The sequence below is a fragment of the Lutjanus erythropterus genome, chromosome 3 (assembly GCF_056507025.1).
Source record: "Lutjanus erythropterus isolate fLutEry1 chromosome 3, fLutEry1.hap2, whole genome shotgun sequence".
In the NCBI taxonomy this organism is placed as follows: domain Eukaryota; kingdom Metazoa; phylum Chordata; class Actinopteri; order Lutjaniformes; family Lutjanidae; genus Lutjanus; species Lutjanus erythropterus.
Window position 1 is genome coordinate 31,389,128 of NC_139319.1, and position 72,089 is coordinate 31,461,216.

The window sequence follows — 72,089 nt, forward strand, 5'->3', positions numbered from 1 at the left end:
TCAATCTAATTTTATGCAGTGATTTTTATTTTTGATTGCATTTCTATGCTGAAGTTTTTATAGGTGTTTCTATAGACTTTGTGTAGCAGAGTGGTTCTACAAGCAGGTCAGTGCATCATGAGGTGGTTTCAGAGTTACAAGCTTCTGTAAATGCAGTGTGCAAAAATACAGAAAAGTATTACTTGTAATTGAGTATATATATAAACAGAAGTATTTATACTTTGACTCAAGTTCTGGGGTTGAGTACTTTGTCCACCACTGTTGCTGAATAAATATGACATACCAGTACAAGGATGAATTGAAAGGGTTGTATTCTCTATGCAGTGTGTTTGGCAGTATCAGAGCTGCTGAGTTGCAGAAAGAGGTTGTCATTTACTCATTTAGCGAAATTACACACTTCCTTTTCACTCATTTGAAGAGAGATCAAGACCAGATTAGAGAAAATGCCAGGGTGTTTTGTTGATGATGATGACTTTGCCATTGAGGTGCTTGAGAAAAAAATGAAAAAAGCCTTTTTTACACAAAAAAACCAACTGAAACAATTATCATAGAGGTTTGGATGACCAAATACTTGAGTTATGTATGGCAACAGTTTTTTTTGAGAGATGTTTTTTGACCGTTTGATGATCAGATTGACTTTAGTTAATTCTTGTTGATTATTTTGTATTATTGCCCCTGCATATTTCTTAAGGTGTACAATTGCTCACATCCACAGTTTGATGTCACAGATGAAATTTGTGACTTGTCCAAACTAATGTGGCAAATGTATGAGGTTGTAGAGGTTTTAAAAATCATATCCTGAGTGTCATTTGTCGTTTCAATATTATGCAGCCCATCATAAGTGTTGCAAAGTGTTGCTGTATTGCAGGCCACATCTGTTCAATGATTATGACCAGGTGACAGCTCTCTAATTCTCTTTTGTAAGTAAAACATGCAAGTTCCTATAGGCTTTCATAATGCAAAAAGCCAATCATTTCTGAACAAAAGTACTCTGATGTAACAGAGGAAATAGACTGCACACACACTCGCACACTAGAGACGTCATGGAAAAATACTCCACTGTGAGTTCTCTCTCTCTCTCTCTGTCTGTCTCTCTCTCTCTCATGGCATCATAGTGTGCCAACTGGTTCTGTGTGTTCACCACTGACAGACATGCTGTTGTTGGCAACAAAACACAGGACACTAATGCGACGCAAGTTTTCGCATACAAGGAATACACATAGGTGACACTGTTAAACTCGGTTGTACCCCCAAAAAGTGAGGGAGTTGTTGGAAAAATTAAAAAAGAAAAATTCAAACTCTGCCTACATCTTAACCTTAACTTTGCAAAACTGGCCTGTCACTACCTGCATTTACATGGACCCTAATATTCCACCAATAATCATAATAATAGCCCAATCAGAATAAAAGTGTCTCATGAACATGCCTCAACAAAACTGATCAGTAGTGGATACAACTTTTCTATGAGAAAACTTAACAGATTTAACAATACTTATATTGTTCCCAGGCTACAACGTGCTTTGTTTACTGGTGGTTGGCAGCCCAGTTTCAGAAATTGTTCCAAAAGATTTCAGACACTATTAAACGACCCGTCAAGCAGTGTATTTGAAGCGTACTGGTGCCAACCAAGCCCCAGGTGACATGAACCACTGCCAGATTTTTCATATAATCAAATCAATGTATCAGCAAAGCAAGTATTCACAAGAACTCCACATAGCTTACATAAGAATCAGTGCTTTTAGCTATTTCTTGACCTAGTTTCTTTCTTGATCAACTTCAGGATATTTGATGTTTGTCTAACTTTGTCTCTCGATCACTGCAAGAAGATCATTGATCATGTCTTATTGAGTGTTATTATTACTTCACTGTAGCAACATTAGAGACATACTATATAATACAGACACTCATACTCCTGTTGGGGTTATGTAATAATTTCTGTTTTCCCTATAAATCATGCCAGTGACCTAAATTTGGTCTTACATTACTGTAACATAAGCCTTGAAGGACAGATAATCTTCAGCAGCTGGCCTTGTGCTACCATTGACTCTGAGATTTATAACAGAGCTATTGCATTCCGCAAAACAACAAAGTATGCAGATTCAGACTGACAACCTGCATTATTAATCACTTCAGGGAAGCCCTATTGGCTCTGCTGAAAATGTTATCTAAGCTGCAAAGATAAAGTAACTTATTTTATTAGAGCTGACCTTTTGTCAGCATGAGGTTGTCACCATATGCTTCTGACACAGACAGATGGGGCCTAAAAAGGCTCCTGAGTTAAGATGTGGGTCAATCTATTTTCGAACAGGAAGACTTGGGCCTGCATCGTAAATTAAGACAAGAATCCCTGACACACGTGTTTCTTTGTATTAAGACTGGTGTCGTCAAGATCCCGAACCCCAGCTATATTACCAAAGCTGTGGCATTGGGTTCAGAAACAGAAATAGTACTCAAGTGTTTTGTGACTATAACCCTTTGATTGGAGTGTACTGTATTTAAAGCTACCTAAGACAGCTGTCCATTTTAACAGCCTTGCACATATATGACCTAGACCCAGCTAGTATTATGTCATTGCTTAAGTCACTGAGGCAATTTATCTCTCCTTAATTTTGAGGGGCACATCACTGTGCTCAGTGCTTACATTTGTTTTTTAAGGTTACTGTCCCTTAACAACACCAGAGTGGGAGTTTTATTTGATCAAATCTGAATCTAGTTATGAAAGTTACTAAAATTATAAGTAACCAAAACTCAAAAGAGGAAGTTGAAATCTATAGGTTGAGAAGGTAGTTACAGATTTGAGTGACAGCCTAATTGCTGTTCACAATTTACAGCCACAACCTGAAAATGAGACAAGAAGCATAAAGGACCAATGTGTAGGATTTAGTGGGATTTAACATCTCTGCCCTCGCAAGCATGTAGGATAACCAACTGCGGCAACAAAACTCGCAGAAAACTCAGAAGGCCCTAGATCCTGTGTTTGGTTTCTCTGTTCTGTTACTATAGAAACCTGGTGTTGTAACAGTAAGGCAATGAAGAGACACTTATTCTTATTTCCAAGTAATTATACACTAATTAAAACATTTAAAATATTGAATTTCTGCCAATAAATCTCAAAGAAAGTTTGAAAAAATGCTCAGTATATATATATATATATTGTTTTTTTTGTAGCTATACAGTCATTCTGAATTTGATGCCTGCAACATGTTCTAAAAAAGTTGGGACAGGGGCAACAAATGACTGGGGAAGTTTAGAAAAGGTCAAAAAACACTTGTTTCCACATTACACAGGTAAACAGGCTGATTGGTAACAAGTGACTGTATTATGATTGGATTTAAAAAGGGTATACTCGAATGCCTCAGCTGTTCGCAAGCAAGGACGGTGCAAGGTTCACCCCATTCTGAAAAACTGCATGGATAAAAATAGTCTAGCACTTTAAGAACAACATTTGTAAACACACAATTGTAAGGAATTTAGGGATTTCGCCATCCCACAGGCAACACTGCATTAAAAAGCAAAATGATTTTATAATGGTATTAATACATGGGCTTGTAAACACACTGGAAAACCTTTGATATTGTTATCAGCAAACACAGTTTGTTGCTGCATCTCCAAATACAAGTTAAGATCATGCAAAGTGAAATCAATCAACAGCATACAGAAATGGCAGTGATTTCTGTAAGCTTGAGCTCATCTGAGATGCACTGCCAGAGAGTGGAAAAGTGTGCTGCGGTCTGACTCAACTCAAATTGTTTCTGTAAGACATGGACATTGTGTCCTCTGGGCTAAAGAGGAAAAGGACTATCCGCATTGTTTCCAGGGCTAACGTCAAAAACCAGTGTCTATGGTGATGATACTGGGGGTGTGTTAGGGTTGTTCATGACAATTTGCACGTTTGTGAAGGCCCCATTAATGCTGAGAGGTGCATACAGTTTTCGGAGAGCAATATGCTGCTATCCAGACAATATATTTTTTAGAGACATCCCTGATTATTTCAGCAAGATAATGCCAAGCCTTACTCTAGACATTACAGCAGCATAGCTTCATAGAAGAAGAGTTCAGGTCTGCCTGCAGTTCAGACAAGTCTCCCTTTGAAAATGTGTGGCACGATACGGCAAATTACAACAACAGATATTCCAGACTGTTGAGCTGTCAAAGTCATATATCAAGGAAGAATGGGAAAAAAAATACTTCAGACTTCAACAACTTAGTTCCAAAACGTGTACTGAGTTTTGTTCAAAGAAAAGAAGATGTGAAAGTGGTAAAAAGGCTCGACCCCAACTGTTTTGGAACACGTCGCAGGAAAATTCAGAATGAGTGTACATTTACAAAAAACACTGCTTTGAATGTTGTGAATGCTCAGTTTGAATACAGAATATCTTCTCTTTTTTAGTGTATTCAATTGAATATAGATCAAAAATGATCTGTAAATCACAATGTCCAAGTTTTCTTTGGACACTGGACTACAGCTTAAGACTGCTTTTGCGGCTGCTATCCTGCAACTGCATACCTACGTTTGTCATCATTTATATTCTCTGTTAATATGCGTTCGTTTTTTGTTTAGGAAAACTGTGATATGGATTGTGTACTGTTAATAATAATGAATAATGAATTAAAACAGGTTATATAAATATAAATGGAGCCAAAACTGATCTGAACTGATCCTCAGCTCGACTCAGCATCTATCCTCTCCCCACCCCTCTCGTTGCTCCAGTCAACGTTTCTTTATTCTCAGCCTGAACACAAGTCCATGTTGCCAGTGTTCTGCTTGTCTTCCAGTGTCTACGTGTGTTTGCCTGATCCAACCTGCCTGTCTGCTGACAGCTGCTCAGAGACCTACCCTTGTAAAGAGTTTTTTAACTCTCTCTGCTCCGCGCATTGTAGTCCAACTTTCTATGTGAGCTACCTGGTTCGTGACAAGTTTAATGAGCTGCAGTATCTGTATCCCAGCTTGGACTGAGGCCCGTCCCTCAGCTTGAATAATTGAATAGGCTTCTAAGTGTCTCCTAACAGGTTCAGTCTATTATGAGGTAGGTCTCTTTTCTAGAAACAACCAACATTATTAAGATGAACTTATATGAATAAAGTGTAAACTTGACATTGCTGGATGAATATTGCATACCAGAACTAGACTGAGATCAGATCAGACTAAGTGCTGCTGTGATGATGGTAACTGTGTTTTTCCCACAGTCACACTTTTCTTCTTCTTTAAATTAACATAAAAGTACAGAAATAATCACAGAAATATTCTGGTTTTGCTGCAACCAAAATTTCAGTGAGTAAAAGTAAGACTTAACTGACTTGAGGTCTATCAAATACTAGTATTACATTGTTTTTAACATTTGGAAGTATCATTACTTCAGACAACCTTAGTGGAGTGGAGGCATAAATAAAGGTTTTTCAAAAATTGTGAATCACAGAGGTCCTTCAGTCTGCAGTCATGAATGTGCACATCTCCATCTGTTGTAGAGGTTCTGAGCATGTTGCAATCACCATTACCTTTCTTTCACATCCTATTTAACCATTTACATATGCTCTCTTAGATATTACTTGTAGAAAAAAAAAATTGGTTTCACAATCATATCATTAGTGCTATTTGTAGTTTTGATATTATGGAGCTCATTCAGAAATTTCCCACTTGTTGTAGGTCTCGTCTGGTCATTGATTATGGCCAAGTGACAGTAGTTGGTATCGTGGTATTATAGTATAGCAGGATATTCAGAAACCACAAAGATACGACTTTCAATACCGTCCTCACTGACACCAACTTGCCAGTAACAGCTGCTTCCCACTCTCACTCTGGTGATAACATTCAACTGTGTAGCAGAGAAATTTGCTCTAATCAGTAGCAAAGGAAGCAGGCAAATCAACTCTCACATCCCCGCCAGGTGAGCATCTCAGGTTCCCCTAACTTGAGCGTTTGTTTTTTTAAACACAAATACTGTCATACACCATATACCCCAGTGAAATGTGTAAAAAAAAATAGATGCTTCCTAAGCCTGACAGGTGACAGGTCGCTAATCCTCTCTCTGCCAGAACAAATAGTTCTTATATGCTTTCATAATGCATATTTTTTCTGAACAAAAGTACTCTGATGTAACAGAGGAACTACACTGCTCAGACGTCATGGAAAAATACTCCACTGTGAGTGAGCTCTCACTCATGGCCTGGCAGAGTGAGCCAACAAGTTCTCTGTGTTCAGTACTGACAGATATGCTGCTGCTCCCGCAACTAATTTATGTTTACTGTTGTGTCACATACTCAAATCTAAATTTGGTCAAAATATTTCTTTGTCCTTCAGTGCCGTGTCATTGGCACTGCGTCGGTCTTTTGCCTACTTGGCTTGCCATCTGTAATGAGAAATAAGCTGTCAATCATCATGAACTGAGAAGTGAGACATTTCATTCACTATTGTGCAATGATTCATTCATTGCCTAGAGGCATCGTTTATTGGAGTCTACATTTTGACACCTTGTTCTCTCACCTCAAGGTAGGGTGAGTAGATCCCCACAAACCAGTGGGACAATTTGGGACATGTTACCAATTTATGTAACTTAAAAAAAAAAAAAAAAACTTTCTATTCTGCTCCTTACCTCATAACATGCTTTGCACTCTGGTTGATTTAGTAAATTCAGAAAAAATCAGTAAAATATGCAGGTCACAGGTTTGGCCTTAAGCATGTAAAGTTACAGTTATATTTGTAAGGACAAATATGTTGTATTTGAATGCAGTGTTCCCAAATTCCACACTAAGCAAATGCAGTAAGCATAAACCTGTATAATTTAGAGTGCTGCAGAGTGTGATAGTTACTTAACCTGCAGTTACCTAATCTGTCTGGCAGTCATCTTTAGCTTTCAGTAAGAATGCATCCATAGATCAGCACACCACTTTTTGAGCCACATGTTTTTTGTGAGACTCACAAGTACTGTGTTGCTTCATGTTGTATTACCCAGTGTGACACTGACACTAGTTGCCATCTTATTATGCTTAAATTTGCATGGCTTGTGACTTCGAGGTGGCATTCTGCCCCCCCCCCCCCCCCCACCCCCCCCAATTGCATAGTAAGCAGCAAAGACAGTGCACTTCAAGTGCCACGTCTCCACAGTTTGATTGACATCGAACACAGCCTCCTGATGACAGCCTTCACTTCTTTCTTCACAAGGGAAAGCATGCCTTTCTGCTTTTGCTTTGTGCAGTGCAACATCCATAATCCACTCAAGAAGACATGTTCGTTTGGGTAATGACTGAAGATAAGACATAGGAATGCTCTGTCATATCTGATCACCCTCTAGTTCCTGTCCACATGAGCACCCTGCCTGTGCACACGTGACAGTCATGTTTTAACTGGAATTGGGAGTGTCCTCCCCATCATCAAAACAACTCTAGTTTTAATTATCAAATTAACTATTTAACTATTTGAAATTACAGCATAAGAAGTGTGTGTGTGTGTGTGTGTGTGTGTGTGTGTGTGTGTGTGTGTGTGTGTGTGTGTGTATTGTGTAATTCCTTCCCTCTGTTTCATCCTTTGTCATCTAAGCAAGCATTATATAAACAGATGAATGTGTATACAGCACAGGTGTGTCATGTTAGTTCAAGGTTAGTTTTTCAAATTTGAATTTGTTGGTTACAACTGTCACTGTACACAACTGTACACCTGCTGCTTAATTATAAGGGGGGAAAGTATTAAGTTAAGTATTAAGTTTATATTTGTATTATACTGTATATATTATGTTATTTATAGGTGTATCACACTGAACTGAAACACTACTGACTCACCTACTGAACACACAGCAGGGTGCTGATCACATGAACCACTTGAAACTGAAGTCTCTGGAGAGTTTGAAGAAAAACACACAGGCCCACAGACACAGTTGGTGCATCCATGGGTAGCTAGCTTACAGCTAATGTCTTAAAGTTGTTACATTTGCTGCTAGGGTCAAATGAACAAAACTGTCAATAAATTAAAATTATGTGAATGACACAAGGCAAAAAAAAACCGTCTCACTTTCTGACTGAACACGCCTTTAGAGAGCTTGGACTGAGCAAGGACCTGTTACTGTTGCAGCCCAGTAAAGCCCATTGTGTTTGGCAAATTTTGTGCCAAACTCCACACAGTGATTGGCCAGGTTTGCAGACCTGGCTCAAACTTCCCTCTGAAGTTCACCTTTTTCAGCATGGCATCACCAGGCCGATTTGCAAATGTCAATTAGTCTGGAACCTCTTGGTTCGATTTCCAAGGGGGGTTATCAGTGCTATCAGTGTTATCAAAGTCCAGTTGTTTGTTCTTTTGAAAGAGAAAATATACAGTCCAGTTTGTTTAATCCTGATGTGACAGCAGATTCAACAGAAACAGTTCCACAGCAGCAGTCTTGGTTGTTTACAAGAATGCCTCAATAGCGCATAAGGTCATGCTCCTCTGTACAGTCACTGTATTGAACCCGCCATATGTTAGGCAAATTTATAATTTAATTTATTTATATATTTAAACACAATAAACATTGCAATATGTCTTGTGGGCTACAGCATGTAACGTTGCAATACACAATAAACCAAATGATGAGCACTTTTTAGTGTCAGGGACCAACTATAGAACATTCACTTTATTATTTTCAGGCAAACATGTTGTGGCATCTCAAAACATTTACAAATCTAAGGACAAATTATTCTAATGACAATAAATGTACATATATAAGGAAAATGATAGATAATAAATTAAGCAGGAACCTTTTCAAAGCACATCCCAGCAGACTATAACTGACAAAGAAGCTGCAACACAATGAAAGCATGTCTTAGACAAGTTATTTTGCAACTTAAGAATAAGTTAAACTCTTGGCAGTTGCTCCAATCCAGCAGTACAAGCAGCTCAGATCACTTATCTGCTCACAGTCCAAGAATGCAGTAAGACTGAAGTCATCATGCGCACAGTCAGGTAATATGGGACATAAGGATCTGGGCCAATAAACCTAAATGTTATTGTTACATGTCCACCTCTCCAAGTCTGAACTGCATTGTTGGTTTTCAAAAAATGTTCAGAAATAGATCAACTGGTTTCTCTACTATACTGCCATTTTGTTCAGTCTCTTTATCAATGTTCTTGATGTTTGGCCTACATGGCTTTGTTGTCTAGCTACCATTAGCTGCTATGCCAGCCTTATGTATAAAATTACATATAATTACATTGCCTGCCAGTGGTGGACTGTACTCCGAGTGCTGGTTGTTCCTTTTTGTTTATCTTTCAGGAATTTTTCAAGCTCACTCCCCGTACTGGCTCATGCAGCAGATTCCAACAAAAACTACATTTATTACAGTGAAATGTTGAGTATTTTAGTGCACTTACACCAATCAGCTCTGTCTGTCAGGTCCCAGTGACAGAGTTACAGAGGTAGAATGCAGCAAGCTACACACTCTGCCAACATGATATGAAAATGAAAAAGAAGAAGTAATCCAAAATATTGTATGTGTGTACCTCTGATAACAGACAGGACTGTTGTGGGACAATCACACAAGAAGAGGAAAATAATACAGTATTTCACAAAAGTGAGTACACCCCTCACATATCTGCAAATATTTAATTATATCTTTTCATGGGACAACACTGAAGAAATGACACTTTCATACAATGTAAAGTAGTCAGTGTACAGCTTGTATAACTGTAAATTTACTGTCCCCTCAAAATAACTCAACACACAGCCATTAATGTGTAAACCCCTGGCAACAAAAGTGAATACACCCCTTGGTGAAAATGTCCAAATTGGGCCCAATTAGCCATTTTCCCTCCCCGGTGTCATGTGACTCGTTAGTGTTACAAGGTCTCAGGTGTGAATGGGGAGCAGGTGTGTTTGGTGTTTGGTGTTATCGCTCTCACACTCTCTCATACTGGTCACTGGAAGTTGAACATGGCACCTCATGGCAAAGAACTCTCTGAGGTTCTGAAAAAAAGAATTGTTGCTCTACATAAAGATGGCCTAGGCTATAAGAAGATTGGCAACACCCTGAAACTGAGCTGCAGCACGGTGGCCAAGACCATACAGCGGTTGAACAGGACAGGTTCCACTCAGAACAGGCCTCGCCATGGTTGACCAAAGTTGAGTGCACATGCTCAGCGTCATATCCAGAGGTTGTCTTTGGAAAATAGACGTATGAGTGCTGCCAGCATTGCTGCAGAGGTTGAAGGGGTGGGGGGTCAGCCTGTCAGTGCTCAGATCATACGCCGCAAACTGCATCACATTGGTCTGCATGGCTGTCGTCCCAGAAGGAAGCCTCTTCTAAAGATGATGCACATGAAAGCCTGCAAACAGTAACTAACTAAAGACAAGCAGACTAAGGACATGGATTACTGGAACCATGTCCTGTGGTCTGATGAGACCAAGATAAACTTATTTGGTTCAGATGGTGTCAAGTGAGTGTGGTGGCAGCCAGGTGAGGAGTACAACCATGAATGCCACCACCATGCTTGCCTACAGTCAAGCATGGTGTTGGGAGTGTCATGGTCTGGGGCTGCATGAGTGCTGCCGGCACTGAGGAGCTACACTTCATTGAGGGAACCATGAATGCCAACATGTATTGTTACATACTGAAGCAGAGTATGATCCCCTCCCTTCAGAAACTGGGCCGCAGGGCAGTATTCCACCATGTTAACAACCCCAAACACACCTCCAAGATGACCACTGCCTTGCTAAAGAAGCTGAGGGTAAAGGTGATGGACTGGCCAAGCATGTCTCCAGACCTAAACCCTATTGAGCATCTGTGGGGCATCTTCAAACAGAAGGTGGAGGAGCACAAGGTCTCTAACATCCACCAGCCCCGTGATGTCATCATGGAGGAGTGGAAGAGGATTTCTGTGGCAACCTGTGAAGCTCTGGTGAACTTCATGCCCAAGAGGGTTAAGGCAGTGCTGGAAAATAATAGTGGCCAAACAAATTATTGACACTTTGGGCCCAATTTGGACATTTTCACCTAGGGGTGTATTCACTTTTGTTGCCAGTGGTTTACACATTAATGGCTGTGTGCTGAGTTATTTTGAGGGGACAGTAAATTTACAGTGTTATACAAGCTGTACACTGACTACTTTACATTGTATGAAAGTGTCATTTCTTCAGTGTTGTCCCATGAAAAGACATAATTAAATATTTGCAGAAATGTGAGGGGTGTACTCACTTTTGTGAGATACTGTACATTAGTCAAATTGTCCCTGTAGTTCCTCCACTGTCCATAATGAGGTTATAGTACATGGAATGATCTTGGCTGCTACAGTATAAAATTGTCTATAGCTCAAGAGAGAACACTGAGTATTGTGGACTATTGTAGAGTGCACGTCCTCTGTGACAAATCTATGGAAATGTGGTTGGAAATTGGTGACATGCACCTTTAACGATGAATCAGGGATAGGATACTGCAGCCAGTTATTTAGGTTCAGTAGGTTGGCTGTGACTCTCTCAAGGTCAGAGACAATGCTGATAGTTGACATGTGTGTCATCCTATCACTGCAGGGTAATTCAGTTGATATCACTTTCAACAACAAGAAGGTCTGGACAGTTTATAGTCACACAACCAAAACATTAAGATTCCCTTAAGGTTTTAAAACATTTAATTTGGTCGCTAATTACGTAAAAATGCAGGCTAATGTAAACCAGACATAACTACTGTGGCGCCATGCAGTGAAAAATTGGCATTCACTGGGTAACAGAGTCTGTCTCACAGTACGTCCCTCCTACCCCCTCCCCACACATAGCTTTTTGTGGTGTAGAAATTGGAAACACATTATCATGTATAGTACGTAAGTGATATTTTTGATTTTCAAGATTCAAGATTTTAAGTCTTTATAGAAATCTTTATTGGGGAAAAATAGTCTGAGATAGATTACAACAATAATTATACATTTTGTAACAATGGCTACAGATATTAAAGACATAGTACAAAGTATAAAAAAAGAAGAACAGCACTAGTGAACTGTTGCAGACAACATTAACTTTAAAATAAGGACATCATGATCTGACACAGCAGCATCAACTGTTGTCATGAGTTTATGTGCGTCACCACATAACTGCAGGGTCACACAGTAGATATCACTGTCAACAAGATGAAAGTCTGGAACAGTCCAGACTTTTTACAATAATACAGTTTTAATACAGTCACACAGCAAACACACTCAGTGAGTTGCATTAGTTGTGTTTTCATCAAGAGGCTGAAAAATATCATTGGAAACTGCACATCGGGTTGTTACATTCACCCTCGCTGTCAACATGCTCCTATAAACCCTTTTACACACATTTTGGCAACAGAAGTAGCGTTCTCCCCCCAGTCATTTAGACAAGTTATTAAGCTGCAAACACTGAATTAGACATTTTACCAGCACCTAAATGTCTGGTTGTTGTGTGTACGGTAAAAAAAAAAAATCAGCGGCATCTGTGGCTGCAAGCTATCAAACATCTTGACTTGACTGAAGCAAAGATCAAAAATGTTTGTGTTTGCGGCGTCCATTTTATATCAGTTATGTTGTCAATGTATTTATTGATTTTACTGGAAAGGCTTGTTTATATAAACAATTGATTGTAAGATGTAGACTAATAATCTAACACCGCTAAAGTTTGATAACCGCATTAACTGGTGTCAAAGTTGACTCATAGCATTAAACATTATGTGTGTGTGTGTGTGTGTGTGTGTGTGTGTGTGTGTGTGTGTGTGTGTGTGTGTGTGTGTGTGTGTGTGTGTGGGTGTGTGTGTGTGTGTGTGTGCGCGTGTGTTTGTTTGCTTGTTGTATTTGCAGGTGAGATGTTAATGGACTCAAGTATCCCTGACTTTGTGCCCTCTGTGTTTGTGTACACAAAACAGCACCAAAGATGGAAAAGTACAAGTAATTAATTAATTAGTCCTTTAAATTTGTTTCTCTCTTGCATTGGCATAATATCCAACATGCTTTGGCACATACAACCGAATGCTTTGAGTTACTGATCAGTCGAATTGTACATTACTTTCATTACTCAGTTACTTTCATAGATAAGGTACCACAGGAAAAGGAGGAAAGATGAGATCTTTACCTCACCACCAAATCCACCTTCTAATACTCCAGAACAAGAATGCAGCATGGGTCACTGTCCTGGTATGCATGTATTCTTGTCTTAAAATGAACTGATTAATTGTTAAATTGTGTCTGCCTTGGCTGCTGCATATGCTGTTCCTTTTCATATTTTTCCATATTAAAGCTGAAGTGGACGCCCCAGTCCCAAGGAGAGAAGATGACAATCTTAAACTGAGGGCCCAGACATGGTCAAATTATAAGCACTACAACTCCATTACATATTTAATCAGCATCACTCCCACTGGGGCAATTTCATTTTTGTCTCCTGGGTCGGGTGGATGGGTTTCAGACAAACAGATAACTAAAGAGTCAGGTTTATCAGACCTTTTGGAGCCTAAGGATGAGATATTAGCAGTTAGGGGATTTCTAATCAGAGACGAGCTTAAACAGTTATTCCAGTGTTGTCCCTAAAGTCAAAGTTCACAAATAATGAATGCATTCAATTAAATAATTGTCATTTCACAAACTGCATTGTGAATTGTCGAAACATGTACCATAAAACATGTACCACTGTTTCTGGATTTTCCTCCCTAAATGATTCAAATGAGCCAACTAATTACAACCACTCAAATTACTTTCATTAACTGCCTTTCTTCTTTCTTTTTTTGGTTACTTTGTACTTTTATGAGTTGTTTTTTGTCTGCACTGCCGTCCGTACTTTTGCTTGTATTTAAGAATGCACTACACCAGATCAATTGTTTTTTTAGATTTGATAAAGGTAAAGCGCTAAGAGGTGGAACATTTACATTTCCTATGTCTGACCAGTAAACTCTTTAATTTAAATGTGTAAAACAATGTACAGTTTTATTTTTTCTGTGTCAACTTTATTAGTTTTCACAAACATGTAAAAAGAAGAGGAAAAAAACAAAGCACCTTTGTAATGCTCGATTTGATAACTGATTCAATAAACAAAATATTTCTTTCAATATATTTAGAAAATGATCATCTTGTACCCCCATAAACTTAAAATGTTAGCAGGTTGTTTAAATAAAATTACAAAAATATACTTATCTTCATATAAAATATATTTGTAAATGATTAAAGGGCCAGATTCAGCCCACTATATAATCTACTTATTGGGACTAATTTATACTTCAGGTTTTCAAAAAGAGAAACCCCTTTTGATGAATTGAATGCATTTTGATATAGTGAATAATATTTTTGAAAGATGTATTTTACTCACATGTACAGGATTTCATGGGTCAAGCATCAGCATCAGCTGACCTTCATGTGTACAGTGGTCCTTTTTTCAACCAGATCTTCTCAAACATACACAGTTCCCCTCAGGTCAGCTGACAAAAAAAGTGTGTATCTGTACTCTCAGTTTAAAAATCTACACACAAATTGCAAAACTACAGGCACAGTTCACAAATCTGTGCACTCAGATCTGTTAGTCATGTGCACAGATTTGTAAACAGAGTCCTGATTTACACTTTCTTTCCTCAGCTGATCTCAGGTTGGCTCTTGACAAACTACACAAACAACAATTCAGTGCAATATCACTTTTGGTTGTAGTGATGTTATTAACAAAGTGTACTTAAATACAGTCATCAGAAGGAGGAAGTACTAAGTACAAATATATATATACAAATGTACTAAGTAAAGTTTTCTCTGACAACTTTTTATTTTTACTCCATACAAATGTCTTCACTTTCTACACTTTACACTTCCAAAACAGGCTGGTTACTTCAGTTTCAACGCATTTGAGGTGAAATTCCACAGTCGGAACTGATTTCAAGTTAAATTCATGGAAAAGTAACACTTAGAAAAGTTGTTTACTTGGTTTATCTATCAGTGCATATCACACACGACAGACATACCAAGACAAAACAGACAAGAGAGGACACACGACTACTGAGAAAAGGTGATGTTCTTTGTCACTTTTACTTGAGTAAAGTTGAATCAATACATCTACTTTTACGAGTATTTTTTTTTTTTTACACAAGACAATTCAGTGCAATATCACTTAAGTAAAGAATCTGTGATCTTGGCCATCAATAACAACAGCAATAAAAACTACAAGGAAAGGGTTACTAATGCTGTACATTATGTTTTCAGGATTAGACATTACTATACTACATTACTGGAGACATTACTTACATAACCATGTTGCAGGCTTCCTTAAGATCAGTACACAGCTGTAGTGAAAGTGGTTGTTGCATTTGAAACAGCTGATCATTTTGCCAAAAGTAGTTCAGGCAACATACTTGTGCTTTTGGCAAAGCCTCCTGCAGTAAGTCCTGATCCCTTAGGATGCGCTGCATGATGAAGTCCTCCTTTGTCCACACCACAAAGTCACAGTAGCTAAGATCACAAACATGTGGAGCTGTACTTAAGAGTAATATGAGTAATACGAGTGTGAATGCTTCAGTTTGAATGAGTCACACAGACAAAACTGCTTGTCTGCTGTACTTCTTGTAGGGACACTTTATCTCTACCACCCCTTTGCCACAGCAGGTACATGTTTCAATCCCATGTAGGTACATGGGACTGAAACATGTACCTGCCACAGCAGGTTTCCTCCATGTTTTCACACGAGAGCACAAATGGGACGTTTAACTGTGTTTTGTTATACTGCATAATGTCCATTAGGTATGATTTTGCTGATCTTGTCAGTTGTAGTTGCAAGGTGAAATTTTGTACTTGTACTATATCAGTCCTTTGAGCTTCACTGTTGCCGTGTTGCAAGTTCTAGTTTCTCACATTGATTAGGTTGTACTTGAGTGTGTAGTCTGTGGAATGTTTCTCCGACTTTTCACCTGCATTTCCTGTGGTGAGAGTTTCCTCAGTGTTGAGTTTCTGTGTCACTGTTCTCCAGACCTGTCAACACTGCAGCATGGGTCCACAAGCTACACTTCTCAAATGTCATCATCTGTCAACTCTGATGACAGATACAAAAAGTGGCACAATTACTGGGCTGCATAATATTCACATTTATTTATTTAAATATTTATTTTTTATTTATAAAAAAAAATCAAAACATATGATACTGACATGACTGAAACACCTTTTCTAACTTATCTAAACTCTGTAAAGTATTACATGCCTCTGGCTGTGACTCTGCCCCTCCTGTCAGTTTTTGAACATGCTGGAAGCTGCCTAGCCTCTTTGGTTTGTGGAAGCGGATTTCCTTCAGTGGAGCCGGACTGACATCTTTTCTGCTTATGTCTGTCCACATGCACACAGAAGTAACTGCTGCTTTCTCTGTCCTCCCCATTGTAACACAGAGCTCAACTTTGAATAAAATTGCTGTAGCATGGCTGCAGCATGGACCAGGCCTGAAATGTCAAAAAGACACAATAAAACATACTGTCTTATCCAATATATATTTTCAAGTTATGACCAGGCTACTAGATATTTTAACATGTACCTAAAACAGCTCAATCACGTCTGACTGCAAATAAATAATATTGGCTGCTGAATTCTGAACCAACTTGTCACTGAGTGTAGTTCATGAAAAAGTTAGTTTCACGCCCTGGTTATGACAAAGTTGAGGTGAGGTGAAGACATTAACCGAAATATGAGAGAATAACAGTAAACAGAAGCAACAATACGAAATAATACATATCATACATGACAGTCTTGTGCCCTTGTCTTTGACTAGGAAGGATGTCTGATTTTAAAACACAAAACTCTGAGTCTGTGTCGTGGTATTTGACATTCTGCACATGTCCACAGATAATGTAGCTGTAAGCATCTAGTGACTTGTATGCTTAGTTTCTCGCTGGTTTAGATGCTAGGTCTCTCAGTCAAATAGGTGTATATATCAGACCACTGAATATTGTGCCACTTACTAATGTCTCCTACCCACTCACTAATATCACACGGGTCTGGAAGTCGGTTGCCATTTGCCAAAGTCAGTTTGTTTAAGTAGCGTTTGTGGTCTTTGGTGGTCAGTGCCCTTGCATAGCCACATAAGTGACCTTCTTTAAAGACATTTTTCTACTTTTTTATTTTTCTCAATTTATAGTTTGGCCCTTAGCATCAATTCTCAATTAAAGCCATGTTGTAATGCACAATTCCTCTATGACCTCTATGACAGGTTTGGACAGATAAGAAAGTAGGCAGAATTTGATTTTCTCCCTCTGCTCCCTTTTAACCTGCATCTCAAGGTCAATTTGCAAATGTGAATTAGATGAAACATGTGACATAGGGTAGTTGGTAAATTAAACTTATCCAATCCTGTCAAACTATGGCAAACACATCTTTCTTATCAACAAAAGCTTTAAGTCCAGTTGGATGTCTAAAAAAATACCTCAACAGCCAATAAAGTCAGGCTCCTATGTACACTAATCAGATTTAACTGGCCACATATTAGATAAACAGTTGTGACTGATCTAAAACAGGTAGAAATCTGTCTCAACAGCAGGAAGGCCAGTTCTAATTTTTTTATTGCATGTTTCCAACAACTGCGTTTTCCTGGTCTTAAAGGCTGCATTACAGTAAAGTGATGTAATTTTCTTAATTTAACACACTGTTGTAGCTGAACTACTGTTTTATAGGAGAGGGCTGAATCTGAAATTGTGAGTTTGTGTATCTTTAAGATGCATTTGATGTGTCTGAGCCTGTTAGAACATACAGCACTGTGCTGGTTAGAGAAAAACAAGCTTTGATTATAATGCATCGGCCACACTTGGATATAAATACTTGTTTTACGCCAGTCAGATCTTCAAAGGATCACTTTTTTCTGCCACCCACCCACCCACTCACACTCAAAAATGTACTTATGCTACACTAGAATTTCACATTTATATCCATGGAATCCTAATCAATTTTAATTCATAAGAAAGGGCAGGGAAGGCTGGCTCAAGCTGATAATCAACTTGTCTGTCCTGATTAGACCCACTCACTGGTTCTAACATGTTTTGTTGTGACAAAATGTTCTTGGATTGCTGCTTTCCTGGAAACACTTTACGAGCTCATAAGAGTCAATAGCATTCCTTCTGTACACAGCCTCTCCACCCTTTGTCACGCACACTTTAACACAATGGTATACACACACTCATCCCCTATGTCCCTAATGTACTTCAGCAGTATCACTCATTGGTCTGCACTCTCATCTTGCCACCAACTTTTCTCTTCTTTCTTCTTGCACTAGACTATAAAGTTGTACAACTGAGTGTCTGCTCTGAAGACTGGTCTACTTGCAAACTTCTTTCATACCTTTTTTTTCTGTGGATATTTTTGCATCTGAGTTTCTCTAGAGGCATTGTCTGTGGAGTATTTATTTTTCTATGATTGTTTGCTATCTTGAAGAGATGATTTTAAAGTTTTTTATTTTAAAACAGACTTTGGTGACTAATTGTGTAAAAATGCAGGCTAATGTAAACTGGAGATAATTACTGGGGCGCCATTCATAGTTGCGCGAACAATTGCCAATCACCTGCTAAAAGAGCGTGTCAAACAGTATGTCCATCCCTACCATTGTCCCTGCCTGCACATACATTTTTGTGGTGTAGAAATTAGCAACACAAAACATCATTTCTAAAATTCAAAATATTTCTTTTGATCTGTAAAAATCCAGAAAGTATTTTGACAGAAATCAGTATTGGGGGAAAAATTAATTAGAGATACATTACAACAAACAATAATATTTTTTTTAAATAGTGACTACTGATGTTCAAGACTGCAAAGTACAACACAGCAAAGCTAAAAAGTGTGATGATTGTGTTTTAGCAGAAGACTCCTCATGGATATTAAAATCTTACGATGAGGCACAAGTTACAGCAGCTTAGGGTTTTGTTTTTTGCACAAAGGGTTCAGACACAGAGCAGATGGAGTGTTTTGGGGTTTTTTTTGACTGGTTATCCAGTTTCAGCTGAATTAATGGATCTGAAACATGTACATTCTACATCAGAGTGCCGGTTTACTAGCAGATACTCGTGTGAATGTAGTTGGATACATGTGTGTTTCCACCGCCATTGTTGGTGCTTACAATGGAGTAGGCTTCCTCCTTAAATTACAAAATTGGAAAATGCACAGCTGCGTATACAGCAACCTGCCTTCCTTGCCCGTCCAAGGGGTATTACTGTATATACCTCCTGGTCTATTTCTATACTGTCTGCCCTCCCAGCCACACTCTGCAAACAGCCAGTGCATCTCAAGCTCTCAGGAAAGGCGGAGAGGCATACAGTTTGGATATTTACACTGCATCTATTTCTAAAGTGCAAGTATTTTCAGCCAAACTAACAAAATGGCTGTAGGAATGTCAGTGTGATGGTTGGTCTTTCTGATGGTTGGTTCACCATGTTGGTCCACTCTGGAAATAGTATATTCAGATTTGGCACAAACAGCCAATGGAACTGCCATTTATATCCAAAAAGTACAACTTCATTGCAACGTCGTAATGTTCTGCAAAAACAGTTAAAACTTTAAACTTACATTATGCCAAATACACTTAATACACTTGATACATCTTATGAAATTCCTTCAAAGTCTTCATTGCGTTGATTATATGGGTCTGGACAGACATGAATATAAACTTGACCGGTTGGTGGAGGCATACAACTGCAAAGCATCAGTTGTAGCTGTCTAGTTGTCTTTTGTCCTTTTTTTTCTACTGTTATTTAGTTTTAGTTTAGTTACTTATAAATGTGTCTAAAATGATGGTTATTATTATTATTATTATTATTATTATTATTATTATTATTGTTGTTGTTGTTGTTGTTGTTGTTGTTGTTGTTGTTGTTGTTGTTGTTGTTGTTGTTTTTATTGTCCATTTAATTGTTCAACCCTGTAATGTAAAATGATAACAGATGAACTCTGATATACAAGGCCAGCTGTAATAGAAGTAGCAAATCGGGTTGCCAGAGTGCCATTCACAAGGGCACTCATTGTGTTTTTGTTGTGGTTTCAAGTTCTACTGCCATGGAAAAATGATGAATGACTTATTAGATTTACAAAGTATGAGATGACCACGCTGGTGCCATGTTATTAGGAAAACACAGAGATTGCCATGTTACAGGATACCTGAAGATTAGTTCACATTGTTGCTGTGATGACTGAGATCAATTGAATGTTCCTGTCCACAGGCATATATGTTCTTTGAGTAAATAAAAGTCTAGTATCTACAGTATAATATATATGATACAATACAGTATCATTCTCAAAGAGCTGCCCACAGGCCAACAGTAGCCCTCAGAGACAATTTGAAAAGCATGCATCATATTTTAATAACTCCATTTCAATACTTTCACTTTCAATAGCCTACATTTAATACACTATTACAACTGCTGCATCAATTTATACCCCTTTGACAGATTCAGCAAAGGGCTACAGGCTGTCCAGCCTGCTGCAGGAAGGATTCAGCCTTGGTACAGTCATTATTTATGAGTTCGATTTCCCCACATGGGTCCTGATGATGCCCTGAGGATACAGGATGACAGTCGCCAAAACTGTCCAGTCAGAGTTACCTGTCAGTTTGTATATCTTAATGCTTACTCCCCTTGGTTCATTCATAAAAAACAACTAAACCAGATCAGAACTAAAATGCAACATGTTTTTTTTAAAGCAAGTGAAAGCAAGATATAAATCAATCTTTGAACCTCTAAAATTGAAGACTGTCAAAGGCTGTAGCTCACAAGCAAGCAACTTCACTAACACATAATCACAAACATCACCCAACTTGACTTTGACCGTTTTTAATAATTTTGGCCACTGGATCTTCCAAATGCAGGAAAAGAAGTCAGCATTTCTCTGCCGCATTTGAAATGGGAAAGCGGTGTTGCATCGCTGTGACACGTTCAGTCTTCAGATATTGCCTATGAGACACAGCAATGGAGACGTTTTCTTTTTTGAAGAATTGAAGAAAGACTTAAGTTGTCTTTTATCACTGAAACTCAGGTCTGGTACAACATCAACATCTTGCCTTGTACCAGCAGAATGTATAACACATGACTTTCTACCCCCAAATGTTTCAAACTTCCAGCTAAACTAGGCGGTGACAAAGTATTAATGAACATACGTACGACACGTTCATGTCAAGTGAGCTGGGTATTTCAACTTGACAAACTGCCAGACTCCTTTGTTTACTTGTTTTTCAGATGCCTGGTGGGTGGGGCAGGAGATCATCAGTGCCACCTGGGAACATCTGAACCCAGTATTTCTAGTCTATAAAGCCATAGATGTTACTACACTATCTCTACTCCTATATATTCCCTACACTATTGATTCTACTGACCTCTGCACTCAATATATTTTTGTACTTACTAACTAACCTAATTCATATCTATTTTTTATGTTCTTGAGTGAAAAAAAAGAGTCATGAGTTTAGCCCTGGATATCAAGTTTTGGCTCTCCTTCCTGTTGTGGGCTCTCTGTTTTATGGGTCCACACTCCTTGTTTGAACAAAGCAGCGTCATTGCAATTAATTAATAATTAATCATTCATAATCTCGAAACCTGCGCGCATAAAAATCAGGCAGATGCATGTGATACAAAACAGCGCAAAACCTTTGTCACGAGGGACCTTTTCTGCTTTGCATGCAAGAATGTGTCCCATGAACATGTGTCTGTGATGATCACGAGCTTGAGTCATATATGCGCTTGTAACTGTGTTGACATTTGAGACTTTAAAGGCCGGAATGGACAGTGTGTGATGTCTTTGATTGGTCACATTCAACACTGACGGTCTCTGGCCTTTTTTGAAGTGGAATCATCAAGAAGATGTTGAGGGAAAAAAGAGGTTAAATGAGGAGCAGCAACCTCTATGATGCTCTTAACACAACTAAATCATGCACAACCAAAATGTAACAAATCACTTTGACGCTTTGTCCCCTGCCGCAGTGGGTTAATCTTCTATACCAATTTTAGGGTTTCCATTGTTCTTTTTATCCTTCCCAGCAGCCACTCGTTTGATTATGTTACAGTTTTAGTTCCCCTTCAGTTCTTCCCTTTGTTTGCATGCAGCTCACAACAGCCACACACTCGCTCCACTCTCATGTACTCTCATGTACACAACTGATTCTACTGACCTCCGCTCTCCATGTGTTTTTTTGTACTTTTGTACACGTGTATTTAATTAGTCTCAGTTTGTTTAATAAATCACTTTGTCAAAAACACACAGAGCACCACTGTGGATCGGTTGGTAGAGCGTGCACTTCATGTACTGAGGCTGTCAGACCTCTGCAGCAGCCCAGACTCAATTCCAGCCTGCCGCCCTTTGCTGTGTTTCATCGCCTCTCTCTGCCATCTTTCCTGTTTAATATTCAGCTGTACTATAATAAAGGCAAAGAAACAAACACACACACACAGCAGTGACCCAACGTAATAAGAGCTTTAACAGTTTGGCTCAGAGACCAATAAGATATCTTAAATCGTCTTAAAAATACTGAGGAAGCTTCTGAGATGTAATTGATGTCAATTTCTGTTGATGGAGTAAAAAGTTGAATACATCTTCTGTGGTCTGGTGTATCACGTATATCTGATGTGATTTCCTCTGCATGCCAACAAAACATGGCTGATAATGATCATCCTACACCCCACTCTTAGTTTCAGCTCTAATCACTCTTCTCACACACATTACATTTATTTAATGTTACAATAATTTAATGTTTGTTGTGACATTTCACCAAAAAAACAAAAATTTCAACAGCACTGGGATCACCAAAGGAAACACCAGAGATCACCGTAGCATTATTCTACTAAGACTAAGACTAAGATTTTCTTTAGTATCAAATCGGCCATCTTATACAAACATTCTTTTTTGGTTTTCTTTTCTTTCTTTTTTTTACAATGCAGTGCACCACACTAAGTTGTTATTCGAAACTTCATGTGTATGTTTTACCATTTAGGCTCATGTTTTAATGCCCATCTTCATCATCTGTGCTGTGAAAAAATCAGATTGTCACACAGTCAGAAATTAAAAGTGTCTGTCCTCCAGACATCCGCCATCCAAAAGACCTGCGGGGCTTCTCTCCTGGGCTGCAGCTGCTGTCCAGCACGCTACATTTGTAATTTGCTGCTTAATTTACTATGGCAAGATTATTCCTTAAATGACAATGTAAGCGACAAACAAAAGATCCACATGCCCTGAGCAGACATCATTAATACATCACTACACCGTAACAAACAAATCATTTACCTGACTCATAGTTTTACATCTGTATTTGTGTTTTTTTCCTATGTTGTTTTTTTTTATCCGTATTAATTGCGTAGTCTAGAATGCAGCTTGACCAAATTTCTGTCACGATCGATCTGAGAATAGTTTGCTGTCAACAGTGATGCAGGAACTGGTAAGACTGATTAGCATTGCTATCCTGTATCTGCACTGGGAGCAATTTCCCCCTCAACTTGTGGAGTGGAGTAGTTAGTGAGCCATTGTGCTTTGTACTTGCAGGCATTAAAACAAATGCAGTTGGCTCTCACCTGGTTGTCACTCACACTGTATCAGAGGACATTTGCATAAGGTTAAGATTTACTCAACTTTCCTCTGTCATGCTGCTGGACACCTGTTAAATTTCTCTAGCTCTGCAGAGGTCCAGTTCACAATGATGAGCAGCCTGTCACTGTCCAGGATTTTGAGTCTGTATGTGTGAATAGCCTGTAATAGTGACACTGCAGTGACAGCAGTAATACATTATCATGTTGATTACTACACTAGAAATCATTTTTCCCATGTTACTACGCTGTACAGATTGTTTTTTGTTTAATCATTCTCTTATTCCTCAAAAAGTCCCACAAATTAAGTGGAACCCATCTGGAACTTAATGGAAACCAGTCCTGTCTGGAAGTGAGAGCGAGAGACTGAGAGGAAGACAGAGAGGAGGCCAAAAAGATAGGCCTGGAGATATGTAAGAAAATTAATGCACGGTGATAAACCAACAGGAGGAGAGACACAAAAAGGACAAACAAAGAATATTTAAGCTTGAGAAACTGCCATGTCATGCAAAAAAAGACCATATAGCATGTGCATTTTTATGTGCACACACGCAAACACCAACCCATGCAGAGTTCCTGAGCTTTTCTTAGTACAGGAAGAGGACTCTTAAAGGGGCAGTGTCCCAAATGAGATCTCACTGCTTCCGCTCTATGAATAAAGCACTGAAGCTGCAGCAGTCGAGAGTAGATTTAGTATGTTCTGCGTTTTTTACTGTTTTACTGTCCATTTTACCAGCCATTTATACAAAGACTTAGCTAGTACTGGCAATTATTAGTGAAGACTAAAGGTTTATTGCAATTATATTCATGATTGACTGAAGCAGTGGTAATGCAGTTAGAGGGTAGGTGAGTGTGGAGGTTACAGTGGTTTCTTTTCAGTAAACAAAGGGGACATTTAAAGAGTGTTGTAATTTGAAAATCTGAATAGGTTAAATTGTATTTAATTTTGTTTTCCCTAAAAAGTGATGGTGGTTTGAAAATCCAGAAAAATGGTGACTATTGACTTACTGGGATATCTTCTAAACTGCTTATGTTCCAGCAGATGTTCTTGAAACTTTATACTTATTTAACTTAATTAAGTTTTATGTTTATTTCAGATGATCTTGGCAGATTAAAGGCAGAGGCCATATAGGCAGTTGCCTAGGGTGCCAACTTCTTGTGGGCACTGGTCACCATCAAAGGAAAAATTAATGAATTAAAATTTGGTGATGGGTGCCCTTCTTCCTCCCGTCATCATTTTCTGGTTTTAAACAAATGAAAAGTAAAAAAAAAATATATAAAATAAAGGAATATATTTTGCACCCCTGCTCATCACAATTTTTTTTTTCCATGGTGCTTTCACAATGAAATGGTCCAGGCTTCAAGTGTGCAAGGATGAAAACAGAAAAGAGACAGAGGCAGAGAAAAAGAGCCCAATACAGATATGTTGTTTATGTGTAGACGTTTCATGGCAGCATCCTCTTGTGTTTTTCCCTTTATGTATGAAAGAAACTTTTTCTTTGATCGTATCTGCAAAAAAAAACACCCTTTGCATCAGTGAATTGTTCTTAAATCAACTCAAGAATTTGATTCAAATCAACCGTAGGTGTAGATTTCTGGTCCCATGCAGGGGACACATTAATTTATTCAGTATCCATAACCGCTTATCCTTCAAGGGTCGTGGAGCCTATGAATCAGGTGAGGGGCGGGGTGCACCCTGGACAGGTCACCACGCAACAACCACGCAGTTTAACTGTGAACCTACATGTACCTGGAGAGAACCCACACAGACAAACTCTGTACAGAAATACCCTGCCCCAGCCACAAACTCCCCAGCTAACCCAACTCAGAACCTTCCTGCTGTGAGGCAACAGTGCTGACTACTGCACCACTGTGCTGCTCCCTCAGTATTTAGAACATATGCATTTGTCCCCCCTCATAAAAAACGTGAATGGAGTAGAGGACATATTTTGATGAACCACTAAAATGTGACTTTGCTGGCAGTATGCACATCAAAGGCAATGGCTACAAACTGACATGCTGAGTTTTGCCTTTTTTTTTTGTGTGTGTGTGTGTGTGTGTGTGTGTGTGTGTGTGTGTGTGTGTGTGTGTGTGTGTGTGTGTGTGTGTGTGTGTGTGTGATGCACATGATTCTCAGCAAGAATAGACAATGAAGATGATCTGTTCATAGTCATACTGACATCATACTAGCAACATTACACATTTCACTATTAAGATAACCAGATCCTAACAAACCAAATGTGTGTGTGTGTGTGTGTGTGTGTGTGTGTGTGTGTGTGTGTGTGTGTGTGTGTGTGTGTATGTGTGTGTGTGTGTGTGTGTGTGTGTGTGTGTGTGTGTGTGTGTGTGTGTGTGTGTGTGTGTAACAAAATGGGACAAGTTACCAATGCTGACAGATAATCTAAAATTTTGATATACTGTCTATTTTTACATTTCTGTTCTGTCTCTGAGCTTGTAAGGGGAAGAATTGAAAAAAAGCAAAAAAAAAAAACACTGAAGATTCCAGATAACTGATATGAATTTGGTTGTGCTTGCTGTTGTTGTTGTTGTTGTTGTTGTTGTTGCTGCTGCTGCACTGTGCTACGAGTGAAAGAGGCAGCTAGTTTCATTATCAGAACCATAAAGTATTGAGAAGAGATAAAACAGAGGCTACAAGAATCAACTCCCACTGGCTTCAGACACTGGCTTTACCCAGTTATAAGTAGTATTCAAGTCTTAGTTGTAGCTGTATTTCCTTTTCTTTGTGGTCGTTTCAGTTATATCCCACCTACATACATACATAGCTTTTGACTTTGCTCACAATTACTCACAGTTTTCCTTTTATGTGTAGCATGTAGGCAGCAAAGACACTGACAGTTAAACCGGCTCTTGTCTCGTGTCTGTGCTGTTTGACTAACCCTAATCTTAACCCTATCCTGCAGTGGTTTGACTAATGAAAACTAGGGCCAGTCAAACTGTGGGACATAGTCTCAATCTGTGGGTTGTGGGACAAGGTATAAAAATGCTGTGCTACAGTTTCCCCATCTATGCCTGTTAAATATGTCACAGATATGAAAAAATTGGATGAGGAGCAGCATTTTTCCAGTGTGCTCTCTCTATCTCTCTCTCTCTCTCTCTCTCTCTCTCTGCTTTCTGGTTCCAACTCTTCACTTCTCTTCACAGCTATTCTGCAAACTTGGTGTAGAGACTAGACAGGGCTGGCACTAACAGTACCACAGCAATAATGCTGTCTGTGTGGACACCGCATGCATGCAAGCAACACGTGATTTCCAAAAATCATTCCAAAACACATTTGTGTCAGACATGTTTTGAATGTGCCACATGTACATTTAAAGAGGTTACTTCCTCAAACAAAAGACACAAAAGAGGAAGGAAGAATAAATCGTGCCTACATGTGTGTTGACTCAGCAGGCATTATGTTAAATAAGAAAAGTTGGTCCACAGGAGGATAAATAATTTAATATCTGAGAGCAATTTTGTGTGTGCAGGAGCATCTCCTGGATGGCTAAAATTAAGTAAACATTTCCCTTTTTTTTTTAAATGGTTAGTTTTATTTGATTGGAGCAATTTGGATAGAGTAGTGGGATCTATAATATATGGATAAAGCTGCGCATACATGCTATGATTTGAGCTCATATGTGACTTGATTTTTGAGCTGCAAAACTAATTTAAGAATCAGACCACATTACAGCTTTGTCAGGTATTGTTTACCTTGCACCACAGCATGGGGGTGGGATGACTGATCAGCTGCTCCTGAATGGCAGTTGGACATTTGTGTGAATTTCTGGAATGTAAGAAATTTTGGTCGGGTGTTGTCAGGCTCTTGCACAGCTTTAGCTAGAGTCGATTATGCAAGGTCAGTGCCTTTTTCTCAACACAGCCGCGCAACGGTGGCAAACAGATTGTCTGAAATTGCTATGGCAACATGACGTGTCATGTGGACGCAAAATATGGAAAGAACAGTGAAGCTAGCTTGGCTCCAATTCTCTCTGCAAAATGGACAAGCCGTACTGTTCACATCTATTTTGCCACCTGCAAGTCAATATACGCAGACGCCTGTTGGCTTGATGCTAAATAAGATTTCTAAAATTGTACAGTGTTGCCCAGCTTAGTATTAAATGCACAGTTAAGTACAGGGTGGCAGCGTCCTCTTGTTTGTCTTTTTTTTTTTTTTTTTTTGTTATCCTAAATGTCCTAAAGATAGTTTGTCTTTGGGGGGGCACAGGGGACACATTTATTCATCTATCTGTAACCATTTATCCTTGAAAGGTCATGGAGCCTATCCCAGCTGGCACACCCTAGACAGGTAATACATGTACATTAAATGTACAGCACTGTGTTTTTATATGGAGGATCAAAAATGACTTATTGCGTAAAGAAATCTAAAATTTAATTCAAGAATAAAATGCATTATGTAAAAGTACATAAATAAAACAATAAATAAATAATTGTAGACATAAAAGAACAAATGTATAAATCCATAAATGAAAGCTGTTAGTTGAATCATACATAAATAAACATTTTTATTTATTTCTACATTTGCATACACCTAAAGTTACATATCTTGGAGCTACTTTGAGACTTGTGAAACAACAGACTGAATGATCTAAACCAGTATAACACTGGTTCCATCTTTTTAAAGCACCTATGTGGTGTCAGTGGCTGCAGTGGGATTACATCCGCTACGCACCTGTTTGTTCAGTCAAGGCCTGTGTTGTACACTGTGCCATATGAGAAACTTACATTAGCTAAGCTAAGCTTCAAAATGTCTTTCTTGAAGCTAAAGAAACATAGGGGTGATTGTGAAAATTGCCAGTTCTGAAGCAAATGGACTGACAAGTATTTACTTTCTTTGCTCGATGCAACAAATAATAAACCGTAGTGTTGTTGTTATGCAGACAAATGCACTACTGTGATAGAACAATACAACACGAAGAGGCACTACTTCTTGTCATGGCTAGTTCTCTGCCAGTTTTCCTAAGAGCTCAGAGGAATATGCATATTAAAATCATACTGTAATGTTATTTGTATTCTGGGTGGCCCACAAACCCCCAGTGATTTTCCTATTTGGCCCACTTGCTATTGAAACTCAGTAGCTCTGCTTTACACAATAAACAGGGTGTCCACAAAGTCTCTTTGAAGATGATTGTGAAGATGTTTTGATAGTTTCTGATAGTCTGGCAGCTGAATGAGAATGTTACTGTCCCGTTGCTCTGTTACTATTGACTTAGGCAAGAATTCACACATATGTCAGGTTTGTTGAATGTGAAATGGTTTCGTCTATCCCCACCTGTGTGAGAGTATGTGAAAACTGTCTGAAAATATTTGGCTTGAGGCTGTGTGTGACAAATAGCTGGCATCTGCCTTCACCTGGACCATACAAAGACACCTTTATAGCATTCTGTGGATCAAGGCTGACTTTGATATCCTCATGTTCAAAATTCAATCATTTTATATTAAGAATAGAGCTCCTTTGCAAAAAGGAGCACAACACTTTTATTTTTCTGTCTGCTTTTCACCAAACTCCTGCCTCTTTCTTCACTGCAGCTTCTGCCGCCCCATACTTTCTGTTTGGCTCTTCTCATGTTAGTTACTAAATACTTGACACACTAAACCATATGGACAGAACAAGGAAAGCTTTGTGGAAGTCCTGGGCAAGGAGGCAGTTGTGGGCGCCCACACTCACACATGAACACACGCTAACAAAACTGAAAAAAAAACAGGCAGGCTGGAGAAGGAGATATTTTTCTCCATGTATTGCAAGTGTTGTGGCATCTGTGACGCTGGCTGTACGGTCAATGTGAAACACAGCAGGTAGGTGAGAGATAGAGAGGTACAGTGAGTCATTTCTGATAGTTATAGGATCGGTGGATATAGAGAAGGGGAGTTTTGATACTACATAGCTACAAAAAGGGGCACAACTTTACACTTTAACTTCTCTCTTTGCGTTAAAGAGAAGGAAAAGAATGACAGATGCTTGAATCGTGGACGGGCAGAGTTGGACAGAGAAAGAGGGAGTTTTTAATGAGCTGATCACGAGCAGCTGGAGGTGCCAGTGCCGCCCTGCAGTCAAAGTCATCCTCATGTGAACCACAGCTAAACAGGGACTGGATCTGCCCCACATTCTGCACACAGCTAATTGGCTGCAGACATTCAGTCACCAAGAAGGTGGCAGTAGTGGTAGTTACCCCCTCCTTTGCATGATGACTGACCCCGCCTACCGTGTGAGGTTTAAAACCAGGGAACGGCTGAGTGCTGATTCTAGAGAGTTCCATCCTTCCTCATTGAACTTGCTTGGTGAGCTTTGAATCAACTCTGACTCCTCTCTCTCTTTGCTGCTGAGGACTTTGTTGAAAACTCTTTAAAGAGAAAAAAACAATTTTGAAATAGACTTTTTGGCCTCACCAGTAAGAGACTGAAGACCGGCTGTAGTCCCTTTGTGTGCCCATCTTTTGGGAGTCTTCTCTACTCCCCAGCATTGTGGATGAGTGTCTGTATGAACTGTTCTCCTCCTGGACTGAATTTATCATCTGACCTGTTCTCTGTCCTGTGAGAATAGCCTTTGTTCCCTCTTCACATCATCACTAAGAACTGACAAGTACTTTTGACTCTAGGTATGTATTCATCATTGAATGTGTTCACTTGTGTCTCCTGTGCTCATTTTTTTCTTTACTATGTTATTTACTTGATGTACATCTTTTACACATCTTTGCTTTAAAGTACAGAAGTGTTTCTGCATGTGCGCATGTACAATATGTGTGAGTTTTTCTTTGTGAAAACTAAACTCGGTTAGTTTGGGACACAAGAAACTATGTCTGTCCTATAAATAGCACTGAGGGGCACTGCTGCCCAGCCAAATGGGCTCTTCTGGTTTATCTTCTGTGGCTACAGCTGCCTATCTTTGTTTTCTGTATTCTTGCTATTAATGGTTTTGATAAAGTACAGTCCAAGAATAGAGACGTAAAAGAGGCTGACACAATGGTCAGACTGCTGTGTGAAAACATCTTTTCATCACTTTAATATGTAGTTATGAAGAAATACTGTATTGAAAAAGTGTAATAAAAATCTGTTTTATTGCGACTTGTGGAAATCAGTAAATTTCTTAATGACTAATAATCTGTTGGAGGGTCTACACAGGATGCCGTGAGCAATTGTCATTCATTCTGAATATGTTCCCAGATGGATTTTGTAGTGCCGATACATAATTTTTGTAATTTAACTGTTCTTATTTTTAGTTTTGCTTTTAAAAATCTGTTAGGTATGACTGTGTCAAGTATTTGCTCTTGTTATCATTCAAGTCATTGCCATTAGTCATCATCCCTAAGGGCTGATCCACCCAGCCTCACATCAGCACCTTCTCATCACTGCGCCTTGTGAACTAACAAAATGACTGAGACTAAATCTAAGAGATTAGCTTCAATTTGTCCTCAAAGTGATTCGCCTTTGATGTCTCTAACATGTATTTGTGGCAGATCTTTTTGTTGCCACCTGACCTTTAATGCACTTGCCTCTGTGTCCTGTGAGTGAGACCATGAGAGAGAGAGAGTGACAGTCCAGCTTTGTTTCAAGGTGTTTTTCTATCTCTAATCTACCACGTGTGACCTTTAAAGCAGAAATAAAGATATGATAATGTCTACTTAACTTACACAGCACATTTTGGCACAGTATTAAATGTGCAGATCCTGTGGGTTTAGACACCTGAGCGAGGGAGAATTTAAATCTATAGAAGATTTTTATCCGAAAGTTAGAAAATACTTGATGTTCTTGTTAGTTCAGTGCCTTGTAAAACCCACGGAGCAGCAGTAATGCATTGTTTACCATGTCTTCTGTCTCTTCTTTGCTGTTGTATTAGTTCTGGTTCTGTTTGTTAAGCCTCGATGGATGATTTCCCAGAATTGTTCTAAAGCAAGAAAGTATCTGGTCCAGAGAACTAATGAAGGGCTGTGGGGACTAAAACTCAAACTGTCCACATTAAGACTGAAGATAAGGGCTTTAACAAAGGAGAAGGCAAGAGGTAGCAGCCGTTTTTTTTTTTTTTTTTTTTTTTTGTTCAATCTCTCTGTTGGTCCCGGCACTTTCTCTGTGAAAGACAACACGCTTGTGTCTGGAGCGTAGCGTGGTCACATTTCAGTGGCGCTCTACCTAGTGGAAATCTCAAAGCCTTATAGCATGAGTAGATGTGCATAGACAGGTCTAGATTTGTTGTCAAAGTTACCAGTTACCCTTGAGTTCAGTGCCATCCACTAATAGCAGATAACGTCTGTAAACTCTCCACATCGCCAAATTGCAGGGGGTGGAGATGGAGAGGAGGCAGGCAGCAAACACACAGTTGTCAGGAGAGTCGTTCTGAACGGAAAAGTACTGAGAGGCAGGGAGGCGAGGGGGGGTGGAGGTTTCGTAGAAACAGTGTTGTAGCTGCGCCTGTGCCAAGACACACTTCTGCATCTGTATGAAAGAGAATACCACATGGAATATTTAGACAGAGAGCGCACTCATGTCTAAAGATACTGTGCCTGCTTTCCTTCAGCCATGTCAAACCTGCAGTCTATCTTCTGTCAGCATTAGAGTCAGTCAGGCGTTGTTGCACTGTAAGAGAACTCCTCATACAGAGATGGGCCCTTCTATATGGTCTTTTAAACTCAGGTGACTTCAGACTTTGACAGTCAAATAAGCTGCTTAGGTTGAGATTGCTTTATAAACTACCAGAGTTCAAAAAGTTCAGCTGCCTTAAAGCCTTTTCTACCAGGTCATTTAACTAATTTAAAACAATTTTCATATTTCTGATTCATTAAGGGACAGTCGAGAAATGACATAGTAGTAGTCTGAAACTATGGAAAGTACAAATCATCATCCATTCAGAAGTTCAAATGCAAATTATAACCCATAGATGCATTAAAGGCATGATAAACTTTCATAATGTGAAAAATATAAAACACAGTTTTTTACAACCATAGCAGGTCTGGTTGCTGTATCCTGCTGTCTAGGTGCTGGTGATGGAAGTTTACACATGTCTATGTTAGCTTGCAGCACTGTATGTTTGGAATTTAACTATAAACCGCACAGCTAGAATAACACAGATGCACCACAGATATTTCCAGAATAATCAAATTATCTAAAACCAAAATGAAACAATATATATTTAGTTTGTTTCTCTAGTATGTAAAAAAAAAAAAACCTGACTGACAATCATTATTTGTAGTCTTACGGGGAGCCTCAACCCGTCTTTTGCTAACCTCACAAGCACTTGTCAAGGCACCATGAATATTTCATTAAAATGCATTTTCTTTTTCATTTCATCATTAAATAGACATGACTATAGAATTATGCTGCCTATTTTACAGTCTGACTGCCTGACAAAAGTATAGTTTAGTTGTACAGTAGTTTTTAACCTAAAGGGCAGGTTTGTTTTTTAGTTTTTGTTTTCATATCACTCTGTAGTTATCCAGCATTCTTTCTTATGTATTCAAATCCTCCCAAAGTCCTCTTAAAAATGTTTTCTCACATGACCTGACATGAGTTTCTGCATTACGGTATTATTATGACATGCATTGTGTTGCTACATATAAAGTACTGCAGGGATGATGTATTCTTGTCGGCCAACCCGGAAGTTAACATCGCTGGGTTTCCTTGACAAAAAGACAATGGGATTTTTCCTTTAGTGCAGAAAATAACAAAAAAAACATTTGATACGTCTATGATTGAAGCAGAAATGCAATCATCAGCGGCAAAAAGCTAATATTAGACAATACATTAACTGCACTATGGTTGTATGACTTTAGGTGTTAGCAACTGCCTTTTTTAAGACGTAAAACTTTCAAAATTCAGTAGTAGGGTATTTACTGACATATCTTATGTCATAAGTATTAAAAACATTTTAAGCCTGTGTTAACCATAGATACTTATTGCCTTATTTGGTATCTAACCAAAAAAAAATCAACTCATTTCCTGGTTTTAGGACTTGTTCCTGCAGAGCTCTATAAACCCCCTGAGGGAGGGGAGGACATCAGCGCTGTAAGTTACTTAAAACTGCACCACCGATTTTTGCTAATGGTCGAGTGGAAGTTTCAATTTCAAAAACCCAGAAAAGAACGCAGATGCTGTTGCCCTCAGGTTCTTTTATTTAAATCACACGCTGTCAATTTTTGTAGGCTTTCTGCTGTATTTTCACCCTGTAGAGAGCTCACATGAATGAACGTTTAAAACTCAGTGGGACTTCAGGTCACCTGAAATTATGAATGGGATTTTTTTTTCTTGTTTGTGGTGCGCTTGTTGAGGGGGTTTTCTGGTGGGGATTTTTTTTTTTCTTGTGGTTTTCACCGCAAAGAGAAAAAAAAAAAACATACTTTTACGTTTATTTTACATATAAACATTCAGGTAAACAAGGTCTATTGCCTCAAAAAATTCTAAGTAATTGTGAAAAAGGTATTGTACTCTTGTCTTCTGAAGCTGGCCCAACATGCAAATTAAATTTAAATATGTAGATATGTTGAGAATGTGCCTGCGTTGTACTCACGCTCGAGCTGAGTGGGAAGAGTGATGGAAAGTTACCAGGTGCTGAGTAAGCACACTGCCGAAGCGACATTTACAGGAAAATGACTTGACACTGATGTGTAATTGATTGAGTATTTCATAGAGTGAAAGTGGTTATTAAAGTTGTTTTGTGAGTGTGCTTAATAAGGCAGGCAAATTATAGGTTTCTCAAAAACCCTGTTGCTGGATCTGTCTATGGGGATGGAAGTAAACAACATCTGGGTTTTATTTATGCTTTTTGAAAGTACTTTTTTAGACCCTGTCTACTAAATACTGTTTCTAGCTTCTTGTGCAACACCCTTTATCTTTAGTTTTTTTGGTAACAGATTAAGATACCACCAGCTGGTTTATAGTGTAGTTTGGCAGCCGCAAGTAGTCGACTAAGCACTGTAGTATTAGACTTCTTGTTTGAAAGGGCTGGTAGTAATTCCAGTCCAACTGAGAATCAAATTCATACAGTTTTTTTCAAAATAAAACTACTTTGATGCAGACATATTAATATATATCACTTTAAACCTAATTATGGAGCATATTTGTTCGTTGCATGTAAGAATTCGTAAACTGGCTCTGAAATTTTGTAGAGCAAATGTATAGTTTCTCAATTTTTTTCACCCAGTGTCCTCTTGATATGCTGCGTAACAATAGCTATAATGTTTTACAGAGTGCAGTTTTTGGTTTTCTTTGAACATACAGGGCATGCACCAGAAAATATCGGTGCTATAGTGTAACATAAGGATGCAGTTAAAACTCTGCAGTGTCTGGTATGTAAAGGCTGTAACAGTGTGCGCTAACACACGCATGCACATACAGAACAGAGAACAACACACAGGCCACGTGACTGAGCTTGGTATGTAAAGGTTCTCATACACATGCACACGTACAGAACACAGAAGAACATACGGTCCACGTGAGTGTGCGCTTTTCAGGCTTTTGTTGACTTTGGCGCAGGGCCGCCGCCCCCCAGCCCCTCACCCATTCCTTCCATGCCCTCACATAAACACACGCACACACACGCACACACCCCCTCCTCCACACCACACATACATTTGCCTCCTACCCATATATATATATATTTTTTTACAGTTCATTCCTTTCACAAACATTTCCTTTTTTCCTCTCCCTATTCTCCCAAGTGTATCCATACATTCTTTCTTCCTCGAGTTTTATGACTGGAGCCAGAGTTTTTAGATTAACATGTGTTTTTAACTCCACTGGGCAAGGGCCATGTCTTGTTTTTTTCCTCCATGACAATGATGGCTTTGTTTATGATAAATGAGTTTCTGTCTTTAATAAAGAGAATCTTTTTTTTAAGAAACGGCTTTACTGTGTTATTTTAGATAGAGAACTTGTCTTGAGTCCCTCACTTTTCCTGGACTGCGTTAACACAGTTGATCCAGTATAATCAACATGTTAATGTGCAGAGAAGTGATTACCAGTAGGTGGCAACCAGCAGTTAAAGATTAACGCTTTTTTATAGATGCACAAGCTTTTCTCATCTTTCATTTATTTTTTTAGAAATCCATCTGTCCAGTGTACATTTACAGTAACCACACACACACAGACACACACACACATGTGTATGCACTAACGTGGCTCTGAGTTGTGTTCACTTCCCAATGTTTGGGGTCGAAACTTGGGCCGCCCAACCACTGAAGACGGGGGACAACATCTGTCCGCCATCTTTGTCAGTGCTGCCAAGTATTATGGTGAGACCCCTTTCGCCTCTCTGACTCTTCATCCTTCCATCCCTCACACTCTTGCCTTCCTTTTTCTTCCTCCTCCACTCCAGCTCTCCTCTTCACCCCATGTCCCCGTCTGCCAGGCAAGCAGGGCCAGGTCGTCCGACATGCTGCTGCTCCTTTCTTTTTCCTCTCCACTGCAGCCCTTTCTTTATTCACTTTTCTTTCTTTATGAAGACATGTAGAGTTCCTCCTCCACCTCACCCACCCTCTTCTGTTCATTGATTTGAATACATGCTACTGTTTTCTATTCATTAAATTTATCATTTGCGCTTAATAGCTTTATGCGCATGATGACTGTACCTTTTTGTCAGAATCAGATGACACCTGAATTTGTGCAAACTTGCCTCCCCCGCCCCCTTGTCCTGCAGTCCTCCAAAAACAAATTTACACAGAAAGTAAATGAGTATTTGTATTGTCATGGGATTTTATTTGTGTATTTTGAATGGTAGTGAGTCAAACACCCACTGCAAACAGCATTTGCTCATTTCTGTTTCCATTGGTTAGCAACTCAAATCTTCATGTTTCTCTGTTCTGTCTCTCAACAGGAAACGCACACAGATATAGTTCAGGATGGCTCTCAATGTTCCGGGTTTGGTGGTGATGGCGGTGTTCTACCTGCTGATCTTGGGCACGGGCATCTGGGCGTCTATGCGCTCCAAGAGGGAGGAGAAGAAGTGCACCGGAGACGGCATGGAGATAACGCTACTGGCCGGACGCAACATCAACCTGCTTGTCGGCATCTTCACTCTTACTGGTAAAGAAGTCAGATGGGGCTCAGTTTTAAAGGGACAATTCATCCCTTAATCGAAAATATATTTTTCCTCTCAGTACTATTCATCCATCTAGATAGTGTGTCAGGTGCCAGGTTTTGGAGATTTTGGCTGTAGAGATGTTTAACTTAAATACAATGGAACTAAATAACAGTCAGCTTGTGGTGCACAAAGCACCAAAAAATACATTTAAAAAACTCAACAGCAGTTTCTTTTTCTGGAAATCATGATGTGGTTACTCAGACCTTGTTGTGAGCAGTTTCGTGTAAGATTGTAGATTCTACACAAGAAAGAAAGTCGTTCCTACATGAAACCGCTCACAAGTTGAGTAACCGGGCCATGATTTCTGGAAGGAGACATTGAGTTGTTGCTGTTGAGTTTTTGTCATTTAATTTTGTGATGACTGATGCCAGCAGAATGCACAAGCTAGTGTGGAGTCTGTATCACGTTTCTCATTTTAATGTGTGTTTGTCTCTCTGCAGCTACATGGGTGGGTGGAGGCTTCATCCTTGGTATAGCTGAGGCGACATACAACCCAACGCTAGGCGCAGTGTGGGCTCTCATGCCTGTGCCTTATGTCCTGACCTTCTTCTTAGGTGAGTAGCACCACTGACCCCAAGCTTTAAGCCCTGAACCATAAACCCTGATGCCTGACTCTGCTGTCTTCCTCCTTTTTTTTTTGGGGGGGGGGGGGTTAATACAAATGATGTCAGCTCAATGCCATTTAGGTAAAAGAAACTGGATACAGATACTGATACAATTGATTTTAATAGTGCATGTTATACTCACATTACAGCATTAAATATTTAAATAGACACAAATTAGATAATATGAACTTTGTGCAGCCTAACATAGATAGTCCTGTACACATAGTGTAGTGGTCTTGTATGCAGTGTCTTGAAATGGACACCAGTAACTGCCTTTAATATTAGTTGTTGGCAGGGAGGTAACTTGCCACACAGGTCGGTGTCATTCACACACTGGAAAGCCTCACTGAAATAGAGACTTTAGTCTTTTTCTCTGTAAAATCCTTTTGATATCTGTGAAGTTTATGAGGACTTTGTTTTGGAAGAAGAAGGATTGCTGTTGCCATTTAACATTCAATGCATCCCTTGTTTTGCACTCAGCGGCTAATGAAAGTCATGTGGATTAATGACGGGTGTAGCTTCACAACAGCCTAATGTGCTGCATTTTTATTTTAGTAACAAGCATCTACAGGAATAATATTTTTCATCATAACGTGAATCCCCTAAGCAATTCAGAATCAGTTCAAATGAACTTAAAAGAGTTCGGTCTTGAGCGTTTTGTTGACCAGTAAGGTAGCTCCCACAACCCCCAACCCCGTCTGACTCCACACACCAATAAAAGTGTCGCTCATGTTAAAAATAGGACCATGAGAAATCAGTTCAGGATTGTACAACGTAACTTGAAGCAACAGGTGCGAAGGGATGAGTTCACCCAGAGACTTAGATTGCCCATTCCTGAATTCAGCAAACTGACAAACTGGTCCATCTGTAAACATTTGCAACAGGTGATATCATACGCACTCAGGCCCTATTGTCACAATGTCCTGCGTTGTGTGAGAGTAATGGGAACCGGAAACACCAAAGTCCCTGATGAGGAAATATAACATTCCCTGTTCCGTTCTTGTCCATTGTTGGCCAAGTGAGCACATAAGTTCAGCTGAAGGTGTTTATTGTGTTATCTGGAGGGAACACTTGTTTTTATCTTACTGTTCACACGCTTTTGTTCTTTCCTGCTCCCCCTCTTCCTCGTCTTCCTTTCTCCCTCGTGGGTTTTTAAATGATAGAAATACAGCCATGTGTTAAAATTGATGGCTTCATTACCTCCAGAGAGAGATTCTGATTTTATGCTAACTCCTTCCCTCCCGCTCCAGGTGGCTTTTTCTTTGCCAAGCCTATGAGAGAGAACAAGTATGTGACAATGATGGACCCCTTCCAACAGAAGTATGGGAACGTTCTGAGCAGTGCACTGATCTTTCCCGCACTGGTCGCCGATGTCCTGTGGGTGGCACGCACACTTGTCAGCCTGGGTAAGTTACTTCACACTGTAAAATTGTCTGGCACTATAGTGTGTGCACACACACATACTTATGCAATCATGCAGGCACCCACAGATCTGGGTACACAATGTGCACAATAACACATGAGTAGAAACACAGCTGGGTGTTGATGGTTGGTGTTTTTCTGAAACCAAGTTAGTCATGTCAGCAGGAAAGCAGGTAATTAAAACAATAAAAGGAACACATGACAAGACAATAAAATCACAAAAACAAACTTCACTTCTACAGATTAATGCCCTCTGACAGTCAAAACCATCTTCACATGACTGAGCTGTTATATTGGATTACATTTTATTATCAGGTGTCAGGTGTTATTTTCACCCCGCACTCTATTTAGCTGCTGTAGTTCAGATATGCAGTTACATAACAAGAAGTATGTATATATATATATATGTATATATGAAGTACAAAAATACTAGATACACAGTACTATTTATGAAAATTTCTATTTAAAAAAAAAAAGTCAAGGCAATTGACCGTTCGCTGTTGCCTGCTTTCAGGCAGCAAGTGTTCAACCATAGCTAAGCAAACTGAATTAGGAACAGCTGGTCTGTTAAGCTTTGGATTGTAACAGTATAAATAAATAAAAGGTTTGGAGGGTATTTTTTTTCTGTTACTTAAAAAAAAAGGAATAAAAAAGTGTAGTTCTAGATATCATATATGTAGCCATCATGACGTAGTAAGTCTAGTTCTAGTCTTAACGTAGTAAAAGGCCTTGAACAAGATTTTTCATACAAAATAAGTAATATGGAACCATTAAAATAAATCTGGAGACAGCTTTTGCAACCAACTAGTTGAGCAAGTGTTAACATAACTGTCTAGTTTGCTACAGGTGATGAAATCTGCCAGTGACATTTCTATTTGTAGCTGACAAAACAGAGAGGTGCCCGCTGTAACAGAAAAGTATATCTGCCATTGTTAACATTGTAAATGACAGCATTTGACAGAATTAACAGAACAGCAGCAGCAACGACAGGGGATGTGACTTAGTGAATGGTCAATTAAAAAACTTAACGTTCAAGAAAAAAAATTAATTAAAAAGCATAATAGACATATTAAATATAGCACCACATACATTTTAGACTCTTCAGACGCTTATTTGTTTTTCTGCTAAAATAAAATAAAATAAAATAAACCCATTGGAGTATTAGAGTTGATTATGTAATGATACTGTTATTTCCATAGATACCACTACATATGGCACTATTTTTACTGTTGTCTCTCTAACCTGTAAGTGATCATTTAATTGTATGTGTTTTGATAAAGGATGCAAGTGTGCATGTGCTCTGCAGCGTGTGAATGTGCGAGAAAGAAGGTGTGTGTGTTTGTGTGTGTGTGTGTGTGTGTGTGTGTGTGTGTGTGTGTGTGTGTGTGTGTGTGTGTGTGTGTGTGTGTGTGTGTGTGTGTGTGTGTATAATGTTTTCTTGTGTGTTTTTTTAACGCTGTTTTCTTTTCCAGTGTAATTTGAAAAAGGGGGTTAAACATCGAGCAGCCTGTTGATTGTGAAAGGTGATCAATTATTCAAACCAGATTTTCCATTGTTTGTGCCAAGGCACTGACTGATTAAAACAGGATAAATGTTACATGCTGAATTATAATCTAATTTGTGTGTGTAAGAAGATGTTTAAAAAGACTTGAGGGGGAAACAGTGAAATCCATTGACAGTGTTTCAGTCACCAAGGTAACACTGTATGTATGTATGTATGCTGTGCTGACGCTCCACAAAAGGACTGGTAGGGAGACAGGAATGTTCCTGGGACGTTTCTGTCCAAACCTATTAAACCAATATAGGATCAGGGGACCCCTCACTCCTCAGTAAAACCTCCTGTCGTTGTTTCTGGAATAGTTATGAATACATCCCCGATGTGCGCTTGGCATCACACGCACACACACACACATAAACACTTGACATTCCAGAGAGTGCGCTGAGAATTTGAGCTACAGGGGTGTTGTTGCTGGGAGACTGTTTATGTGAGTGCGTATGTGTAGTATAAACTGAGCTTCATGATCTGCTTGAGCGTGTGTGTGGATGATGGGTCAGTGCCAGAAAGGATTTAACTTTTAAAAACACTCTTTCCATGTGCTGTCAGTTAGCTGTCTAATGTCAACACACAGTCATGGTCAAATTTCTGCCGGGAAGGAATCAGGGACAGGACAGAGAGGTTGCAAAGTGTGTGTGTGTGTGTGTGTGTGTGTGTGTGTGTGTGTGTGTGTGTGTGTGTGTGTGTGTGTGTGTGTGTGTGTGTGCGTGTGCACGTACGCACATGCATGAGTTCTGAAAGTGGGACAAGGATCTAAAAACAACACCGGGGTATTTAGGCAGCTCTTTCCCTCTGTCCATCCCTGGCGCTGCCCAGTAAGTCCTAGAGGCCCCTGAATCTCATTCCACCTTTCCCTTCCCTAAATTTAGCCTGGAGGGGAACAGCACAGCTCAGCACAGAACTCACAGCTATGTCTGGAAAACAGACCAACCAGGAATTATTTACAATACTGTGATTATGTTGCACCATGCCCCACTGTAAGACAAGTTACAGGACAAACTACTACATAAAACTGGACGCATATCCAGATCATAATACAGATGCAGTACAGAGATGGATGTCAGCTCACACTTAGCATCAGAATGCATCTCGACTGACTGCTTGTGGTCAGAGTTTTCTTTACTAAAATATTATCCAGGAAGCAAACTACAAAACTACACAAAACACAATAAGGCTATACAGACAAACTTAAAATGGTAACAATTTCCAAATAAAAGTAGTATGCAAAGAGATAAAGAAATAATAGTAACATTTGACATTGTGAGGTTTTTTATGCAAAGTAAACTTAGCGCATGCATGCATGCATGTATACATGTGCGTCACTGACCACTTCTAAATATAATCTCACATCTACTGAGAGGTTACCTAACAAGATGTATTTTCATGCTAAGTGTGAACAGGTGGTTAGTAACTGTAGCATCTACTATCTTGTTTTCTTAAGTGATGGGTTAGTCTTTCTGTGGAGGAGAGCTACAAAAACAAACTATTTTAAATAAAAAGCATCAAGCAGCTGGGGAAAATGAGGTGACCAAAAAGCTTCCGGGTTAACAGATCAGTTTTCAAGAAATGTCAAACACGGGGTGAAAGCTCAAACTGTAACGGTCAAATATGCATCGTCAAGATGGTGCAAAGCCAGTGTGGTAGACAGAAAGATGAGACAGGGTGGTTTAGGGGTGGTGGGGTCTGTCGGGTGGGTGAGAGGTCAGCGGGGTGGTGAGTGGCGATCGATGGTGCCGATCTGACACTTCTCTGTTTAAGGGCATTGTTGTGGTGTGGCTGCAGGCTGCGGCTGGGGGGACCCTGGCAATGTGGCAGAAGAGACGGTGAAGGTAGTGACGTTTTGCTTGCCTTGTTTGAGTAACAAGATGTCTTTTTATTTTTATTTATTCACTTGTTTACATTTACTTTTAAATATAGTTTTCTCATTTTATACACATTTGTTTCACCATTTGAAGACACTTCTCTTTACTTTCTTCTTGATTTTGTTGATTTACTTAAGTATTAAAAGGGTGATAATTCACCCAAGAGGGTGAAAAAGGAACATTTTGCTGTCACAATCAATAGGCTGCTTCTGTTATGTGTTTCTGTACAGTTTTGTTTGTTATAACTTTATCATCATCACTTTTATGTTGGCTTGTTGCTTTATCTAAGCTCTTGGATGCTTTTTAAAGGTTTAAACCAAAGCCACCCATGCTTTAAGATAACTTTATTCCTGACTTAAATGACTAGAAATGTAATGTTTTGCTTTTTGTTGGCAAAGTGAAATTTGTTTGTCAGTATTTTTTTTTTGGAAAATACTGAATTAAGACATATGAACACTATAACAGACGATTTCAATGCCTAGCTTCTTAGTAAATCTTAGGTATTAGTACATAAGAGTGGATGCATGTATTCGTATGTGTGTGTCTGTGTGAGAGAGAAAAGATTTAAGAGCAAAAGAAAGACCGAGAACCTCATAAAACACTTAAGTTAAACTACAGTAAGCAGTTGCATGTATCTGTAGCAACCAACGCCTGTACATTAGACGACTTGCTATAAGACATTTTGTCCCTTTCAGTCCTCCGATGCTCATCTCTCTGCTGTGTTGTTCCAGGTGGGACTATGAGTGTGATCCTGGACCTGTCCTACGTCTACTCCATCATCATCTCCTCAGTGGTGGCCATAATCTACACACTGCTGGGGGGGCTCTACTCTGTGGCGTACACAGATGTCATCCAGCTCATCCTCATCTTTGTCAGTTTGGTGCGTAACGTCTCTTTATCCGTTCACACAGAGGCCATTTTGAACAGTCGCGCCTGGGAACTTTAGAGCTCTAGCTCCATTCCTCTACTGAATGACGAACATCATTCACGTGTCAGATCAGATTATTCACTCAACTACATGGTAGAAGATGAAAGAATACAGATTTGTGTCCAGCAGACGTATTACAGCTAAATTACAGCATGTGTTGAATTTATTGGCTTATTTGACAACTGTGAAGCCTATGTGAAGTTTCCCTGCCTGTGTTTAAAATAGTTTCCACTCAAAAAAGATTGATTAACTTTTGCAAAATACATGATTTTAGAAGGTGACATAGGGACTAGTCAAGTGGAAAACGCACTACCTCACATACTGTAGGGTACACGTTAGTGTAGTTGCAGTTTGTCAATCACATGTATATTGTACATGGGTTGGGGAGATTTTTTTTTTTTTTTTACCTCAACAGTTAGTCTCTCTTAATCCATCGTTCTTCACACACAAAAGACAGAGGTGAGGAGAGGTCGTACAAAGAGACTGAAGGGAATAACATATCTGACAGTTGGCAAGTTTGTCTGGTCATTTGCTGTCTCTTAGAAAACTGGTTAGCTTGAGAACAGAAAGTTCCCACAGTTTATTCAAAAGACATATTTGTACAGTTAACTCCTGTCTCGTATCTGTCTGCAAATTACCCATTTTGTGGAGTGGTTTATGCTCTGACAGAGTTGGTTAAATAAAAATTTTATTAAGCAACACAGCTAATAAGCAATGACAGCTGTCTCCATTGGACTTTCTGTCTCTTGGTCTCACCACAGGGTCAATTTTAATGTTATGATCTGGAGCTTTAAATCAATTCACATGATCTTCATCAACAGCAGTCTGCCAAGTTGTCATGGAATTGCAGATTTCCATCCAAATTTCATTTTTTTTTTTTTTTTTTTTCTGAGCACTTCAAACACTGCTTGTCCGTGTTGACTTAAAAGTCACATTGACCAAACTGGTCAAGTCACATCAGCTGATGAAGATCATGTGATATGATTAAAAAGCTCCAGAACAGCTACTTAAAGGACCTCAAGGTGAAAATGTTTTGTCAAAATAAATATTGATCATTCTGGATCAATGGGAACTCTGTATGCTAACCATGATGTGACATCAGAGTGCTATACACCACTCAGAAATGGTAGCTTTAACTCAAGTTTCAGATTCCTAATTTCCAGTGACGGACTGAAAACTGCTCCCACTGGGCCCATAATTAAATTAACTTTGTCTTGTGTTTGTGTATACAGTGGGTGTGTGTCCCTTTCCTGTTGACCAACCCTCACTCTCTGGACATCTCACTGACGGCCTACAACCAGACCTTCCAGGCTCCCTGGGTCGGCACGGTGGAGCTTGATCAGGCTGGCAAGTGGTTTGACGACTTCATGCTGCTGGTGAGTACACATATATACACAGAGACAGAACTAAATGTCATGTAGTACACAGGTTATGCGGCATTTACTGGGTTGTAACAGTACAAAAAAATTGAGACTCAATATGTACCTCAGTTTTGGGGCCGTGGTTCGGCACATTTTTGCAATATTGTTTGAATAATGTAAACAATCAGAAGGGGCTCACTGGCCATCATTCTTGTTGTAGCAGTTAAGGCGCTCAACTGGTATCATATTGTCAATAACACAAATGTCAATAATATCTCCACTGAATGGCAATGAGCTTGAGTAACCTTGCTAACTTGGCTAAGCTGGCTAGTATGCTACAGCTGATTAGACAACGACTGGTGCGCTGCCAAAACGTTCTGGGTAAACTTGGGCTCTAGGATTTCAGTTCAGTGAATGCAAGTAGTAGACATAAATAGATTTCGACAGTAATTTTGTGGGTCACAAGGCGTACCAAATCGAGGAAGTTACATACAAAACTAAATGTCCTGTACCGAAGGGTTCTTGGCAAATACTGTACCGTTCCAACCCAAGTAGTTGCATAACTCCTGCCATCACATCAGTTGCATCAAAGGAGCTTATTAAATTAAATTGGCTTCTTTCAGTAGAAGAGCAAACAGCAAAGCATGAGATCAACAAAGTCATGAGATGATTGTTACCTCTCGTCTTGTGTTGCTGTACAAATTAATTCCTGTCATCCTGTGTGTGTGTTTGTGCCAGGCTCTGGGTGGTTTGGCCTACCAGGCATTCTACCAAAGAATCCTGTCCGCCTCGTCTTACACCCAGGCTCAAGTGACCTGCTTCGCCTCTTCAGCCTTCTGCCTGGTGCTGGGTATCCCCTCTGTGCTGATCGGGGCCGTGGCTGCATCTACAGGTACAGTCTCAACTTACAACTCTGGAAATTTCTTGAGTCAGCTCTCCTTACCTTAGTCTGCATCAGAACAATCAGAATTTGTGCTTCTTCTCACGATTCCACTGAATAAAGCTCTGTTTATTTTGCTTGATTAATTTCTTCCTCCCCGCGTTTTAGTCTTTCAAACATTTGTCTGGTCTTACTCCAAATATTCATCTGTCCTTCATTCCAGATTGGAACTCAACCAGCTATGGGTTGCCCACCCCTTATGAGCGTGACCAGGCAGGCTCCATCCTCCCCATCGCCCTGCAGTTCCTCACACCCCCCTACATCTCTGTCATTGGTATCGGAGCTGTAGCTGCTGCCGTCATGTCCTCCATGGACTCAGCTCTCCTGTCCTCAGCCTCATTGTTTTCCTCAAATATCTACAAGAACATCATCAGGAAGCAGGTGAGAATACTTGAGAATAAAATCAACACTATACTGCCATTCAAATACATAGAGGAAATTCAAGACTGCGTTGATGTTTGGACAATCTAAAGCACATGAGGCAAACAGTCTTGTTCAGCTTTGTCCATTTGAACTACTACTGACCTACTATGATGAATTAATCTATAAATGAATATGTAATTTAATAGTAGTAATAGTAATTCTACTATTCAGATGCTTCAGAGAAGGGTTACTGCTGCTCTGCTAAGCTAGGCTAGGACTAGTTTATTTGGTATTTTATTTTTGTCTCTGTTACGAATCAGTTTAGTTATTGTCTTAATCAAAATTCAAAATAGATTTTAGAATTAAAGGAAACAGGAGGGGGAAAGTAGGTGAATTAGCTTTAGCCGAGGCTGTCTCACCAGCTATACTCACTAGTGTTTGGATTTTACTTCCATTTTGTAGTTCTTGCAAATTTTAAAAATTACACATAACTTTACATGCATTTTTAGGGATTAGAAATTTTTCTATGATGGCAGAAAGTCAGATTCTTATCTTAACTTTTAGTCAGTATGTACACATTGCATTTTGGCTTGGTAGGGCTGTGTAGTCCTATCAGACCTCCTTATAGTCAAAGACAAAACTACAACAAATAGACTCTATCAGGCAAAGTTAAAGGGATAATGTGAAAATAGTTGTTCTCTCCTGTTGCCCCCAGAAACCCAGGTGATGTCATCAGGGTGTTCATCATCATTTGTCATCATTTGACGCAGGGGGATGAACTAGTCAAAACAGGTTTGACAGTCCGTGGAACAAATGTGATGAAAGGGCAGCTTTTCTGGGGAACTGACATGCATTGACACTGGTACAGAAAACAGTGGCGTACATGTTTTTGCATTGTGTCGAAACACCACCTGTGTAGTTTCCTGTAATAGTCACAACATCAAAGCATCTTCGGCTCCATTTATGACCTTTTCCTATTTAATCTGTCTCATGCAGTTCCCCCATGCATTTGCATGCACTGGTGTTATCTCTGTTTTAGTATCTTAAATCTCCTTCCATTTAAAGTATTAGTATTCAACTGACAATAAAATGCCTGTAAAAAGTGTTGTGCGGGTAACCATACAACATTGACAGCCAAGATACTGTCACTCTACTGTACTCTCACAATATAAGCTGGAGGCAGCAACAAAGAAGCTATTGACTTTACGATATCGTGCATACTGTACAATATGACTACACAGAGGGAGTTTCATTTATGATGTTTGTTCTCTTATAACAATGATCTATTTCATTATTTCACCCCAAAAGAATGTTCCATACAATAAGCCTGTTCACTGTCAGGCTCTTATAGTGCTGATAGTGTGTCTTTGTGAGGAGTCCAGATGGTCCTTAGATCCTTACATTGTTTTGTCTGTCTTGTTGTCATTTTCTTCAGAGGTCCCAGTAACTGAATATTTTCCACCACTGACTAAATTTTTTTTTAACAATGACAGAAACATCTGACAGCAGTAATCACTACACTATACCATATGTTTCAAGTAAAAAAGATTTAATAAACCGTCTATGGTTGAAGGAAGTTGTTTCACACCTTGCCTGAGTATTTAAACTTGGCATGTTTCCTTAATCTTTGATGACATATCATAGTCATTTATTACAGTAAATATCTTACAAATTTCACCTTTAAACTGTCTACAAAGGGAAGGAGATGATCAAACAAAATATTTGCATAATCAGATCTGGAGAAAAAGAGTCAAACCTACCTGCACTGTATTACTCTGAGCAGCATGCATCTTTCTTGCCTTTTCCTTAATAAGTCTCTAAATTTGTGGCTAGTCGCTTTTTGGAAGTAAAGATGCTAAGTTTGTCAAAATGATGGACAGCAAGAAAATCTACTGCAACCTCTGATTCTCTCCCCTCCTTCAGGCATCAGACCGTGAGATGCAGTGGGTGATCCGTATCTCAGTGGTGGTGGTGGGTCTGGCTGGCACTGCCCTCACCTTCCTGGACAGCAGTGTCCTGGTCTTCTGGCTTGTGGGCGTGGACATGTCCTACACCATTATGTTCCCCCAGCTGGTCTGCATCCTCTTCTTCAAGGTGTCCAACGGCTACGGAGCCACGGTGGGCTACATGATGGGAATCATCATGAGAGTCCTGAGCGGCGAGCCACTCATCAACCTCCCGCCTGCCATCAAATTCCCCGGCTGCCGGCTGGACGCAGAGGGAAAGCTCACCCAGTTCTTCCCCTTCCGCACCGCCATCATGATCATCTCGCTCGTCTCCATCCTGCTCTTCTCTTGGCTGGCATCCATCATTTTCAACAAGGGTCTGCTGTCCGAGAGGTGGGATGTGTTCAAAATCAAACGCAAGCAGACGTCCCCAGCCCGTCCCATGAACGACAAGAGGACCAACTCTGATAGCGAAGAAGCCGCCGCGTCCAAGCAGCTGCTGGACACCACCAGCTGCTGAAGAGGCTCACAAAGACGGAGAGAAGATGGGCACTGGCTGGAGGTGGACATGTTTGTTCATCTGCTAAGCAGGAGTTCACACAGGGGGAACAATGGCAAAGGCTGGACATTATGTACAGATTCTGTTCAGTATCACAGTGAATTTGTGGCGATGACATTTACATTAGCAGAGTGTGATCTGAGCTCTCTGGCACCCTACTTCATCAGTTGCCTCATTGTCTTCCACAGAGAATACAGTAAAAATGGGCTCCCTGGCTACGTTACATTAGCAAACAAGCCATTAGCCAGCATAGCATATAATGAAAGATGTTTACATCCAGAATAAAAGGCCCAGAATAAAATGCCAGATTGTGCTGCATTACACATACATCATCATACATCACTGAAATGGAAGCAGTTCACACAAAGAACGTGGCGAGTTCAACCTTTAAGCCATTTTAAATTCATTTCCATTTGAAAAACCAAAACAAAATTTTAAGTTAAATGTACACAATAATGCAACTTATACCTCTTATTCATTAGATGCACGACAATAAAGAACAGACTTGTACTTTTACCACATTTTGAGGAATCGAGTTTCCGCCTTGAGACTCCTTTTTGACAATTCAACTTTATGGCAAAAAGACGTTCGCGCAAGAAATGGACATCATCCCAAAAGGGAGAATCAACCAAACAGAATGATGATAAAACCGTTTACAATACACATAAACAAAATTTGCAATTATTTATTGGATTTTGCTTTTTTGCATGAGAGAGTGCATCAGACTGCGTCACATAGCCTCTCAGAAAACAGGAATGCAACAAGCCATCTGCTTCATCCTTTACTGAATAATCATTAATCAGCTCGAGCTGGGTGTGTCTCAAGATGCTGTCCTGTACCATGAGTGCACCCAGCTTCTCTCTCAGTGTGAACCTCTGTTAATGATTTGCAGCTATGTGCCGCATGACAGGGCTCTCTTTCACACCTCGAACAAAGAAATGCTTCCCAAAGAACCGAGTGCACGCTCTGCACTGTTCCACGGTGCATTTGTGAAAGACATTTTCTAATTTAACAGTTGATTTGACTGTGGTCTGGTCTTTTCCTTTCTCTAGTTGATCTGCTGCCTCGAGCTCAGCTATAAGGCAACAGTAACTCTTCTTGGCTTGCGGGTTAATGTTAGATAATACATTTTTAACTTGTAAATTATTTCTTATATATATATATATACAATCATTGCTTCTACACCGATGTGATTTTATTTTAAAATGCTGTTCTCTGAAAACAGCGTAGCTTTCATAAATTTCTGTTCTGCAGCAGTCCACATATCTAAGATGTGAAGATTTATAGTTGCATGTAAATTTTCACAGAGCAGTGTTTACCTTCATCTCTCACATACTGCTCAGTAGACCAGCAAGTTTAAGACTATTTTCTTTTACCACACTGTGACGAAGTTTCAAACCACCCAGCTATGGATGCCTTCTTGTGCAATCCTGGTGGTTTTGTTGTGCAAGCAATATTGAAAATGACAAACAACAACCAAAAACACTTGGATGGAAGTGGCACTATTTCACTCGATAGTTTTGTTCTAATGATTATTTTAAATGACCTGCTTTTGTTATGAGAAGCAGCAGGGAGAGAAAAAAAAACTGCACACCTTGATCTCCCAGCATGCCGTGGTTAGTGTACGCCCATTCCCCTCAGCTGCAATTTACACACATTGTAAATAACTGACTGTCGCAGTTTTCTACAATTGCACGGACAGAGAGATCACCAGACATATCCCTCCTCGATTTTCTTCTCCGTCCATCAGTCGGTGTGAAATTTGTGCCTTTCTGTTTGACTTTGTACTGTATAGTTTTGTTTCAGTACTGTCTGCAAAGCTATAGTTTACAGTGGGATCATTTTTTCTTCTGCAGTGGTGAAAATGTTTGCAGCTAAGATTCATAAAATTTAGATTACTTTCACAACAAATGCAAATTTTACCATTTTTAAATAATTAGAGAACAGACTGTTCAATAATCCTTGTGTTTTTTAATGTATGTTTTGTTGTACTGAGCCTACATAGTAGTTTTTTTTGTGCAAAGAGATCCCTGCTAATGATGAGTGACAGTCAGAAAGCCTTCCTCTACCATACTGTTACCTTATAATATCACTGGAAACTGGTTTCACTCCGCTTTTGGCGGTTATTTGCTGGTCATCGTAAAATGGGTGTATACTCAAACTGTTCAAATACCTCAAGCAATGTTGACTTTAAGCATACAAAACTTTTCAACCCATGATTCTGACTTCTATCCAAAACATACTGTATGAATGTCATTTTCCAAAGATTAATCGCACAGAACAAACTGTCTCAGAGCAGGACACATGCAGGACACGATGCATACATCTTTTTATATAGTGATTGTGATTTCTACCTGTATTATACTCTTGTACTGTACAGTCTAATCATGATTTGTATATTTACATTTTTTATTTTTTATCAAAGTTGATCGCTATGCGTTTTGGGTTTTAGAAGAAAAATGCAAATGTATTTTTAGCAACGTTCAAAAGTCAAATAAATTAACCTTCAATTTTTGCAGAACTTTCGATGTCATTTCGCCTTCACACGTGTTTTTAAATGTGTCAGCAGTGACTCTGAACAGGAAAAACATGTTACATATTGATGAGTGAAAGTAAAGGCCATCTACAACGAACACTCCAAATATGATCTGATGGAAGAAAACTTCCCAGTGGTCCTCAGCAAGCCGTCCACACTACAGTAAAAGATGGCAATGCCTTAATAATGGAGCGTATGTATATTTTCATCTGTGCATTTTCGTCACTTTTTGAGGAGAAATGTTTTATTTTCCATGTTGGGTTAGTCAAACATCTATGAAAGTATATTGGACAGTTGTTCTTGTATTGTATTTTATTTTCCCCTTAATATGTATTTGGTTTTATACTATTATGCATGTTGATTGTCATAAACTGTGTTGTTTGTATACTGAACTTTTGTGAAGGCTGTTCTCTCTTGCCACTTGGCAAGGCCCTACTTTGTAATCGATTAATGTAAATCCCCATGGGGTGATGTTCTGTCAGAATAAAGGTTGAAACCAAATGACTGCGTCTTGGCTGTCTAAATCATCTCAGAGGGTCATCCAGCACACAGGAGCCTTCCAAGAAATGTTTTCCAAAGCTGTAAATATAAATTAGTTTTTCCAACATTTAGAGAACTTTATTGGTTAATTGTGGGCATGCAGGCAGGCGGTAAAACAGAATGCAGTGGCTGCCCTAACAACACAGAAAACAATGATTTCAAAAAAGTACATGATTCACCTTAAAATGTTTGATAGTATACTGGTCTTGTTCAGTTTTTCTTTTAGCAGATAATCATGTTACTTTGCACTCTTTGATCCACACTACTATCCTCTATCAGTATGCAAATAGTGGGTTTAAAGTGACGCTTATATCGAGCTTGGACTCCTCTGTCTTTTGTGTTGCTCGGCCGTGCTGGTGAGTGAGAGATAGCACGAAAGAAGGAGGAGGTACTTTTTTATTGCAAACCCCAGGAGGGAGGCAGCTCCTAGAAGTCTGGTGTTTTATTTTATTTCTATTTTGAGAATTGAATTTTGTTATGGCAGTTCAAAAGCAAACTGTGGTCCACCATAGCACTCTGTGTGCAACATTTCAGAGGCCGGTGTGAATTACCTCACTGTGGCAGCACGTGGCCCAGGGCACAGCTTTAATGTCAGGTCTGTGACAGTTTCATTGGGTGACACCTTCTGCCACATGCAACACTGCTTTGGTCTCTTGCTCTCTCTAAACATACAGGGGAATCAGAAAGCTATTAAAACAGTGATAATGCTTCATTGTTTTAGCTTTTCCATTACATTTTAATTTAAATTAAACAGTATATATAAAATTAAAATACTGACTTTCAGCATTAAATAACAGGTAAGACACTTTAGGAAAAACACTTCATGCAGAGACTGAGGTGATGAGATTGATAGAGCTCTTATTACTAATTGTCAAATATGAAGCTACAGTAAGGATGGTTGATCGATTCTATAGGATCAATACACCGATTCCCACAAGCTACTAATTTGGTATTCGATTCAATTCATAATAAGATTATATGAATGCAAAATATGGGTGGATGCACCACTTCTAAATGTTTTGTATAATGTTTGTGCCAATAAGTGATTTTTAGCTGACCCACTTCACATGACTGTGGAAACCATTGACATGTCAGTGGTGGAAGCCCACTGAGACATGAGAACTGAGCACGCAGATGCACACAGTCACACACTTCCGCGTCAAACCTGTAAGAGAGCGGCAAACAGGAAACATAACATTGCGTGGTGCTTCTTTTCAGCTACAGCAAGATGAACTATTTGTAACAAGAAAGTGCCATACAGCAGCAACATGAGTAATCTCTTGAAATATTTTAAAACAAACACCCTGAAAGTTCAAGATAGACAGAAACAAGAAGCTCATTTTTGTTTTATTGTCATTTTATAGTATGTCTGGAAAATAGACTTTTACACTTATTAGCATAAACATTTTGGCCTGTATGTGTCATGTGATATTTCTACCTAAAAATCTGTCATTATTCTGAAAAATTACATACCAGTTTAAAATATTATCAGTATTGATATGGGTAAAATTGTGACACAAAGTATTGGTATCATAAGGTTGGCATTGCACAGAAGTTTAACTAATAAGGGAGAAAACTAGGCTGGAACTCTGTAAAGGGTTTTGCACAGAATAAATAAAGATATAAGAAGTCAGTGAGCTCTAGAGGTGCTGTTGGGATGGTGTTGTTGCCTTTGGACCTTTTTCACCAATATTGTCATTATATTTATAGTAACTTCCATAGTATCATTCTTACTGCACTGTTTACCATGTTTATCTGTGTCTAACTCTAACACTGCTTATATTCTATAGATTTTATAAATCATCTGTACAGCATTATTCATACATAAATTTTCCTATCTGCATGTCAGCCTGTGAGACATTAAATTTTGTCCCTGTGTACACTCTATGTGGAAATAACAAATGAACAACTTGAAATTGAACTTAACAAGAAAGTGAACAAGCATGCTTGCCAAAATGTTGATTTCCTTTAAAGGTGAAATATGTAAGACTGACAGCAAACATTTAAAATGGGTATTGCAGACCATAATCAAAATAGTTGTCTCCCTGATACAATCCTCTCCAGACTCAAAGCACAGGCAGCACAGCAGGGAAACTGAATCTACATGAGCACAACATTATGTTTTGACAATGACAAGAGATGATGAGTCCTACACTGTAAGCTAATTAGCTGGATTTTTATTCATTTATTTATTTTGGAACTCTGTCATGTCTTTGTCAATGTAAAGCTAAACCTGTTATCCTGAAAACAAAAGCCACTGCTCTGAAAATACACACTCTGGAGATGGAGCTAAGTGACTACTTTCTAGACTCTGTTAATATATTGCTCAATTTAACTATTATAAACATCTATTCCTTCTAGAATAAATCATATTAATGATTTCTTACAACTCATAATCAAACATCAAACCATTCAGTGAACATTTAACAGAATTTGGTATTAATTTTAGCTCCATGTAAATTGAATTAAAGTGAAACCAGCAGTGTGCAGAACCACAAGGGCCAAATCAAAACCAGACGTGCTGCACCACAGTGGAAATTTCAAAGGAGAACAGACTGGCTGTAGCAGTGTTATCAGAGAAGCCAGTATTTAAAACCCAGCTTGTTTTTCTTCATTTCTGAGGGCATATTAAATATTTCTCCTTTAAAGACTGTAAATTCGCCTATTTTTATTTAAACCAGTAATGCAGCATGAATTTCAAATTAAAACTGCCATGCACTTAAAACAGGGGCGGGTATTTTTGCTGACCAGTCTGTACTTCAGTCCTTTGGATCTTGGCTGACTTGAGGCTCATCCTTGACAAAACTGGCCCGCTCTTCCTTCTGGTGAAGGCATCTCCTGTCCATGACTTCTCCATTAGTATGGAGAATTGTGTCCCCAGGACTAACTGCAAGGAACTGGATAACCAGCTGCTTTTTGCTGCCAGTGGTAATCCTCAGCGGTAGGCACACAACTTCTGCATGTCACCACCCCAATATGAAGGGCTGCCCTGAAGATTTTGGATTTGTTCGGCAATGCAGCATTTAGAGAATGACTTGTGAGTCTGACTGAGGCCGACTGAATCTGATTCAAAACAGAAGGACCATCCTACGTCCATGGTCATGGTCAAACATACATCCCAGCGTGTCCACACTGCTCTGCTATTGCTAATTGGGTTGCTGCTCCCTCGCTGGGAGGGGGCCCCTTCAGCGGTCAACAAAATCACGACTGTTTGTGCTTCTGGTGAAACAAGCTACCCATTGATATTAGGACAGCAGAAATGCTACATATCTTCCTGACTGAAAACTCGTCTATTCAGACTGCACCTTGGCCATAAATATAGACATCTAAAAAAAAAACAGTTGAAGCAGGTGAGCATGTTTAATGAAGTTTGATGTACTTTATTCTTGCTATTGTTGGGTTGTATCCACATGGCTGAATGCACGTATTGTAAGTTGCTTTGGATAAACGCACTAGCTAAATTAATGTTATGTAATAAGAACATGTGGTTAAACCTGCAAGTTTTAAAAGGAGCCACTCAAACAACAATTATGATTAAGGGAATAGAGCACATAATCTTCATTTGTTCAATTCAGTCAAAATAGTAAACTAGCCAAATCCAAACAGATACAGCTGGGCAGGGAGGCTGTGGACAACCATGTGCTACTACATGCAGTGTGCCAAGATGCATGTTTTCATCCCAGCCAGTTTGACCAACAAACTGAGTCCCTATACAAACATCAACTAAATGACTGTTTCCTTGAAGGTATGGATAAGCAAATCAAGCATCTTGTAGCCTAACAGAAGGAGCCTGTCGTACGTGTAAGATCTCACCATGCAGGAAGAAATTTAACAACCTGAGAGAAAAATGACCGGACAAGCTAGAACCTGACTGAATGACAGGCTTCAAATGGCACAGCGCCAAGCTCTGCAATGAGCAAACAGAGGGAGAGGGATGGGCAGAGGGTGTGGCAGTTCTCCTCGGAATAGAAATCAAGCTCTGAAAAGAGGATCATACAACACAAGTCCGGGCAAGTCTGATCTGATGGGACATGTAAGAATTATGTGTGATTAATACTCCTGTAAGCAGTTCCCTTTATGGGAAAAGAAGTTTGTGTTTCCAAAAAATGGATGAAGAATTAAATCAGCTTTCCCAGTTACGAGACCGAGGAGGATCAGGGGATCATCCAGGCCGGTGAGGCCTGATGGTCGCTGGAGGAGGCATAAACGTCTGAAGAGTACACACCAGACACCACACACAGCAGGCAAAACATTACATTTCTGGTTGATTCTAGAGCCACTACCTTGGTTATAAAACAAAGAAATACACCACAATAAAAGAATCATATGCTGCACAAAGAATTAATATTTTTCCAAAATGTGACATTTAGGAAGAGAAGCACACTATACCAGGAAATGCACTTGTTTTTAAGGTATAATTTCAGCAACTGTAAAATCACACTGGGCATTTTTCAGGCAACACTACATGTTCCAAACCTGACTGCTTTAGTGGATTGTCTGATGGTCATCATTTTAACATAAATCCGCATTATAAAGAGCGTAACATAAACTTTGTATGCCACAAAACAAACAAAATTACTTGAAGTCATTTGGTGTTTTCATAGACATTTTATTAAGCTGAGACAGATTCCACATTCTGTTTGAGTTCAGAAGCTGCTGTTATGACTCCAGCAGAAGGCTCTGACATCACAACGCCCTATAAAGTTGACCTAATAAAGTTAATGGTCCCTCAAAGTTAAAAAGCAAAGCTCTAAAAAAAAAAAAATCTCTCACTCATTTGGTGTGAGGTTTCAGATGGATTCTTAGGGACGTTTTGGTGTCTGTCCTCAGTGAGGGGCGCATTTCACCACAGCCAGCTGTTGAAGATGAAGCCGTCATATATTGCCTTCTCTGCTAGTGTTTTGTCCAGTGTTTTGGATTAAGTATGAATAAAGTGTTCTTGCACAATCTGGGATTTCACTTGGAATTTTGTCCAGACTTCAAAGGTTGCAGCAAACTGCATATTGAACCTCCAGCGCATTTAATCCCTCATTCAGTCTTTTAAGGTATTTCCATGTAAACCTAGGGGAAAAATGAGTCATGTTAGCTTAACTCAGGTGGTAGAGGTACAAGTTACTGTACTAAAACAGGTAGAAGTCTTTGAATTCATGGCACTTTGTGCTCGTTAATCAAATGATTAAAGCGCTCGGTGTGCTCCCCCAGTACACACACACAGCTGTTCCACCAGTGGACACACACAGTTGTGAATCTGTTTTGATACTACACCCACATATTTGCTAAATATATAACCATATGTTCTGAATATTACTGTTTCCCATTTTATATTTACTGCGAAACAGGAAATGGTTTGGACAGGCATTTACAGGAATCCTATTTCCTGGGATTAAACCCTACACTACACCACTGTCTGTATGTAGGGAAAAACAATCATTACTCTTCGCCGAATGTTGCCCTTTGTCAACATGAGACCAAATTTGCACTTTAGGCTTGATTTTGCTTTTTACAGAAGAAGAAATTAAAGTCGCCAGAGCATCAGACTGCCAAGACCAGTAAGTACAACTAGGGCGTAGTAATCAGCTGTGCTTATACCAACAGTACCTGCTACCCTTAGGTCTGCTTGAAACAGCACACACATACAATGAAACAGCAAATGTTCATGCAGGCATCTGAACCACACAGTGCTGTAACAGTCAGTGAGAGAGCAGACACGCAGTATCAGCACCCCTGTGGTTACCATTTTCTTATGTGCACGTTATAGGATGTGCACAGACATTTTGGGGAGCAGGGACTCAAGATAAAAAAAAAAGTGGCACCCACCCTATCCACAAGTTCTCTCCCTGATGTTGCCTCACCAACATTCATAATAACACACTTTTTATAATGTGCCGCATTCAGACAGGAAACAAAATAATTGGTATGTTTTAATGAAATTTGTTGATTGTTCAGTTGTTTAGACCAGTTCAGTCACATTAGATCAACTGCTTCATCTAAAAGGTAAATTTAGGAAGGATGTAATTTAATAGCATCCAAACAGATTCCCAGTGTTGACAAATCTGAGTGACTGATTTTAAGCTCTTTAGTGACATGATGGTTTAAAGTGAAAACTCCTCATAACTGACTCTTCCTAAGTCCTGCCCCCTTTCTCTCAGTGCAGTGAAAAATTGCATTCTGTACTCTGTGTGCCAGGCTTGTCTATGTTGAAAAGAAAACCAAACTTCTATGGTTATTAAAAGATGTTGCTGAATGAACTAGCAAAAAGCTAGCTACCTGACTGGCTAACAACTGATATATATTGGCTAGCTAGTTAGCTAAATAATTGGTAATAATTCATGTAGATTAGCTAGCTAGTTAGAACTGCTATTGTAGCACAGAGCAAAAAGTGGTTTGACTCAGGAAAGTCAATTCTGACTAAAGTAGGGTAACCCCTTATTCAAATGTGAGTGAAATTTGGAAAATTAACAATTTTCTGTCGTATTATCATATTTAACCAGAACACTTCTAGTTTCTTCTCTATCACACAGTATTTATCACAGCTACAAAACTACCCTACTGGATCCAGCTGATTATCCAGGCATTCTTGGATGAAGATGCAAAGTGAAAACTGATGATTATGATTATGAAGTTATAGCAGAGCAGTTTGGTGAGTAAGAAGGGCCTGGGGGTGGCATATGATTGAATTAAAAGCCAAATTATGCAAGACTTTGCAATGCATACATTACAAAAACAACCCCTCTCAATCTTAACACACAATCCACCAGAAGTGGGTAGCTGTACCTTCATCCATAGAGATGCTGCCTTTTGCCCGTATCTTCTTATATTCTCATTATTTGGCTGTGATCCGGACACTTTACCAACCCAAAACATCTGTATTTGACGTCCTGTGAATGAGACTTAACAATAAACTATCATTCTGGTACATCTTCTGGTTCTACCTTCAAGTATCCACTCTGGATAATACTTGCATAACCGTGCATTGCTTTGAACATGTGCACAACTTCCTCAAACTAGACAGAATGACATACTAGTAGTTTTGCCCTCAGGTGGATGTAAAAGTGTAATTACCTGCAACAGAAAACCGTCATACATCCTACACACAGCTGTGGAGGAAGATAGCCTACTAGTAAGCCCTTAAAGAGATAGTTTGGATTATTAGAAGTGTATGCTATAGTTAGAATATTTTTACTGCTTTATCTTTACCATTAGACAGCATTTTCCGATGGGAAACCACTGTTAAAACAGGCTAAATCAGTATTTTTACCTTGCAGGACACAGGGGTTGTTGGTCTCCCACTGCCTGGAACCGTGTGTGTGTGTGTGTGTGTGTGTGTGTGTGTGTGTGTGTGTGTGTGTGTGTGTGTGTGTGTGTGTGAAACAGTGAAACAAGAAAGGATAACATTCAAGAAGGTGTTCATGTGATTTTGGAGAGATGTGTTCCTGGGCACAGCCATCATGTAATACCAGGAAAATAACAGAGGGCACATTGCTTTTCCACACACCCAGTTGAGCCTCTCCACCCAATGCTGCCAAGTTCAGTTTAGACCACAAAAATGTCAAACCACTGGAAACGCCTCAAAGTTCATTTAATGACAAATAAAAATTGTAAGGAGTGGTGGAATAGCCTGGACTCTGGGTCCCAAATTAGTAAATGGACTACTTTATCACAGATTGTTGTCCTATGTGTAGAACAAGGTAACACTGACTCCCTGCAGACTTAAATTCACTTCATTCAGAACAAAACAGATGTCAGTCAGTTAGGAAAGCATCTTGTCCTCATCATGCAGAATGAGGGCTAAATGAAATGGGTTGTCTTCAAAATACTGCTGAAATTCATGTTGCAGTTCAAAAAGCCTTGTCAACACTGCCTTGTGATAACCAGCATACTTCAGTGTGTAGCAGCAATGCTTTGTGTTTACTGCCCATCTTGTTGAACAGTGTGAACAACCTTGAATTTAGTGGACAAATTTTAATGAAGTTTAACAGTTTCACTGCATCATTGAGGACTTGAAGTGTATCATCTGGCACAGAGTGGGCTTCCAAGTCATCACTTTTGTTTTGTTAGTGCACACTGAGTCTAGTCAATTCCATTGGTCCTCAAGATGTAAACTAAACTGATTTCTTCCCCTGTTTTTTTTTTCTTCTTGGGTAGCAGGTGGCTGACAGAACTAGAAATCTTCCTGCACCATGTCTTTGAAAAGTTAACAAACACATACCAGAGGATTGGTCAGATTGGTAACATGCATAGGCTTGTCTTCTTGCAGAGTAAAACTTGCTCTGCTACATGTGAAGGACTAATGTGGCTAGGATGTGCTCACATGTTTGCATTGATGCAGTGCGACAGTGTTGTTGGACACCAGGATCATGTGCAACTTTTTTGTTTCTGTCTCTACAATCATACATTTGACCATCCCTTTGGCAACTAGCAAGCATGTCTTCATGACTGCATGGCCCCTTTCTGACTATTCTGTAACTGAAGTCCATATACCGCTTTTGGTCGACCTCACGCATGAATGCAACTACAGTTGTTTTTAGATGCTTCCAGTTTTGATCTAAAAATGTAATCAGCTTTTGACTTGCCTGAGCATGATTCAAGTTTAGGTGGTGACATAGACAAGGGGGCTTCAAACGACTGTTAGCCAGAATCTCACTGTACACCGTGCACTGTAGCTTTGGGGAGCAATCTGCATCGCCAGTCCAAGTTAAGCCCAAGTTTCATCATATTTCCTTCTTTTTCTTCCACACTCAGGCCCCATCTCATTGCGTCTTTTGCCTCCTTACTTATGTGCTCTGGATTTCTCTGTGCTCCCCATTTTTCCTTTTGAGACTCCCCTCTGTCTGCCAGTTTCTTCTCCTGGTCTCGTCTAACACATCTCTGTTTCTCTTGTGTCTGATTCCTCACTCCTTGCTCTCTCAGTCCCTCTCCTCCTTCATGACTAACTTTAGATATCCTATCCGACAGTTTTCATGATTACTCAGTTGTGCATATTTGCATGAACCAACTATTTCAGCTAGTTAGCAGCCGCAAGCTAGATGAATGGAACTCAACAAAAGTTATGAAAAGAATTTTGATGATCCAAAAAATGCTCAAACAACTTCCTGTCAGTTGCAGTCAAAACAGACAGTGTTGAAATTCTTAGTAACAATCACTCTTCTTACCAGGAAACTACACTGTTTTTGCATGCCCCATTGTGACAAGGTGCAAAATGAGCGCAATTGGCCACCAAAACTACTTTTTTGAACACATCTCAAGTCCAAGTCCATCTCTGGTAAGTCCATCGTGCATCTATTTTTGCATATAGGCTACACAAAATGCAAAAACTGTAAGGGAATATCTTTCTCAGGGTAATGGGAAGTGATGTTATATCTTGGCAAAGGTTTGATGAACACAAAATCCAGGCATGTTCTTTGCCATGTCTCACTAAGGCCCATAGGTCAGTGCAATTAACATGACACATTGAATAAACAACAAACAAACCAGCAAATAAATAAATATTCTAAGGCATGAAACAAGCAGAAGGATCAGATGAATGCAGGGGAATTTGAAGGATGGATCTAAACTGCACATTAAGTGAGGGATGGTAATTTCTATTCATAATATTTGGGTTGCTAGACATCCTGTGACTTATGTACGGGGCTTGGACCCTGTTAATACCAGTTTTGTTCTAATTGGATCTATTCAACCACACAGTTATGCACAGCAGTATGGACCTTTTGTCGTTGGCCAGCAGCTAAATGAGAGAGGATAAACCTGGAGGATAAAATTTCTATTGCCTTGTTGCTTTTAGTCTGACTGGTAACTTCACAGAGGACATGGCCTGAGGTCCTGTTTTTCTAGCTACAAAAAACATCTGAGCTCTGGCAATGTGAGCAGCTCAGCCCTTAACATAGCCGTGTTTAATGGTTCAGTTAAACTGGTATTTTTAGAGATCTCTGTTAAAACAAGCTCAAGTACAACTGAACTGCTGCTAAACTATATATCAGAGCAGATCTAAGGAACTTTGATGATACACCGATTTCTTATGTAATAATAAATAAATCAACTGTTAAACTGTTCTATAAAATCCAGCAAAGAGTCCATACCAGAGGTTTTCAAAGTGTTAGGTGGGCCTCCAAAGTTTCAGGGGAGGCTCAGTGAATAGAAGTTTTTAAAAAAAAAGTTATTAAATTAACTATCAATCACCATCACTTCTCCAGAGTCACAGTAATACATTGTTTTGGCAATATTGCAATATTGGGCTGCCTCAACACAATTGTTGAGTGTCTATGGGATCAATAACATAATCATGGTAATCTTTTTCCAAGCTTTGTCTTAGACTTTGAACCCCCTGGTCTATACTGAGAATAAACCACAGCAGTGTGTTAAATTTCATTTGTTGAGAAAGAGACAGAGATGGACAATATATCATGTTAAACAGGAACAGGCTACTCATGTTAGAATGTAAATCCATGCATTACCTCCACTGACACAAAGACCAGCACTTTGACTAGTGGCCATCAACACCCCAAACAGAACTATTAATATAGTGCGCTTAAGTGCAAACGATATCATATGACCAAGTTTCGTTTTATCACTTCTGGTCCAACAGTTTGCCACTTAGATGACATTTGAGCTTGGGGCTAAACAACCAACTATGTTGAGTGACTCCACCATGCATCGCCCACGTGTATTCATTAAGAGCCATATAGTTTAAAGCAACTGTCCAATAGGCTGGTCCTTGTACTCACTCTGTTGGGTGGATATCGGGTTCTTTCCCTCTGTGTCAATCTCATTCAGCTAAGTTTTGTCAACCTAAAAGAGCTCAATGATATCAGGCTCGACTGACATTGATCACTGTAAAAGTCAAAAGTAAAAAGGACTGTAGGGTTACAGTCCAGTTTCTAGAAAAATAAACTTAAAGTGCTAAAGTAAGTATAAAATAACCTCAGCAGGTTTTTTGATTGATTGCGTGATGTTTTATTTTGGTGCAAAATATAAACCATTATGTTAAAAGGTTGATCTGACTTCATGAAAGAGAGTAATGAAAACCTATAGGAGAAAATGACTTTTGATATGTTAAATAAAACGTATTAAACGTGATCTCTCGTTGAAGGATAAGCACTTAAAGCTGCAGAGGAAAAGGACCACGTTTCCTTCTCACTCTATTTATAACTAACTTATCTAATTAGGAGGAAGCAGCTCATGTTTCAAAGCAAGGGACACTGCTGCTCTTAATTATAGAAGCTCCCCAAGTAATTGGTGTATCACTGTGGATAGTTTCCTTGAAAAACAAACGTCACATCACATTCAAATAGTCTTTCTAGGCACAGTCCTGATTAATGTAGGAAAAGAACTTCAAATCAAAGTCTAAATCATAAAAATATTTAAGAGGGAAAATGTGGACTGGACAGAAAAATAATTACCAATTAAAAAAAAAAAGTTATGGTAGAACAGTATTTCCCAAACTTAGGGTTGCAACTACGAACATTTCCTACCTACTTATTTCCCTGTCGATGAAAAGGAAATTTAAATTTAGACTAGCTGACTTTTGTAAAAGTATAACATTCAGAAAAATATGTCATATTGCTTGGCCAAGTGTGACTAATGTTAGTGATGCTAGCGCCAGTGCCAGCTCTCCGTGCAGGTTAAAGTCTACATGTACTAATTCCAACATGTCTGTGCTGGATGTGGTTACGTATTGGTCCAGTTGAGTGATTATATTCCACTCTGTTTTCTGACACAGCCAACATACAACCTAATTTTCATTTTCTATATCAAAATGCTGCTGAACTCTGCTGGTTTTCATTCGGGCTTAAAACCCAACAGTTAACCTGTGCTGTACATTAATAAAACATTAATAAATAGCTCTGGTGCCAACTATTGAGGGTAGCAATGTTCAACTGGCTAGTTAACTAATCAAGCACATCCATGTGGGACGAATGCTCTACCAAATGAGCTACCAGGCCACCACAAACTCATTTTTATTGGGTCACCAATTGGCAGAGTACAAGGCATAACAATGCCATTAGTGAATTAATTTATCTAATTAGAATAGAAGTTACTTAGCTACATTTGCCATTTATACCATAGTTACAGCTTGTCTGCTCTAAATGTGGTGACTGAATGTGGGAGGGAGAGCGTGTGAGAAGCACATCTACAGGTTGCTGGTTCCCGGAAGAAAAATAAGCACCGCCTGTCTATTGAGCACAATGCAATAATGGAGCATTTGAAATATGGCATGAGTCATATCGGAAAAAATATCTCAGCTCCAGATTCTGACAGTGTCAAAGTACCAATCTGGAAATAAGATATGCTCAAGATTTGACATCTTACAATGCCGTGACCCGAGAGTGTCCAACATGGATTTCATTATATTGGTCATAGTTTGAAATATCCATGCAAAACTATCTCCGGATTCTGGGGTATTAGCATGGATCCCTGGCCACATCTGGCCACATTTCATAGCAAAATCTTTAAAAGACAACATTTACATGATGAAGTGCTTGCTGTGTCTCTCGAAAAACACTGAGATCTCAGCTTTTAAAAACTCCTTCTTTAACATAAGTTGCACGTAGTATAGATGTAAATGTAGTTAGCCAGCTCATGTTAGCTGTGTTCATTTGTCATGTGTAGTGTTAATCTTTGATGCAAATGACATTAACTTGTTTTATACCTCCTCATATGCTGGGCTTTTAAATAGAGAGGGATCCCTCCACTTCAGGAAGACCACCATGGACCTTATTTGGGAGGAAATAAAAATAGTAGTCTATGATAAGAAGCAAATAATAATTTTAATATAATAATATAATAATCTTGTCATGAATTGCACGTGATTTTTATCAATTTAAAAGAGAGTTGTACAAGTCAAGTAGTAGCATTTTGTTCCAAAACTGTTGAAGTATTTGACTGTAAAAATATGTAATTAGAAACACTATACACCCAGTAAGTGACATCATAACTTTCTCCCTCCAAAAGTTAATGTTAGCTGCTGAAGCTGCGATGCCTGAATGTTTTCATACAAGGATTTAGTCACACGAACAACAGATTAGCTCATTCTTTTTGATAACGTAAGATAAAGTTTCAGCTTTTCTCCCTTCGACTACGGTTCATATTTTTTCTGAGGTAGGGTTTCATTGGGAATGACATCGCCTTTCTAGTGGTGTACTTTAGAAAGCAGTTTGACTGTCTAATGTAAAGCCAACTTCAACTTTAATATTACTGCTATAATTGGACTTTAACCTTAAAAGTAATTTTTTCTTTGAATAATCTATTTGAAAAGCTCTCTTTACTTTCTACGTGAGTAGATTTCTCAGATGAGAATATTTGCTTATACTCCACTCAGTATTTATAGGAGTAATTTTACATTCAGTACTCCCTGGAATCACTAGTTAAAATACACAGTTTCAAGTTAACTAGATGTTATTTGACTAACTAGTTAGCTAGTTACTTAGCTAATCAAACGTGTAGAAATGTTAGCATGCCAGTCCTCTATCATGGGCACAACGCTGTTTTGAGTCAGCTTCATGTAGCTAATGTCTATTCACGCTGACTCACTTTATTACTCTGCTATTTATATATATCTGTTAGCAAAGGTCAGACAGCATCCTCTTTATGGACCAGACAGCTATGAGAAAATGTTGTGACCAGTCCCTTCTTCTTCTCACCTCTAGTTTTCTGGTTTTACTTCCATTATTCTTCTAGTCCTCTAGTCCAGTCCTCACGTCTGAAAAAACTGTTCTTTCATTTTTTTAGTATCCTGCCCCAGTGATGCCTCTGTATTGCTCTTAACTAGTCTTCAGCAGCTGGTCTAAGATGTCACCCACCCTGGTCATTTGAGAACTGGTATCCAAGTCTTCAGGCCAGGGTCAGGACTTCTTGCTGAAGAGGAGAGAAAAACATTCATGCCATCTCCCCATTAGGGAAAAAAATCCTGTTGGAAGCAAACCAAGCATCCCAAACCAGCCTTTCCTATTAGTCACAATTAGCTGGACTGCTTCTGTCCTGAAATGTTGTGGTATTCACTCACACACAGTCTATAACATGCTGGGTTGTATCACTTCCATGTGGTTTGGCAAGTTTTTGTCCATTTACTACAAATAATGTGTTCTCTGCTGTGAGTATTACACTGGCTGTTTTTCAGGGTGAGCTGTGAAGTGTTTGAATTCCACCAAGTCTTAAGTGTCCATTAATTTCAACACACTGTGTGGAAACCAGTGGCTCCACACAAGAAGGGAAAAACACTCTGAAGGATACAAAAGACAATTGCCAACTATAAAGCATTATACAGGTCAGACATCGCTCAAGTTATTTGATCATTACTGTCTATTCAAGCACATGAATTTCACTTCACCTTTGAATATAAATCAGTGACTTTAAAGGATGAGTGGTATTTAATGTACCAGTGAGCTTGTAGATTGCAACCACTGACTTATAAAGATGGACACCGCGGTTCCACTTCCTCCCACTTTTCAAAAACGAAGCCAAACTATCCCAGATACGAGCGCTGCCATCTTTCACTGGTGAAGCCATTTAGAGTCAGAACCTGGGATCAGCAATCAGGTTTAGAGACATGCTTTCGAGTTCCCGCCCACACAGCTGGCCAACTCAATCGCCAGCAGAGCTCAGCTGTCAATCATGGCATTAAACCCCCTTTTATAGCATCAAATAACTAAATATAACCAAACTGATCAGAAAAAAGTGCACATGAACAAACATCAGCATGATAAGTACAGAAGAGACATTGTTGTTGAGTTTTTCCAGATGTATTTTTTGTTACTTGAGCACGTCAAGCAGAGTGCCATCTTCATTTCCATCTCAACAGCCGATACTTCCAAAACTCTTAACTCACAACAAAACAATACAAATGGATAAATGGCACTGCAGGTAGGAGGAAAAACATGTTTGTTTGTTTTTATTTTGGCGTCACCTGTCCCTTTAAGAAAAAATCAACTTGTCTGTGTTTACAGTGTACTGTTATTGTAAAGTTTAAGTCAGAAATCAGATGGCCATCTCTAACCCCCTCAGCAAAAAAGGGTGTGACATCAGTTCATTTTGCTCACTTTTAAAACATGTGCTGGCTCAGTCTACTCATATTGCCTACTTCATTATTTTCATTTGAACATCATTTATTCTGGATTGTATTTTTTTACATGCACTATTGCACATGCAAGACCTTGCAGAAATTTGGCTTAAGATATACATGAGCCAGTGATATAAATAAATCTAGTCGTGTTAACCACAGCCTTAACCCCTTACAGCACTGCACATGGTAGTGTCTCTTCAAGGGACAGTTCACCCTTTAAACAAATGTTTTTCCTCAGGCTTGTAGTTCTCCTTATGCAGACTGATTAGATTAGATTGTTGTGGCATGCGTTGCAGAGTTTTGGAGATATCAGTCATACAGGTGTCTGCCTTCTCTTGAATATAATGGAACTAGATGGCACTCGACTCGTGGTGTTCAAAGCACCATAAAATACATTTGAAAAACTCAACAGCAATGTCTCGTTACAGAAATCATGAGCTGGCCACTCAAGATAATCAATAAAACAGACTCATGCTTGTGACTGGGTAGTGTGTAAACTTTAATGGCATTAAATATTAAACGTTAATGTCATCCTCCTCGGCTGAGCTGTAACCTCTCACCCATGAGTAGATGCACGCTTCCCTCTGTGCTGTAATATAGTTAGTGGGTGTTCAGTAGAAAGAAAGTAGTTCCTACATGAAACTGCTCGCAACAAGGTCTGTGGATTAACTGGGTCATGATTTCTGGAAAGAGCCATTGCTGTTGAGTTTTCAAATGCATTTTTTTGCTCTTGAAGCGCCACAGGCAGAGTTTCATCTAGCTCCATTATATAAGAGAGAAGGCAGACATTTCTACAGCTGGTATCTACAAAACTCTGCAGCTCACACCAAAGCAACTTAGTTGGATAAAAAGAATAAAGTGTACAAAATTAATAAAATGAAAATGTGTATTTTTAATTTTGGGGTAAACAGTCCCATTAAATGATGCACTGTAATGTTTTTTACGGCTGTACTAACAAGACTAATTATGCACTAAGTAGTCAAATAACGAGTCTAATCTCGCACTGTATCCCTGTGTGTCATTTAATACACTGAGTAGGCGACCGTGTGGGACTGTTGATGGCAGTGATGGGGGTTGGTGTGCAGTCTCTGCTTTGTCCAGTACTTTTCCACTGACTACTGAGCTGCCCGTGTGTGTATAAGTGCCTTGTGTTCCTGTGTGAAGAAAATACAGCTGCACCCGCTGTACCTTATCAGCCAGGCAGAGAGAAAAGACAAAAAAACTCTTGAACTCCTGAACTCTTGGGGAGGAGAGGGATTTAGAGACAGGATTACACAGAAGTTTATGAGCACGAATTAGGCAGTATTACATAGCAGTTAGTCATGTGTACTTATTAAGAGGGGGCAGCCTTGCCAACACTGGCATCACCTCAAAGTGTGCCTGATATGGGTCCCACTTAATCTGAAGCAAAGGTGTGGCTGAGCTGAAGGCATGTCGCTCGCTCAGGACTGAGGCACCGCAACAAGTTCTGTTCTGAGCATGAACGTGCAAAACATGTACACAAGGTTTATCACAAACACATGCACAAGCGATGACACACCAAATGATGCACCAACCTGGCAGGAGTCACACAGTAGCCGCTTCCTTTGTTTAATGGAACATGCACAGACTTAATCTGGGTGGTGTAGATTGTATCAGTCATGAGGTTCATTATCTGATTTCTAAGAACTTCACTTTGCGACATCTTGAGTTTGCTCTCCTGGCTTATTACAAGGTGAGGTCCAGATACGATTTGCGCAATAGGTTATATAGTTTGTATTCCTGTGGTCATGTATCACTCCACCTGTAAGCAAACAGGAGTTCTATGTTTTTGAAGACAATGGACCACTATCCACTACAGAAAACTGTGATACCACTCCTCCTCTATAAACACTGTATTTGCGCACACGCTAACACACCTCTGTGTTTAAGACTTGCCCTGGTAGAACTGAGATGTTTGTTGTTGATACACTGACTGATAAGAGTTAGCTGAGGAAAAGAAAACATCCGGGCTGGTGTGTGTGTGCCACAGTGAAAAATTAGCAGCTGACTTCATATAACAGTTTGTGGTAGGCAACCTGTTATATGCTTCCTCGGTTCCAGAACTGAAGAAGCCTCTTGGCTGAGAGGCGAAACGTCTTCTAGAACTCTACCAGTTGCCTAAGACAGCCTGTTATACGAATACCATGACCTGGATGACTGAGAACCTTCACAGACATTAGCAACTGACAGATCGTAAAATTAATACACGTTGTAATTCAATCATTTTGTTGTATTTTCAAAAAAATGTGTCCTCAATATATGTAGACCAAACATTCATCATGTTCACACGATGGCCATGTTCCTCTGATGTCACACTCAGGGTGGTGGGCAAATGTAGTATTGCTGTTTTCCAGTTTGCAGGTCGTATAAATGTAGAGAATCTGACAAATTGATATACTTTCACCAATTTCCAATTGACCAGCAACTGAAAAGTCAATAGATAGTGAAATTCTGGAGTGACCTAAAGCCATATTTAAAGCTAAAACAACATATTTGCAAGCCCTTTAACTACCATGGCACAACAGCTACGGTTAGCACACCACCTCCTTGCTAACATTACCGTTTGATGGTGTTATACAATATGATAGGATAGGCACAAATTAATTCTTCCATAGTCATTTCAGAAGTAGTTTATGCCTTTCCTATCATATCATGTAACACTACCAAAGGAAATGGTTGAATGCTAATGTTAGCTTTTGTCTCAAAGTAGCTAATGGGTTAACAAATATGTTATTTTAGCCTGAAATATGGCCCCATATCCCTGTTGAAGCAGTGACATGACAATGATTCCTCAGATCCTCTGTGTTCATTGCACCTTGAAACAGCAGAAATTTGAGGTTCCCGCCCTGAGTGTGACATCAGAAAATGGCTGCTGTGTGAATAAGATAAATGCCCACTTTTTACATGAAGAGGTCTCAATGGGACATTACTTCAGAAAAAATATGAATGGTTATCAATGGCAAGAGACAAATTCCTTTTTCTATCCTGTTTGAATTGTGTCTCGAAAGCTTGAAGACAGCTTGAAAGATAATTTAACAAGACAAGAAAGTCTCAGTTTGTCGTAGGTTTGTCACAGCTTAGTTTTGTGTGAAACCGCTCAGTGAATTCCATCTCTTGTGACTCTTGCGACTCCTGGTCCTTTTATCAGCCAGTAAGAGAAAGAAAAAGTAATGCCATGTGACATATCCTTGTACAGAAAAACCTAGCTTCAGTGGCTAACATTAGCTCTTGTAAAAGATAGTTATTTACATCATTTATGCAACTGTATAGTGTGTAGTCTTTCTAATTACCTGTCTTCATAGTCTGATACTTAAACAGTTTTATGACAAACATCTCTCACCACTGACGACAGTTAATATTTTAAGTAAGGTCCCATGGTGGTCAACTGGCAGGGGCGTGTCTTTGCCTCTCTATTTTGGTTCCTAGTGTGAATACTGCCTGTGCTGCCCACCTTCAGACTAGCACTGGACCTTAAATTACATTAAATTTGCTGTGTTTTCAGAGGCAAAATTGTAGATTTATGACAACAAAGAAGAGCCACAGGTGGTTTTAATCACCACAAAGTCTGGGCAGCTGAGCTGTTAACATTTTTCCACAGCCTTGTCCATGCAATATACCGTCACCTGCAACTGATCAGCAGTGTCATAGTACAGGCTGCTTTCTATCACAATGTAGACCAGCGGTAAGAAGGAATTAAGTAAATATACTTAAGTAGTGTCCTCAGGTATCTGTACTTAACTTAAGTACTTTTTACTTTTACTGCTCACATTTTAACACAAATATCTGTACTTTCTTCTCCTTACATTTTCAGAACAGACTTGTTACCTCAGTCTTAAAGCATTTGAGGGGAATAATTGATTATTCTTGTTTTGTGTACCACCTTCCCAACATCAAGCCCCAATTCAACCTAAATAGGTGGGACAAGAACACATCGAAAAGGCGATTCTATATGTTATTCATAAGTGCATATTATGCACAGCAACCATAATACATCCGCATTGACATAAAAGATGTAACAAGATGAAAGAGATGGTTAGGGAGACCTGCTAGCAAGAAAAGGTGGGGTCCAGTTAGCTTTGCACAGAGCCTCAGAGCCCAGTCTGTTTGTGCACAAGTATCTGCAGTTTTATTTGAGAATAGAGTGTGAGTACTTTTGCCACCTCTAAAGCAAACATATGAGAATACAGCACTCAATACTGCCTGAATGCACGATACGATGCACGATGCTATGTAGTTTTGTGGTGTAGCTATGGTTATTTATGGAATAAAACTATAAATCACAAATGCAAAGATATAATCCAACTTTGAGGATATAGGCTTTTATCAGTTTCTGGTAGTGATTATAGAGTCAATAAATAAAAATAAAAATGGATAAAATAAATAATTTTGAAAATATTGTTATAATGATTATACTACAGCTGTAAAAAGTCAAGCCTGTATGTTCTTTAAATTCTTACTGGAGGTTATGAATTCTATTCAACATAACAAATGAATCTCTGTGTGATTGGGTGTGTATGTTTAATCTGTCAAGTGGTTAAGAAAATATGTAAAAGCTTTTAGCAGAAAGTGACTGGTACACTATGCAGTAATCTGACTGGGGTATAAGTCAATGTACAGTGTTCCTATCCTGAAAGATTTCACAGGCCCAGATATGTTGCGTAATGATTTAATTAGACACAAATTAAGTAGAATTATATGTACCATGGACTTTTTCCCAGCAGCCATTTTGACATGAAATTGTAGTATACAAAGGTGTTTCCAATGACACTAATTACCACTTTGTTCCATTCAGGTCAAACAGAGACAGGGTTCTGCATGTTAGCTCATACATCCATATGACTGTCGTGAAAAAGGTCTATGCAAGCATGGTGTCAGGTATCAGTATTTTTTTTTTGTAGAAGATACACAGCCCTTTGTTTAAGACAGGACCTCCGAATTAGATTATAAAGCAGTACCCGCCCTACATTGTGCTCGGGGCATACCATATTCCCAAACAAATTTACAGTAAATCTAATTACCACAAACCTACAGAGACTCAGTGAACTTGAAGCTTTTGGGCCCCATGTCCTATTTATCTGTTACCAGTTATGTCTGAGAGCAGTTAGAAATGTATTCAAGTCAAAGCGTTCATTGTCATATACAGTTAAAACAAGTTTCCCTACAATGACATGCTTCCTTTGTCTTCCTCTCTGAATTGTGTTATACAATAAAACACACATATATAAAGTGAAGAAAACTATACAATATAGAAATAAAAGTACAAATACAAAAATATAAATGATATGAGACATATATAAAGATATCCGGAGAGATAAGAGAGAAGAACATGAATAAAGTAACCGAGGAACACTATGACAATTACAATATACAGTATCAAATATACATGTTATAAACATATACACTGCAAAATATATACAATTAAGACTATCAAAAAGACTGCAAAACGTAGCAGCAGCATAAATGCAAAAGTCTATCAGGAATACTTTGTAAAATATGTATATTTATGTACATGTATTCTGTGGTATATGTATATATTTTCTATTCAAATATATTTGAATTGCAAATGAAATGTTTTTTAGGTCCTGTGGATTAATATAAATTTCTTTACTGGGCTTTATGGGTTTTCGGCACATGTAATTTGTGTCTATTTAGTGTCTATTTATGTCACAGAAAGACCACACCAGTAGTGTGCAAAGGATGAGTTTGCAGTTTTATTTACAGTTTAATGTGATTTAGAGTTAATTTGCCTTTAATCCAAAAGATATCCATCTTTCCAAAATAGCCCGTGTTTCTGTGGGAAAAGAAGACATGTTAGCTGGTGGCTTTTTGAACTGGATTTGGTGTTACCATCAAACCTTTAA

General features: G+C 39.2%; 1 protein-coding gene and 1 pseudogene across 2 annotated transcripts; one reads left to right on the top strand and one right to left on the bottom strand.

The window, feature by feature from the left end:
- Positions 1 to 15,155: 15,155 nt before the first annotated feature.
- Positions 15,156 to 35,829, bottom strand: LOC146330288 (uncharacterized; annotated as a pseudogene).
- Positions 29,156 to 51,113, top strand: LOC146330289 (high affinity choline transporter 1-like). 2 transcript variants are annotated; one of them, XM_084715811.1, is made up of 9 exons: positions 29,156 to 30,065; positions 36,269 to 36,477; positions 36,976 to 37,089; positions 38,391 to 38,546; positions 42,711 to 42,859; positions 44,140 to 44,283; positions 45,007 to 45,160; positions 45,372 to 45,589; positions 47,495 to 51,113. In XM_084715811.1, the coding sequence occupies exons 2-9, from the start codon at positions 36,294 to 36,296 to the stop codon at positions 48,035 to 48,037; spliced, it is 1,662 nt and encodes a 553-aa protein (XP_084571937.1). In that variant the 5' UTR covers positions 29,156 to 30,065; positions 36,269 to 36,293; the 3' UTR covers positions 48,038 to 51,113. The 2 variants fall into 2 exon arrangements, with proteins under 2 accessions (XP_084571937.1, XP_084571938.1); XM_084715812.1 differs by lacking the exon at positions 29,156 to 30,065 and adding an exon at positions 34,591 to 35,687.
- Positions 51,114 to 72,089: the final 20,976 nt, after the last annotated feature.

Excerpts from the sequence above, each read along its gene's own strand:
- LOC146330289 (XM_084715811.1), top strand. The coding sequence starts at position 36,294 with ATGGCTCTCAATGTTCCGGGTTTGGTGGTGATGGCGGTGTTCTACCTG. Across the intron at positions 45,161-45,371 it reads GGCCGTGGCTGCATCTACAG|ATTGGAACTCAACCAGCTAT; the intron begins GTACAGTCTCAA and ends CCTTCATTCCAG. Across the intron at positions 45,590-47,494 it reads AGAACATCATCAGGAAGCAG|GCATCAGACCGTGAGATGCA; the intron begins GTGAGAATACTT and ends CCCCTCCTTCAG.